The sequence below is a fragment of the Falco cherrug genome, chromosome 3 (assembly GCF_023634085.1).
Source record: "Falco cherrug isolate bFalChe1 chromosome 3, bFalChe1.pri, whole genome shotgun sequence".
In the NCBI taxonomy this organism is placed as follows: Eukaryota; Metazoa; Chordata; class Aves; order Falconiformes; family Falconidae; genus Falco; species Falco cherrug.
In genome coordinates, this window is record NC_073699.1 from 116,872,043 (window position 1) to 116,932,990 (window position 60,948).

The window sequence follows — 60,948 nt, forward strand, 5'->3', positions numbered from 1 at the left end:
CTCCTGTTTGCTGGCAGACGGCTGTTAATTTTTTCTTTTCTAAAGATAAATATATTTGCTAGGTCAAGGGTTTTGAGGCTTCCATTATGGACTGGTAAGTGAATTGGAAACTTTGTCTTCCCAAGCCCACAGCTGAATGGTTAAGTGCTGATGTTACGTGGGATTAATCTAGGTGTGTGTTTGGTCCAGGGGGCTGTCTCCATCCAAATGGATGTGATAAAGGCAGAGCCCCTTTCCTCTGCCCTCTCACCCAGCCTGGCACCTGACGCAACCGCACCATTAACCCTGTAGCTGGGCAGGTGGATCCCTGACTGGTACCCAGCCCTGAGCAGCCAACGGTGAGGAAGCACCATGACTCCAGGGCCCCTGGAATTAGGTTTTAACTTTGTTGCTCCATGGAGGTGGTTGTGAAAACATTAAGCTATGTATGTCAGTGGGAAACTGGATGACTCAGACAACCCAGCAGCTTTTTTTCTTGCTTTCCTCCTCTGTGATCCCCATTCATGCCTCGTATCATCTCTCCCTGCAAGAAGCCTAACGAACACTATAGGTTTCGGCTGCATTTCCCGATTTCTGTGACTCTCAATACAAGCAGCACAGTCAACCTCGCCACATTTTTTTCCACTCCCACACACCCAACAATAGGCCAGGTCAAGGCTCACTCACTGGCCCCAACCAAACCCCCCTTCCCAACGCAGCCACTCTTCAGCAACGCTGATCCCGGCCTGGCACAAGGGCATGAGAATGCAGCATGTGAGATACCACCCTGGGGAGCAGGGGCTGCTTTGGGCAGCTGCCAGCACCCCGCAGCGTGCTCAGCATTGATGGATTCACCCCGTGAGCACACAGGCTGCTGATCTGAGACCGCTGCAGGCACTCGGTGTATCGCTCACTGGCTTCTCCAGCTCCTTTGTGCACTAAATCCTGACTGGCTCACTGTTTATTGCCATAAGTAGGAGAAAGAATTTAGTGTAACTAGTAAAAGTCATGCTTTCAGTAGCAGCAGACAGATAGGGGCAAGGCTGGACAGGAAACCTTCGTGAATTACTGCCAAGAAGGGAGCCAAGTCTACTCCCAATTGTGGATTGAAGTTTTAGGACCGTTGCTCTCCTCTTGCAGCTCAGCATGTGGTACAATATGCTACCCAGCTGCTGGACTGGATCTCCTGCAATTGAAGCTGTTCAACCAGCAGAAAAATGCAAATCTCAATACTATTATAAGAACCTCTGCAAATTTTGTATCCTTCAATTTTTTCTGTATTAAAAAAATAGACAAATCTGTATGCAGTATAGAAGTGCAACTCCTTTCACTCTGCAAACAGCAGGATGAAAGCAGTCGCAAGATTTCTTCAAGTACTGCATATGCAAACTTGTTGAATTGGTGAGGCACATCCCTCTTTTCCAAGAACGCTGTAGACAAGCACGTAGGCAGCGCGGTACTTTACACTCACACCCCATCCTCCACCAGAACAGCTAAAAGCTCTTGGCAAGCCCTTGTCTGAACCTGGCATCCACAGCCCTGGTACCTGTCCGCGCAGCAAGACAATAATTCTCACAGGGCCACGAAGTCCCCGGTGACCGCACCGCCTTTGTCTCCTGGTTTCTAATCACTAAATCAAAACCTCCCACTCCAATGCTCCATCCAGCACAATGTACCACATCAGCGAAATTTGTTTACAGGACACAACGCTTCCTTTAGCAAAGCCTTCCTGGGGGCATTAAGTACATTAATTACCACACAAAACCAGAAATCACAGTTCAAACCTGTCAGCAGCTTCAGCGTGTTCCCAAACAACGAAAGCAGCAGGTTTTGTTCTGTGCTGGAGGCACTCGGAGATCTGGAACGCAATGCTCCCAGCTTTCCAGCTCTTTTCATGTTAAATATTAGTCTGCCAGCCCATTCTAGTACGCTGCCCCGTAGACATAAAAAAAATACAAAAAATTTCAAAAACTGACTAAATAATTTTAAAAATTAATTCTTTTTAAATTAAAAAAAAAAAAATTTCAAAAAATCCCCCCCCCAACAAAACCTTATTTATAGTTCTGGGGTGGAGTGAGGACCAGACCCAGCGTATGTGGAGCGATGGGGACGCTGCGGGCCACAGACCGATCGCTTCACAGAGGTGCAAACTTCTCTCTGGGGGGGGCACCAAGTTGCCAGATGGGCTCCAGCCCCCACCCCCTAACGGTTTCCAATTAAATAACTAATCAAGTTTAGCAGAAAACCGTAGGCGAGCACCTGCGCGGCGCTCCCTTCAGGCTGGGGGTTACCGGTGAGGCGCGCAGCGGCGTGTGCCGCGGTGCCTGGAACCCCTCGCACCGAAACGCGGAGTAACCCCGCCGTAACGGCTACTCACAGCCACCTCACCGGCAGCGGAGCCTTCCAGCAGCCAAATACCATTTACACCGAGTGAGGCAAAGCCGGCCGGGCCGCCACCCCCCTGCGCGCCGCCGGAGCTACTCACAGAAGGAGGCGGCAGGGCCAAGGGCGCTCCCGGCGGGCCAGCCTCCCCTCAGAGCCGCGGGCAGCACCGCCCGGCGGGCCGGCCTCCCCTCCCCTCCCCTCCGAGCGGCGGGCAGCACCACCCGGCGGGCCAGCCTCCCCTCCCCTCCCCTCCGAGCGGCGGGCAACACCGCCCGGGCCGGGCCGGCCTCCCCTCCCCTCCGAGCGGCGGGCAACACCGCCCGGGCCGGCCCCCCCCTCAGAGCGAGCGACCGCCCGCCCCAGCCCCGCCGCCGCCCGGGGCAGCAGGTGGCACCCGGTGCCGCCCCGCGCCTGGCAGCCCGGCGGGCAGGGGCCGGGCGGCGGCGGGAAGCGGCGCCTCAGCGCGGCGGGGGAGGCGGGAACGGGGCTGCGCGGGCTCCGGGCAATCGCGGGGAGGGGGGACCCGCTCCCCTCAGGGGGTCCCGCCCGCCGCTCTGAGGAGAAGGCCGGGCCGGGCGGCGCTGCCCGCTGCTCTGAGGGGCGGGCCGGCCCGGGCGGAGCGGGGTAGGGGCCCGGCCGGAGCCCTTTGGTTCCGCGGCCGAGCGCGCAGGAGTGCCCGAAGCCCCCCGGGAGCGGCGGCCCCGGCCCCCTGCCCCGCCGGGCCCTGGGACATCGCACCTGCAAACGGGACTGGCACACTGGTCAGTGGGAATGGCACACTTATAAACGCGAAAAGTCACATTTATAAACGGGAAAATCGCATATAAATGGGAAAAGTCACACTCGGAAGTGGGACTGTCACACAAATGGGAAAAATCACTCATAAGTGGGGAAAATCACACAAATAGGAACATCATACTCATAAGCATGATTTTCCCATTTACGAGTGGGAAACTCGCTCACAAATAGAAAAAAAATCACATTTATAAATGCGAATATCACACTCATAAGTGGGAATGTCACACAAATGGGTATATCACACAAATGGGAATAATCACACACATAAATGGGAAAATCACAATATCACACCTGAATGGGAGTATCACACTTACAAAAGGGACCTGTACCCTGCCTGGGGCCTGATGCTGCTTCCACTGGAAACTGGGATACCGCGTTCACACACCGGCAGCCCCCAGCCCAGGCTCATTTCATGGTTTACAACCGCTGAGCTGCCGCACAGGAGATGTTTCCCCCCATCCTGCATCTCAACTTCCCCGTGTTCAACCAGAACCAGTGCTGCCATCTCCATTAAGCACCTTTAAACATATGGATGAAACCTGCCTGTTACAAATTCCTCAACAGGGGCATCGTAACGGTCCATACACATCTGCAGTGGATTTCTTGGGATGACCAGAGTACATCACTCATGGCTACTAAGCTTTCATCGATGACCGATTTCACTACAGTGAAGGTTTGACTGTAAATGCATCTATAAATTATTGCTTTGTGTTGATTTAAACCTGTGAATCCTCTGATCAGACCTTGTTCGAGCTGGCATAGATTGTGCAGTAGGATAATGACTTCTTAACTTCTTTTCAAGACTTTTACAAGTAACAGTTAATCAGCCACCACCGCCGTGTGTAACAAGATGGGTTTATCTGCGTGTTTCCCAATGCATTCATCAGAAGGGATTTCTGCTTGCTGCTGGGTTTGTAACATGCTGCTCCAGCACAACTCCTCTGTTCCTGCCTGTTGTGTGGGCAAAAAAGTCCAGGGTGAGGATCCAGGTGGGCATCCTTGATCTGGATTTTTGCTTGAGTTTGAAACCAGTAAAAGACAACCAGTGACACGAGCACAGAGTCCAGATCCTCTCCTATGTTTACAGCTTCTCTTTGGGGACAGCTCTAGGAAAGCTGGGGCTCCTGGCAAGATGAGTTTCAAATGCTTGGTTTGTGGCAGCTGGAGCAAGAGCAGTAAGGATTGCTGCAGGTCCCACACACACCTTCATGCAAGATGCCAGGCAATGACAGCAGGCAGCTTCTCACCGAACCCAGCAGCGAACAGTGCATCACGCCCTTGCAGCCTCCCCCAGCATTTAGCAGCAGCTCTCAGCACCATCCCTCCACATCAGCATCTCCCGCAGCTCCATGGGACTGAGCTTCCTCCAGCTCAGCCCTGAACCTCACCTTTCCCACCCTCCAGTAACCCAGAGGACACCAACTGGTCCCAACGCATGTGTGTCTGCAGCCCCAGAGCCCAAGTATCACAGCCACTGCGGAGCTCCAGCATTCCGAAAGCAAACGAGCTCGTTAATGAATCACGGGTGGACAGAGACAGGGTTTGGGGGAGAGGGAGCACCGCTTGTTATTGCTGGGTCTGCCTGAGGGAAGGATGGAAAGATGTAGAGGGCAAAAGATTTTTGTCTCACACTTGAAATATTTTCCAAGCTGAAGAAGCTACTCCGGACAGAAGCCAGCAAGCAGGTACCTTCCTTGTCCACCTTTAAATTAAGCCTTCAAAAGGAGGACCAGAACTTCCCCACCTCACAGCCTGGGGTTAGATAAGCAAACAGAAGAAAGAGAAATCAGGAGCTGGCTCCAAAAATGAAGAGCTCATTTAAAAATCACAAGATTTACAGGAAGTATCAATATTCACAGCGGTATTTCTTTCTAGTGTTTAAATCAACAGTTTCTCCTTTGCAGCCATGAAGGAAATTTAAAAAATGACCAAAAAGAAGGTAAGATTCTTAACACAATCATGTTTCTGCAGAAGCTGCTGCTTTAGAGAAAGCACCAACAACCCAGACACACAAAAGATGGGGACCTCAAGAGACCTCATCCCAGCCTGCACAGGCAGCCTGCACAGAAGTTGGGATTGAAAATTAGGTGCTTCCTTACCTTGCAGCTCTCAGCGTTTTCCTGCAGGAAAAATGCTTCATTCTGAGCCACTCACAAGGCGGTGGTGGTGGAGTGCCCCTGACAGATCCCATGGGAGCAAAGAAGTCACGCCACAGCACTCCAAAGTGACCACGGCTCATACCCAGCTGGAGCCAGGCGGTTCCTCTGGCAGGACCCTTTCTTCCCATCAAGACCCAGTTATAAAAGCATTTCTGGTTTCCTTCACTTATGTACAGCAATTCAGTTATGTAAAGAAGCATGACACCTGATGCTACATCTCACTGCAAACATACAAAATCCCCTGACCTGGCTTGGGCCTGTGCTTTCTGCCCAGACGAGGAGCATTAGTATCTAAATGCAGCACTTGGCATCACTACACACTCTTTTTCAGTACAAAAAGAGACATACTGAAAGCAGAAGCTTCCATTAATTCCACTCAATCCACCATGTATTTTTGCATTTTGTAAAATAACAGATTGAAACTGAAACCACCTTATCCCAGTGATGCTGACAGCCCACCTGATGTAGCTGTGGAGGAGAAATACAAATACTGATCGGGTACACAAGTTTCGCCATGTAAAGCACTTTGGGAGCCACTGATAAAGATGCCATATATAAACTTAAGCTTGCCTTCATAAACCTAAAATTGCCCTGGTGCCAGTCACCTCAGTCCTTGCACCAACGACAAAGCAAGAGCCACACATTCCATTTTATAAGTTGGTGCTCAAGTCCTGAAGATAGTAAAGTCCAAACAAAACAGCACATTGCAGTAAAAAGACACATGTCCTACAGAAACATTTGTGTTTTCCTAACACAGGGCTCATTTCAGTTTGGTGTTCATGATGGACTGGTTTCTACACTGAACCCCAAGCTGAACCCCACAGAACAAAAACACAGAGGCTTTCTCACCAGAGCTTAAGATTTTCAAGATCCAATTATTTAGCAAAATCCTTTTTTTTGTATAGCTACAAAGACCCACATTAGCCACTTCCAGCTAAATCCTTCTGCCTCGACCACACTAAGCCCCCATGCCGACACCACAGCTCCTTCAAACCACAGACTGAAATCTCAGTAAGGATTACTCACCATTCATCTTTTCAAGGGAACAAATTTAGTTTGATTGGTTTCTTAACAATTACTGCCTCATCCTGCATAAACAAGAAAGAACATGAGGCTCTCTTCTGGAAACAGGAGCAGTACTCCAGCTGCTTACCTTCCCTTGGTTGTATCCCTCTCGAGAGTAAAGGGGTTTCTTTCAACAGCGTGCACTCGTAAATTGGAAGTGGTACAAATACTTACGTGTCAGTTGATAATAACTAGTAATAGTCCTAACTTAATGTAGATAGTACAAGAAAGGAGACACCAGCCACTGTGACTGTCAGGCAGCTCATGTGAAGGAATATGGGAAGAGGAAGAAGTTCTTATTTTCACCAAATCCCTTTCCTGATGGCTTTGTGAATTGTTGTGAAAACCAGAGCAGCGAGGTACATCATCAGCTCCCCTGTTCCTTCCTCCTTCTCCTACATCTGGATCTAGTGTAAGGTACAGCTAGATCCCAAGCAGTCCTAAGCGATGGTGTCTGCGCTGCCTGGCAGATCCCCAGCCTGGCACAGAGCCTACCGGGCAAGATAAGACTCTGCAAACGCTTTCCTGCCTATCTTTGCCATAAACCTTTCAGGGCATTTATGAGCCTATACGAATGCATGCAGCATGGCACACCCTTACAAAGCTGCCAGGCCTTAGAGGCTGGGTTTACCCACAGTTTGGGCTCTTACCTAATCTTGCTCCTCAGGAGCTGTTGGCTGCACTGATAAAGCCGAGATTCAATTCAAGGTGAGTTTTGGAAAGGAGCTGAAATTTTAAAGATACCCACACACACTCTGCCTCCCTTGTCACCATGGTCCACTATTTCCAGGGCAGCCTGCTGGCCATTTCAGCATCCCTTGAAGAGGGCTTTGTGGCCTTTCTTACCACCACCAAGGAAAAAATGAAGCTATCTTCAGCAGCCTGGTGAAATCGTGAACTGGACAATGTTGTGCATGTAGGAATTTCTTCCTAACAAGGTTCCAGAGCCTGGATGTCAACAGCTACTTACTGAAGACCACCTAATGCTGGTATTTAGCACTGCTAGTCTGATCACCGACTCTGGGTCATGGTAGCAGTTTTGGAGGGTTCAGCTGTTTCAAAAGCATTTCTTTCACTGTAATAACACCACATACAATATTTTATATTGGATCAAAGCTCAACACAATAGTAATTGTGGGAGAATTTGGGATTGTTTACCAGCACTGGGCTTCAGGCCTCTAATTTCTCCTTTTCTTTGCTCTGTTGCATCTGTTATTGATACTTCCATAGATGGAAAGAAGGATTCAGAGTTTAGACAGAAAAGGAGAGGGCTCAGAGACCAAGCGTAGCTCAGCTTCCTGGCTTGTAGAACTGGCATACCATACTGCAGCACACAAGCTTCTCAATCTTACTGTTCTGGAGGTCAAAGTAGTTTTTCATGGAAATAAAAACCAGAAAGAGTATTCTGCATAACTTTTGCTCAGCCGAGCTGTCAGAGTCTTCCGACATCAACCATTACGGGAATACTACAACTGCCTTTAGGTGTCATAGGGAGTCACACACAGAATGGATGAAATGAGATAGTGAATGATTCGGAGCACCAGGGAAAACCATAACACATACATGGCTGACACGGTGCTGTGCACAGCAGATACCACAAAGCTCACAGCGACAGCAGAACAAATGCAAATGCATAAGAAGTCACAGCTTTTTCCACCCATGTAGGCTAGAGAAGAATCTCCCTAAAGCAGAAGGAAGCCTGAGAAACTCCAGCTCTGTCCAGTGCCAGTATCCTCACTAATGCAGAGCAGTCTTTCTGGTGAGGACAAAACACAGGAGGCAGTGTGACTCCCTCCCCTCTCATCTCTTCAAATACTGCTGAAAAATAGTACCGAGCCTGCCAGCCATGAGAAGATAATGTTCTTTCCTTGCAGTAATCCAAGGCAGAGTTTGAGGCAGAATTCAAACCTCTGGATTCCCCCTGCTTTGTTCTAAACAAGTACGTTCCCTTTGCAGCAGGTATCTAAGGAAGGACAATTACATCCTCTCCTTTCTAGTAAAACACCCTTGGAGTTTCTGTATGAAGTATCATCTACATCAGAAAATTAAATATAGAGGGTCCTACTGGAATGAAACGGCACATAGCAAAACAAGCTAGAAGTAGCCCAGTATAATTGTTTCCAGGCATCACAATGTGCCAAGTACCCTTTCAACTACAAAAAAAACCCCACCTCAATTTATTAAGTGCCATCTCTGCTCCAATGCTGGAGAAAGGGTGTGAACATCTACAACGAAGCCAAATAAAAGCAAATGTATTTTCTAAAAGCCTATGTGGCAAAAGAAAGGGAGGGTATGTCTTTCCCCAAGTGCTTGCTTGGGAAGAAGTCCCTCACCAGGTCCTAAATTTATAGCCATTATAGCCATTATACTATTGGCTATAGTCATATACTAGGTGTATACATTATTATGCATAAAGGTCTGCTTTCAACATCGGTTATTCAGCTCACAGTTTATCAGCCACCAATCCTGACCTTACTACGTTGGCAGCGTTAGTGGAGGACCAAAGGAGATACTGCGATGCTCTAGAACAATCTGAATGAAGTCAATGAATGCTGGAGGACATACGTAACTCTCAACTACAAGCTACAGGCCCACTTTGCAGCCTTGCAAAAAAACATAAGGAAGTGACATAACCTAATAATGTGTTAAGTCTCACTGAATTTATACATCCAGCTTACGCTTCAAATTAGGTTTTGTACTCCTCCCGGATCACAAGGTCAGTTCACAGCACCACTGATTAAATTTGCGGTTTGCCTGCAATTAGAAGGGTAGAGAGGGGAGTGAATATACTGCAGCTGTCTTAGTAAGAAAAAAGAAGAGAGGACAGACATATTACAACAGATACCATGACCACTTAGAAATTCATTATTATTGAGTCTAGAATTGAATTATGAAATCAGGACCTCAGTGCTGTACATGTATCCACAGTCTCAAAACACCCTTACAACCCGTACCTGCAGGGGATGGAACTGAACTGCAGAGACGAAGCGACCTGCCCCAGCAGAAGAGAACATCCAAGCCTAGCTGCCCTCCCTAATCCCTGCTTGCAATGCCATGTTATTCAAACAGGAACACGGTCGCTGGCTATAGAGTCAGAAAGGATAGAGAATTTGTTATTTATATTTTGTGTAACACAGCAAAACAACAGGTTGCTGTAAGTAGCTTTCTCTCTGCCTCACCCTAGTACTGCTGACATCTGGGTTTCCGCTGATACTATAGTTGGAATACGCTTGCTTCACCAAGCAAATCAAACATTCCTTTCTGCAAGCCTTAACCTGTCGACATGTTAAAACGCAAGAGACCTTGTTCAGAAGAGGATTGTAAGACATTACTTAACATTTAAAATATGGCATGTTTTCTAGTGTGACTTAGCACAAATAGAGCTTCAAGATAAAACGTGTAAATAATCCAAGCACAAGATACCACCTATCGTTCCGTTAAGGTGGGTACAGTGATACCAACACATCTCTAGCCCCCGTCTGTAGGTGAAGGGTACAGAGACACTCAGGCACTGCACAAGCCTTCCTCAAGCTATGCAGCTGATGTTGGGAGACAACCCTGTAGTCTCACCCAGATTTCAGCTTGGTCAATAGCTACGGAGAAAAAGTTATTTTATCTTGCTCAGAACAAAGGTAAACAGCTGCTTAAGTACACGTTCCTCCAAGGTGTCGAGGATCACAATTCCCTCTCACCGACTTCAGCCTCACCATCCAGCTCCGCCGGTGGCTCTCAGCACGTCGGGCTGACCTTAGCGCATGCAGAACGGACAATTCCCAGAGGAACATCCTGCAGGTGCCACGTAAGCTCACACGGGAACAAAGACTCCCAGATCCAGCCAGGTGTGCACCTCCTGCTCAGTTTGGTAAAGGAAATACTTCTGCATTTTTCTCCAAGGGAATGAGGCCTGGCTGCGGTCTCTTTCCACATTAAGTGCACACTGGACCATGAACCCCTCCTTGCAAGTTTTACACATTCAGTGGAGCAAGTAAACAAAACCTGGTAAGCCTAAGATTCATAAGATGATCTTCTGTTCTGGGCTAAAAAACATCAGTAATCCAAAGCCAGACAAAAATGGAAATATAACCTTTCAGGGAATAAATTAAGCAAGAGCCATTTTATGCATGAGGTCTTTCTGGGGGGAAGCAGCTCAGCAACAAGGTAGAGAGAGAATGAGCAGCAGTGATCACAGGATTGCAAAAACAGGCCCCATTCTTAGCTATTACAAAATAAAACCAAAGTAAAGTACCCCAGCACCTTTTTCTCCAGAATACACAGGCAGACTGCCCAAAACCCATACAATTTTTCAGCTGCTTCTCTAGAAGAATGCTTTAAAGGCATCTGGGATGTTTATTTATACAAAGTGCAAGCACAGAAAGGGCTAAGCTGGTGTCTCTGTGCAAGCCTACTTCTAGAAATAGCACTCCAGTTAACAGCAGGTCAGTGATTAACAGAAACCGGTTCTGACGGTCATTACTGAATGATCATGTGGAATAAATCAAGTAAAATGAATGAAATTCAAGTTTGCATGGGCAAGGAAGGCTCTGTCACCCCGGAGGTTATGGACTGAGTGAAAGTGGAGTAGAATCACTTCAGATATTGACCGATGGCCGAATTAAAGTTTCCTTTCTGTAAAGCCTCTGCTTCACCTCCTCCTTGCCCACCCACGTCACCCACCTGCGAGGAGCCAGGCACAGCCTCCCGCAGCAGCTGCACAACAGGGCCCCTAGGCACTGTCACAGAAACAAGGCACGGCTTCACACGCAGTCAAGGAATGTGATTTTGTAGCATTTTTAAATATCATTCAATTATATTGTGCCAATGTGCATTGGGAGAAGGGCAGACAGCTTCCCTCTACTGGCTAACAAAAAAACCCGTGGAAATTTGCCTTATCTGCGAAAGGGAAGCGTACCGGGTGGCACAGGCACATACAGTGCAACAAGCTGATGTTTTACAATTGTGTTGATCAATGCATGTGCATTTAATATAAAGTCTGACCGTTTCCTTTCCTGTGCAAATAGGTCTTCAGAGATTTTTTTGAAAATGTTATTTATTACAACAAAAACTTTACAGAGCTCAGTACTGCAACCCAAATGAGACATTCTCCCCCACAACAGCCTAAGCAGGTGTCAAACCCCCATGCAAAATTCCTGTGAGGTGAAAATCCAAGCAGAACCCTGCTGCAACAGGCACCCAAACCCACCATGAAAACCCTCTCAGCCCCTCCTTCAGCCCAGCCAAGATTTTTCTATTGAAATCCCCAAGATCTTCAGCATTACTTTTCCAATAATTTGCTTGTGGAAAACCATAAGCTACCTCAATTCACTCAATTGTTCACTCAATTGCACAAGCACACAACACCATTAGAAATCTTATATATTAAACTTGGGCCACTACAGAATACAGTTTAAAAAGCACGTGAATGGCACTGCATTGTTTTTATTTTAAGTGTCTTTACACAATGAAAGATGTTGGAATGCAAGTTGTTATACATTTTACACAAGATACATTGACAACATTGCTTGCTTGATTTGCCCTATAAAACTGTTTCTGAAGGTTTTCCACTTATTCCTACTTACAGCAACTTCTACAGTGGGGTAGAAATTAAACAATTAACAAAATATAAACACCACAGAAATCCAAAATGGACTTCTGGAATTTTAAAAATACACAAGCCTGATGGACAACACAAGGGTTTTGTTTCTTCTTTTTTTCAGTAACATAGAACAGCGAGACAGAAGTCGGACTTTGAGTGATTTGAATACCTGAAGAGATACATAAATATCACACCTGTGGAGGAACGATGAACAAACCCCATTTTCCTACCTTTTCAATATATACTATTCCTGCCTCTGGAACAAGGACCTGCCTGCAGGATCCCATTTTGCATCTTGAAGCTGGTGGCAGGAAAGGATCACGAGCTGGCACAATATGAAGTTGAAAACTACCATGTCCATGCAAATTCATGACCATCGCTTTTTCTCTCTGCTGTCAATCAAGTGAAAACACTTTTGAAAATTCAATAAGCACATCATGTAGAACTGAAACACATTAAAATGAATTTGAAAAAGGCCAATTTCTGAATGATTTATATATATGAACATCAGCAGCCTGGTGCATTCACAAATAATTTTATTCTTTTAAATAGAAAAAAGAAGAATCTGTCTAGACTAAAAAAGATTGGTTATAAAATATCATAAAAGCATAGGAGCACGTGGCATACAGAGGCATATTTTCCTCCTACTAAAAACTCTTAACACAAGATCACAAAATTAAAGATCTATATTTTAAAAGATGCATCCTGGTCTCAAAAGTAGCAGATGCTCTATTAGACAGACAGGAGGCCACACAGAAAAAGTCTTCATGAGAAAGAGCAAACAAGGGCTGAAACTGCATAAAAACTGGCTAAGCCAGGCAACTGATTGCCTTAAAAAAAACCAGGAAACAGACTGGAGAAGTTTAGGAGCACAAGTTAAAAATTAACCCTATATGTTTTATCTCCTAACATAACTTAGTCATAACATAACAGTCACTGAATTTATTTATAAATGTAGGCCATCTCTGGGATTGTAGAGGAACAAACTTTACCATATTTTCAGAGAGGATCACAAACAACACATTCAATAGCTGAATCCATATTTCACTCTACATATTGTAATTCACTCCTGATTAGGTGTCAGTGCAAATGGTTGTACCTACCAGTGTATCACCACAGACAGCAGCAGTAATGCTGGCGACAGACTCTGAGTCTCTCTTCTTAGCGGTCTGTGGTTCTTCCTCCTGTATTCCTCTCTGTGTAGTTAGCAAAGCTACCTGAATTTAGCTCCATACGTGCATTTGTGCCTCATGTCAAATTAAAAACACATCCTTGGCATTTCTGAGGAAAGCAAAGATTAACCTTCACCTCCGAAGATTACTAGCTGGGAAGGAATCTTAGCATAAAAGATCACATTTCACTTGCATTTAACACTATGTTAACTGGAAGCTGTCGTACCAGTACAGGTCAGCTTTTAACTGCTATACAATGAACCTTCTTGAATCCAATCGTGACAGTAAGACATTAATTCAGCACTTGGTACATCACACTACACAATATAAAGAAAAGAGCAACATGTTAACAAGAAATTAACACACAACCAGACTTCCTATTTTTCACTATTTCAAGTCAGGTGGATTTGCTACACTCGGGGGACTAGTCCCTAAAATTAAAGTGCTTTCCAGAGCATTGGCATCCAAACTCTTGAACATGAGAGACAACTACAAGTAAAACCTGTTGTCGCTATACATAACATATAGCAGCAGTACAGACATCAACACATGTACCCATTAAGTATCTGCTTTTTGATACTATCTTGAGCGTCACACAATTTAACAGTGCATAGTACTCCCTACCTCCAGTGTACAATCAAATGCTTTAGATTCAATCAGTATTGTTGCAGGTGGTTCTGGACGCCTTGTCTGCATGATCTTCTGTTTGGGATTTTTTATTTCATCTTCCTCTTCTGTCTCACTTTCACAGACATGGACTACTACGCTAGGAGTCGATTCTGTTCCTGCATGAAGCTCATACTTTTCCCCTGAAGAGCAGCAAACAAAAATTATGCCAAGTATATCCCCAAGGAAAAGCATTAAGCCACTTTATCTCAAAAACTCCTTAACACCTGCAGTAACACAACCAAATATTCATTTATTCTCATCTCATCTTTAATTTGCTCATCCCCCACACTTTACCAGAACTGTTAAATGCTTTAAAATAGCCCCTGTATCTGTTACACTGTACTGTGACTACAATCAATCTTTTAACTGGTATTTAAAGGAAGGGAAGGAGGGATATAAAGAACTATCATGAAACACTGAAGACATCAGGAAACAAGCAGCATAAAAATTTTTAAGTGATGTCCTTTGTGCTGTACATTTATATGACATTTGTAAATTAAAAGCTACAAAAGCATTTGAAAAGATTAAGCCTCCAGGTTCCCTGCTTTTCACAGAAAGCAAACAGCACGTTTCCTAGGAAGGCTCATAAAGAAGTCTGATGATTAAATGCAAAAAGTACATATTAGCATCCTTAATAACTGCAGCTGTCCATCTGCAAGAGACTGAACTTGTCATTCCTCTTCCGGTTTGTTAATTAATACCGAGACTATGACAAAATTTGATAAATGGATGTGATAGAGCTACTACCACAAAATCCAGTTCTGTGCTATACTTTCAGTCAATTAACAAGTTAAGTAAAAAAAAAGTGATGGATCATTTTATTCAAGTAAGAAACATCATGTAAGAGAGACACATCTTCTCACAGAAAGAAAGTAGATAACTTCAAAAATAGCTATCATGGGTAAGTTATGCAACAAAAGCAGGTAAATATTCCTACCTGGTCCCAACTTGGAGACAGCACAAAGCAAGTCATAGTTTATCAGGGGAGTTGCATCTTCACTCTGTTTCCATCCAACCGGGGGAGATGCCGGTGGTGATATCAGGAACTGTTTAACAGGTTGTGGAGGAAGGAGGTAGGACTTGTCACCTATTTCACTGGATACCTGTACCTGACGACAAAAGCCAAGAGATACAGTATAAGATGACAAATATGCTCTTTTTATTTAGTCTGCTTCCCCAATAATGTACGCCCATTCTCTGTATTAGCAATGCTTAATTCCACCTAGCTTTAAAAATAATAGTACAGCTTTTGCCGGTTCTCTTGGTATGACACCGCAGAGAGATCCTGCAGTGAAGAAACTGGCCTATGCAAGTATTGACAACGTAGTTGTATACGACATGTGCAAGCTCCTAATCCAACAAGAATATGCCTGTAAAGCACCTACTGTAATGAGATCTTTTGACCCACTTTCTTTCTTTCAGCACATTTGGTTTGTGTCACTACACAGTGACTGTTCCACAGCAATTACAACTTGGTAAGCTCATGCTGAAAAGCAAAACTCTTCCCTAAAAAATGAAGTTGTCAATGACTGACAGTAATACATCTCAGTGTAGAAGAATGAGTTGAAGGTAACTTCAAATATTTATCACAAATGAAACTCATGGGCAAACATAGAATAAAGAAACAGGGACACATGTAGGGCATCTTACTGTTCCATAATACCTGTGCAAAGTACAGCTTCAGCTTTTTTCCATTGAAGTCCGTTTCATGCAGTTCTATCCGTGCTCTCGCTGCTGCCTCTGGGTTGCTGAAGTTTATCCTTACTCTTCTAAAGCTTTTAAACAACTGGAATGTAACTCGATTGTCGTAGACAGTGAAAAGTGCTTCAAATCTTTCCTAGAGAGGAAACACAAAGATTCTCCAACCACAAAACGAACATTTTCACTTAATGAAAACACATTTTCCTTTCACCTTCCTCTCCCAAATCCCATTAATATCCTTAACGCCTAAGCCTGCACATTCCATCCTTCCCTCAGTTACCCCGACTTACAAACCCGCATCCAGTGTAGCACTGCTTTGTCTCACTATTTAAATCTGAATTCAAAGAGCGCACTAACATGAACAAACCTATAAAACTCTTAATACGCAAACTGCCACCTAGTGACACCTACTCCTAAGTGCAGATGTCAAGAAAACGTACTTACAACCTGACTTTCACCAAGGATCTCCAAAAATACTATGCAAATCAGTTTAGTTTATCTAATCTAAAATTTAAGAGATCTAATTTGCAGGTATTCCTTTTTTACCTAGCATGAATACACTAGGAAATCTCCTAGTATAAATTTTCATTCACTGTAAAAAGTCAGATTAAAAGCAACAGATAAAAAGTACGCAAGCAACCCCTTTTCAATTTTATTTACCATGTTCTGATAATACTCAGTTATTCTAAGAAGTCTACATATGAAAATAAGCAGAAAATGAATACTTTTGCATTAAGAGCACTTCCCAATGACAACAGTTAATTTGCTTGATTCCAATAGACACTGATCTCTCTACAAAAATCCTGGTGATGCCTTCTTCCCTGTAAAAATAATACAGGATGAGGGGCTGTCATTTTAAATAGCGCTGAAAAAGTTTTCTGGATGATGCCCATGTTAGTCTTCACTAAGATATTATTTTTCTTGTGCAATTCTCTCCAATCTGTACAACATTCAAGTTCTTTATTAAATCAGAAAACCTGTTCCTTCTGCACACTGGCCAAATTTTGCACTTGACAAATTGTACAAAACTGCAATCTAGTGGATCAACACTGCAATTGAAAATTATGAAGACAGTGTTCCAATCATAACATTACCCTCAAAAAGGTATCTAAGCAAGAAATAATATGTACTTTATCTGAATTTATCTATTTTGCAGATTGAAGTGAACTTGAAAAAAAAACACTTTTAGATGCCATGTAAAAGAATTACTGAGAGATGTATGCTGAGTTAGACATCTTAACAGTTTTTCTTGTAAACGTGCCGTGTATTTAACCTACAACACTTAAACGAAAGTGGAAACTGAATTGGATTCAACAACTTGACAGTCAATCAAACATGAACTGTTAAAGCAACGCTTTAACAAATCAGCAGTAAACCCAGAAATATAGCTAGAGAATGTAAAAAAATAGATCAAAGGATGAAGGCAGAAATAGAACGTGAGCAAAATGCTTCCTAAGAATTAAATATATAGATTTCAAATCAATAGTGTCTTTTTTGCCTTTTCTCCTCACCAGAATATTAATCATCACTCATTCATGTGAAGTCTCACAAATGGAAAAGCAAAGCATAGAATATTTGTGCCTACATACAGAACTAGGCAATTATTTTTTACAGTTGTGACTACTACAAAATCAGCGAAGAGGAAGGTAGAAGCAGACTATCAAAACCTAAGTGCTGCTAGCTTTGCTAGCATTACCAAATGAACTAAATGAACGTTGGGTAGCAAAACCATTATGTGCGACCGAAAAAAATTCCAGAACCAAACACTGACACCCCCCCCCCAAAAAAAACCCAAAACCCCAAAACCACCAGAAGTTTTCAAATCACTTTCTGTTTGTGCACAGGCAGCACAATTTCCATTCGTTTCATGAACTGTTTGCTGTGCATTCAGCCTTTAAAAGAAGATGTAGCCAGAAGTACATCAAGCCACTAAAATGTGTGTCCAGGGGCTGACTTAAGCTGCATTTCATAAAACAGGTAAAAATGGAATATATCAAAGCACCTCTATTCTTCTAAGCGATAGGAAGAAGCCTGAATAGTAAGCATGCAATTTGCAGATACAACGTATAATTCTGACTTATTCTAAACTAATGTCTTGGCTGTAACAATCAGCTTAGGTGAGCTTACTGACAGTACAATCAGTACGCTTTACGAACTGTATTTGAAATGAAATATTTTACATTTGTAGTTACATTTACAAGTGGTTTAACATGGCAATTGATGGTATCCCAGTATCATTAAAGAAAAAGCTAGCACATCTCACTTGATATACCTCATAGGCATGAGCATACTGTAGGAATACTTTCATGTAAAAAAGCAAAAGTGCATTAAAATGACAAAAATCACAGGTAGATAATGTGCAAACCAGTTTAGCAAGGCAACATTTCAAATGCAGACTTTCTATACCAGGCACACAGTGAACGACGGGGCACTGCTGTTTCTGTAGCATAAGTCCAGTGTATTATTTAATGCTCCATTGATTGACTGATGCTTTACTACCTTCTTCCAAGGGCTGTAACCACCGAAACAAATGGAGTGCTGTCCACTTTTGAAGTTTTTTGAACTAGAAACTGATCTTGTACAAATAGTAACAATTTAGATTAGTCATCAGCGAGTTAAAAATTTATACAGAAAGCAAGATGTCATCTTGCATTTTTTAAAATTAGATGACAAATGATTTACATACTCTTACCCACTCCCTGTTCTGTTTTTTTCCAGTAAAAACAGCGTTATTATACAAGGCTAGAAATTAACTCTTTACTGATGTACACAGGCTAGCAACAACTCATGCTCTTTGAAGGGAAGAATTTAACACAGGCATATAAGTAATGGCTAGTGAACTGTATTTCATCCTCTCTATACAAAACAGGAAAGAAAAAATAAAGCATTGCACCTGAAAATAAGCCACTAAAGACTCAATAGCCTTTTCTGGCATCTGTCTTTCATACTGACAGGAATACAATTATAACAAACTGTAAGAACAACAGCTCTCACTATGTAATATCCTCCTCCTCCTCCTGCAAAAGATGTGTAAGCTGCTTTACGAACTGTTTACGTGACACCATGTGCACGTTCTCAAGCAACGACTGTTCCTTTTATTTTGAATATACAATATCAATTTGTCAGGGGCACTGGCTTAGGAATTCAGCTCACAGTAAATATTTGCAATATTGACCTATATTTCAGTACACAATTTAGCAACTCTGAGGCACAGAGCAGCATTTCCTACCTGACACCACACCTATCCCTCTGATGTTTAAACACTTTTCAACAAAAACATAGGCTTCGTAAACTGAAACTGAAAAAGCTGCAGACCAAAGCTTTCATCTCAGCCCCTCCTATTTTCCCTAACTCATGTAGTGTACATAATTATTCATGCTGCTCTTGGAAGCAAAGAAGTACAGATTTGACTGAATACCGATGTTAGCAAGCCAGAGAAGATTCATTTTATTATAAGGTCTTTACAAGCCACTTTCAAAGTGTTCCAGTGAGAACACACATCCTGCAAATTTGTAAGGCTCTTTTAAAAGAATCCTTGCCTTGAAATAAGATCTGAAGGCAAATCTACATGTTTATTTAAATCTGCCCTTAGATAAAGAGGAAAAAAAATAAAATCAGGGGAGTGTTTAATGGGAGAAGCACTGTGTGTCTATTAACAATTTCAAATGCCAGAAAAGTGTAGTATTATCTGTCCTTTGGTAACTGTACACATTCTGATCCGAGCTTACCAGGTAAATAGGCTGGGTTGGTTTTTCCCCCCTCCCAATTATAATATGCAGTAATATACTGAAAATCTAGATTAAATAAGTTCAATAACGATCTATACTTACAATACTATACTCCAAATATGCCTCTCTCTACCTTACCTTTTCTTCCTGTACCTCAAACACAGCTTCATGAACACTGCAAGCAAAGAGTGAGGTAGGCAAGTCACTTAAATCCATCATCTCTTCCAAATCATCTTCATTTTCTCCAAAAATCATCTGTTCTTCCTCTTCTTGATCGCTGCTGTAGAGGTCCGACTGGCTGTCGCTCCAGGACTTCATAGTATCTCTGAGCATCGTTCACCCAAAGGAACTCTTCGTTACGTTCCAGCTTCTAACAGGGGTCTGCCATCCCAGAAAACAAAACCAGAACAGACTGTGAAGACAACACGTGTTCTTGCTTTAACTGTTCTTTAAGGCAAATATTCTTTTTACATAAAGGAACAGAAATCAACATGAAACTTGTTCTCTCATCCACAAAACAGAGCGCTGTAACCTGTTTCTGCAAGTGGGATACAGAGCCTGCTGTTCAAACTAGAAAAAGGAAGATAAAGTCACTCAGTCAAGTAAATAGCATTTCTCCTCCCTCTACTCTGACATAAGAACTACAGCATTGTTCTAGAAGCTTTTCTCCATGACATACTTTTCAGCTAATAGCAGCCTCTTATTTAATAACTTAAAAGCACTTCCCAAGTAATCAGAGCAGTCTTCTGATATTTGAAAAAGTATCTTTATTTCATCAATGAGAATACATGTATACAGCAAGCTGAAATCATCTGTCCAGAGCCTCTCCAAGCCAGTGGCAGATAAAGGAACAAGATCCCCTAATGTAAGGAGATTCTCTTCTCCTAAGCACTGGAGAATGCCTTCCCCATAGGTAGGAGAGTATCTATAGCCTTGAGTAAACATATCAAGGAAGAAAAAAAGAAATGCAAACAATCAAGAGACTAAATAAAATACTTTAGGCAATCTAGTTTTTACACAATAAAAAAAGATTATAATGGAGTGTACCTTTTGCCACCAGTCACTGCAGAAGTCACAAAAAGGTTAACACAGTACTGTATATTCTAATGTAAATGACTGAAAACATGTTAACTACTATACCTAGATTTGGAAAAGGTGTTAATTTGTGACTTAACACTAAAAAAAAAAAAAGGTAAGTAAAGATATTGTTTCATTGGCAATGATCTCATTTGAATATTTGCTTAACTAGCTGATTCTTTTGAAGCAGTCACTGAGAAATCCCAATAACTGAAACTAATATAAATTTTAAAATGCATTAAAAAATGCATAATAAGTCCACGCTCACTCATGGGAAAAGGTTTAAGACAAGTTTTCTAATTAACAGCAGTCAAACACTCTCAACACTTTGTACTTAAGGAGAAATAGCCTGTGAAAATGAGAAAAAAAGCTCTAGTTCCTATTTTGAGTATTTACAAACTGCTTAGAGACACAAGCAAGATGTGATGCTAAATTAAATTATTTAAATCGATGTCACCTCAGTGTGGACACATAAAAGCTGTCTGAGGCAATGTGCGCACACACACACATAACTGCACCAGCTCACTGCCATAACTCTAGTCAAACTATCACAAAGTTAAGCATAAACCTGGCTAAATTCTCCCAGTACACCAAGTTTCAAAATTTTCACAGGAAATGTTCCTCAGCAATCACAGAAAGAGGGATGTAAATGCAAAAAAAAAAATTATATAGCTAGTAGAAACTTAATTTTTTGTGCTTGCTAATTCATGCAAAAAGGAAAGAGAAAAGGAAACAAAAACACGCCAACACAGTAAAAACAAAAGCCACCATCTGGCTTGGCAGCACAGACTCCAAGAGAGTTCTGGGGTAACCAATCCAACATGCAACAAGACACAGACGCCTCCGATCAAGCCAAGAGAACTGAGAGCAACACACTAGCCTTATCGTGGGTTTGGTCCTACCCCCCCAAGCATCCCCATCAGAGAGTAGTATGGGTCACAGTAAGAAACACCTAACCCACATGACCACTCCAAACCCCTGGTTTTCCAACAAATCAAAGAATGAGGAGACTGGCAAACAAGGCAAACAAAACTAGCACAGAAAAAGGAGTTTGGAAATGCTGGCATGTAAATTCAAATACTTAAATTAATGGTGGGTAAGACTTAACAGTAAGATGGGAAGTAAGGTAACATCCAGATTGACAGAAAATTTGGTCAAATTGGCCACACTATGCAGAGCCTTAAAAAGTTCAGACTGTTTGAACCTCATACATGACAAAATGAAGTCAAAGCAGCAGACGGGAGGGAGACAAAAGCATCAAGAAGAAAGGAAAAGCATCAAAAACAGTGCACTGTTACTGTGACTTACATTGTGCCTGCGGTAGTACTCCTCTCTTAATTCTGTTAGTACTGGGGAATCAGACATCACAATTAAAATGAGAGAGAATATAATCCACAGAATATCAACTGAATCTACTCACCTCTGAAGTTGTTATCATCTGTTATGTCATTTAAAGAACTGCAATCTGCAGATTACCAACACCAAACACTGCAGTGACCACAGAGATGTTCCTCCGTTTGGTATGTTAGCACAGAGGAACAGGACTTCGGGAAAAAATGAGCAAAAAACTCGACAAAAAGAAGGCAGATCTGGGGTTTTACACAAATAAGATGCCTGGACACTATTCCTGGGTAATATTCTATACAATGTGACTTTGTATGGGCTCCTTGAATAGAAACTATCTTTTACACACCAATAAGATAGGCATGCAAATATCTGCTTAAAAATATAATAAAGCTGATACTGTTAAAAAGAGCAATCCAACTACTTTCCAGAACACCAACTTAAAAGATATCAAGAATGCATGGGGGGGGATAAAAAAAAAAAATCCTAGTTTTTCCTTCTTTTGCCAAATTTGCTTAAAGTAATTCCAAGAATTAAAATTAAATTCCAAGTTCCAGCTTGAGAAGGTTCTAAATCTGTTATTTTGTATTTTGGAAAAAAAAAAAAAAAAGAAGAAAAAAAAAAAAAAGACATCCATGTTATTTCCATGCCTGTTTAGTTTAACAGAACAGGGCAATTTTGTAAATTAAAAGGTGATAACATACAAAAGCAGTAAAAGGGAAGAACGATAGCTAGGTCAACAATACTATTAAGAAAAGGTTCTTCTCAAATCAACTTAGGAATTGGAAAGGAAACAATAACAAGCAACTGAAGTGTGTTCAAATGCCAGAGCTCAGATTATCACAGAATTTCACACACACTGTACAAGAGGATGGGAAGAAAAAAGAAAGGAAAAAGCCAACCAAAAAGCTCCAAGATGTAGCTTCTTTCACAATTTAATTTATAGAACATTAAACAATTCAAGTAACCTATGAATTAGACGGAGATAAAGCAATGGCTGCAAGGTCACTATGATTTTCACCATGCACGAACTGGTCAGACATAACTGAAATTTTCTAGTTAGCATCTTAACATTACAGAAATTAAAACTTGCAGCCCCTGTATCTTTAGTCTTCTGTGTCAAATTAATTTCATCCAGTCCATGTGAAACAGGCGGTCAAGAACTATCATTGTCTAACTGTGTATTCCCACCTTCAAAATACACACAGATTTTAAAAAAACTACCAAGGCACAACTGCTCAGAAACAGAGCTGACAGCTCTGGTGATCCTGCACTGTAGGTCTGTTTTCTGTTGACCACAAAAGATCTTCCCTGTGGATCTTTTAGTGTGTAAATATCCTCGATATGAAGAAAATAGAGCTTTTTGCTTAACCGCAATTTGTGGTATTATGAAACATTACTGAATTCTGCATAGGCATGCATTGCTGCACAGAAGGGATGCTCTTCATGTTTGTAAAGAAGTTTAAGGATCCCAATGGAAAAACCACACAAACCTGTCTAGGCACACTGTATACTAGCTCAGCACACAGCAAACAGCCTCACTGGCTTCAAGTTTGGTTATATATGAATTCATCATTTTGTAACATTTAAATTCATCAAAAAAACATTTTACTGGAAGATATTTTCTGCTCTGTAAAAAGGCAGTGGGTCTCAAATGATGCGTGTAAATGATCCTGGAGAGCTGGGCAGTTTAAACCTCCCCATTACCATGAAGGAGATAATGTTCTTTTCTCAACTAATAACAAAAATTGAATTACCAGAAATCGTGTTGCTTTAGAGAGCGAGAGTAGGAACTTGTATGCTATTAAGCTGCAGAAGACAATGCAGTTACTCCCTTGAATTCCTGCAAACAGTCTGCAGGGAAAGCAATTTAATAGAAACAATCTTAGTCAAAGTTAAGGAAACATTTCAGCAACAAGATCATCAGTTCTGTGTAATTTATAGTCTGGTATTTATTGCTAGTATAAAAACAAAACCTGAAAAGCTTCTGTGGAGAGCACTGAACTATAGAAGCTACTTCAATTATGTTTGGGGTTTAAAAAATTTAAAAAATTTGAACTGTGATGCATTCTTAATCATAAACCTACATGGGTAATTCTATTTTTTTTAACAGATTACTTGTTTTTTCCTCCCACTTCACCCAAATCAGTATCAAAACACCAGGTTACTGAGCGATGCAAAAATATCCAATGGGTCCCCTGAAATAAGGGTGAGACAGGTAAGACTGATGTATGAATGTTAATTAAGAGGTACTGTTAGAAACAGTACTGTGAGAAGTGATATTTTAACAGATTATGTTGAACTATTTTATTGGGGGGGGGGGGGGTATTATTATTTATTAGAAAGCATCAAGCACTCCGAGCTTGACAGGTACACCGTTGCAATTATCAGTGCCACGGCCAAATGGTTCTGCCTTAGTCTCCCTTATGCAAAAAGGGAATTACTTCACTTGCCTCTTCCAAAAGGTGAGAAGTACCTGTTTATAAGATAGTCTGGTATGAATGGAAATACACAAATGTTAGCCGCTTATTACAACCAGCTAATTCTTACAGCAGTATTAACAGCAATAAACAATTCAAAATTCATCATGTAGACAACTGACAATACTTCTTAGCAAACTATTTGATCACTCACTCCTTCTTAGATTTTAGATTAAATGGCCTAATGCAGTAGGACTAAAAGGATCTCAAGAACTAAAGCCTCTTGGATAAGACCTTTTACTAACTCCTTTGTTCTCCTAAGAATTAATACCTCCTTGTCATTTGAATGCCAGCTGACAGGTACCTCCGAAACACTTAAAAGCAAACACTCAAAAGCAAACTCTTCAGCTGTGTATAAAGCTTAAGACCTTCAGAAATTTAGGAAAGCTGTGGGAACACAGTTTCTGCCACTGAGGGCACCTGACTTTGGCCACCCAGCTTCTGCCACCAAGGGCGCACGGCTTTGGCCACCCAGCTTCTGCTACTGAGGGCACCTGCCATAGGCCACCCAGCTTCTGGCACCCAGCTTTGGCCACCCGGCTTCTGCCACCGAGGGTGCCTGGCTTCTGCCACCGAGGGCACACGGCCTTGGCCACCCGGCTTCGGCCACTAAGGTCACCCAGCTTCGGCTACCCGGCTTCTGGCACTGTGGGCATCCGGCTTCTGGCACCCGGTTTTGGCCACTGAGGGCACCCAGCTTTGGCCGCCCGGCTTCGGCCACTGAGGGCACCCAGCTTTGGCCGCCCGGCTTCGGCCACTGAGGGCACCCAGCTTTGGCCGCCCGGCTTCGGCCACTGAGGGCACCCAGCTTTGGCCGCCCGGCTTCGGCCACTGAGGGCACCCAGCTTCAACCACCTAGCTTCTGCCACCGAGGGCACCCGGCTCCGGTCACCCAAGGCTTCAGCCGTGCACCAGACCACGGGTACCCACCGCACCGGGGGGGTCCGACCCCCACACGGCCCGGAGCCGCTCAGGCACTGCTGCCACACCAGCAGCTCCTCGCCCCGCCGCATCCCACCGCTCCGGAGCGCTTCCCGGGCACACACGGGCTGCAAACGGCAGGGCAATTTCCACAGAAAGTCAAATCCGCTCGGTGGAGTTTAGAAACTCAGGCTCAACGCTGCAAACCCGCAGAGGACTGGTCTACCCAAGGCAAGTTAACGGGCTGGGGTTAACACCCAAGTTCAGGGTTAATACCCCGCGTGATAAACACGAGGGTGGAGGTGGGGACCAACAACCCCAAACCTATATCCGCCCTCAGGAGCAACTGGTAAAGGAGAAAACTTCGCGGCCGCTCGGGCGGGACGGGCGGGCTCGGCCAGGCCTCACCGCCCCTCAGCCACCCGCCCGGCAGGCGGCGGGCGCTGCTCGGCAGTGAGGGGCCGCGCCGCCTCACCTCAGGGACGGCTGAGGGGACGGGGAGCAACAGCTGGCTGGCGGCGGGGAGGGGGAGGGAGGGGAACGGGGGCGCTCACCGTCTTCCTCGGCGGGGATCCCCGCGGCAGCGAAGGGGAGCCGCGCCAGGGGCGGCAGCGGGAGCGCGCACTCCCCGCCGGGTCACCGTGCGGAGCGAGCAGCTGCGGGAAGGAACCGGCGAGGACGCGCCTGCGTGCGCGCCCCCTCGGCTCCGCATCGCCTCAGGGAGCCGCGGGGGGGGGGCGGGGGGCGGTGACCCGGATGGAGGGGGCGGGGCTCTGCGCATGCGCCAGCGCCGCGAGGCAGGCGGCCATCTCCTCACCGCCAGCGCCTCGGCTGAGGGGATGCGGGCCCGGCCCGGCCCCGCCGCCCGCCTCTTTCGGGGGCTTTCTGGGCCCATTCCGCCGCCCAGTAGCGTCCGGGGGTCTGCACAGCAAAGGGCACGGAGCTTAGGTGAGACAAAGGGTGTTTTACACGGCTAGATCCTTGGTGAGGTGACAGGCTCCCACTGTCTGAGGTGAGAGGCATCCACTGTCCGCCAGGCCTGGAGGAGAGGCTTCCAGTGGGAGCGGCAAAACTCGGGGAAATGTTATTCTAAAGCTACACATTACTCTAGGAACCACGTCTGGAGAAACGGTTGGCTGCTGAGTTCCCGGCCAAGTATGACGGATGGACACCTCTTCCACAGTTTTAATTAACAGACTTGAAACACTGTTGGGAGACCCACCAGAGGAGCACCTCAGGGTGGCCCAGCAGGATGCTTGGGTGACGCTGAAGGTTAAAGTTCAAGGAAGACGTTCAAGGAGGACGCGGGACTGGCTCTGGGATGTGCTGCGATGCTCCGAGCCAGGCAGGTTTCTGCTGCCAAGGGCCCACGTATGCTCCTAGATAATGGCCAAAGTTAATCAGTTGTGCTTTGCAGTTGACCGTGGCCGGCAGACACGCTCAGGCAGTTGCCAGATGGGAACAGTGACAGTTTTCCTCATATTCTCTCAGAGTAAATCATGGCTTAATCCAGCAATGAAGTGATCTGAGACAGTGGTCATCTCAACTGTGTAGTAAATGAATGCTTGTATGCGTTTACATCTGAAGAAACCACAAACCAACATGCTTTTTTGGGTTGTATTCAGTTTTCTGCAAAAAGCACACAAAACTGCTCTGAATTTCAATGGCACAAATAACTTTGTTCAACAGTTTTGTCCTCACTTGAAAAACCAGAAGACAGGATTTCTGATGAAAATAATGACATTTCTGTGGTTGAAATGCTTTCTTCTAAAGTTCAGATACAGAAAAAAAAAGCAGCAAGTAATGCTAAGCTGGTCATCTTTACCAGGCTTGTAATTTGGTCCACAATGCAGACCTTTCCCTCCTAAAAGAACAGGGCATAGCAGGATTCACTTTTAGAAAGGTAAGATCAGTCTTACCTGTCCAGATAAGAGATTCTGCAATTTAGATGTAGTGCAAATTTAGGCTGTAATTGGTTAGTCTCAATTACCTTAGCCTTTTCTTGCTGGAATCACATGCTTTATTAATTCATGTTCTTCCTCCCTGGCCAGCAATATATTCTGCTTTAATACCATGAACTCCCAACATTTGTGTCCATTTCAGGGGCATTTTAAATACTCTTGTCTTTCATAATGACACCTCTTTGTAGCATGCATTCTTGTAGTTCTGACATCTGGCTTGATTGCCACCTCTTCGTATTAGCACTTAACACAGTTGTCTCTGAGGTAACACACTAAACCTTAAATGATGTATGTTAACAAAGTATTATCAATTTATCAGAAGCTCTGGACTTAGGTATGCTGCTTCCGGAAGAATTCAAGAAAGTGCTAGACAGTGTTTTAATACTCATGTCCAGGGACTTCCATGTAGTGCAGCTCTAACACCAAAGCAGATAAGGCTGTTTTTGTTTTGTTTTCCATTTGTGGTTTGGGACCCCAAGAGATACATATAATTAAGAGTATCCTGAGGGTTATCTTCTGCTTATCCCCCTGGACTAAAACCCATATGGTGAGCATTAATTAGGTTGGCAAGTATTCGATTAAGCTATGTTGCCAGTATTCTAAATTTATGACCGTCTGTATCTTAGTGGCATTGTTAGGAAATGCCCTTAAGCTGTCTACTCCTGCAATCAAAGACACGATATCCTGTATCTGAAGGATGACATCTCCTACAGCGTAGCGTTCCCAACTACTATTAGAGGTCTTCACTGTCTCAGAGAAGCACACTGTTGTCTCAATTTCAGTATGGAGTTGGCAGGCATGCAAAAATCATGAGTCAGACCACCAACAATATAATGTTTTTGTGATTTGTCTCATCATGCGTGTGCCCATCGTCGTCCGTCTGTCCCCCCACTCCTTTAGGCTATACTTAGATCACATTTACAAGCTCTTCTCTGAAATAGCAAATGCTAAGAATTTTTGGTTTTTGAAAGCCCTGTAAAACTAAGATTTTAAAGTAAATTGCATGACTCCTAAAGCTGACACCAAATACTTGGAGACTCATGTAAAAGTGCAAGCATTAGTAATGCTGCAGCCCCATGTAGCAATCTGCATTTCATTTACAAGTATCCTGTTAAGAAAAGACAGTTCTTTGAACTCACGTTGTACTTATGGTTGGAAACTAATTCTGTCTTAACTTCTCTCAAAACATTTATGGCTGATTAAAGCTATACCAAGAGTATGGAGCAGGCCAGAATTCTGTACGTTTTACCAAAATCTTTTATTAGGTTTCATTTCCAAAGGTCTCACCTAAAAGACAAATAGAATTAAATAGACATGCAACAGTGCTTATGAAAAATTGAGCCGTTATTCTTATAATCCAATACTGTAAAGCCTGATTTATTTACACATTTTAGGGTGAACAAGAGAACATTGTAGGCAAATCATTTTGTACATTCAACCAACACAGGAGCTGTATTCCACAGCATTAAATTACATGTAAGATACACACTGAGAATATATTAAGTGCTCTGGTGCATTGAAAAGCCACACAGCGTGGAGGCAATAGATGTCAGTTCACATTTGATAAAGCAGCTGGGAGATAAGAGAGTTGAGGAGCTATTCCACCAGCTTAGTAAAGGAGACAGCAGTCACTTTATTTTTGTGCATACTTTTTCAGCTCTTGATGCTGAAAAATGCTGCACATTTGGAAATCTAAGCATACTCTGCTCTTCACAGCGCCCTGCCTCTCTCAGGATCAGCCCTAGATAAACTGGAATTTTGACACATACATGTTAAAGTGTGCTGTACACCAACAGATTATTTTTCACGCTGCAAGGACTAGAATGCGGCACAGGGCTCCTCTCCTTTACATCTTCATGTGCTGTTTAGCTGTAAATGTTTGCTGCAATCCTGGGCATGGCCATTGTCACCTCAGACTAACAAATATTCTGTAAAAAGGATAGACTTGAGGGTACAAATAGCTTCCTGTTTTCAGCTTGTAAACTCTGAACTAGAAGGGAGGTATGGAGTTTATTTCAATCCTGAGCTATACCCTCCCCCTGTTAGAAGACCACAGAAGTCCTACAATCATATTTAAACAGATGTTTAGCTTCTAGGGGCCCTGTTCATGCCTTCTCAGCAACAGAGGCAGCGGCTGCAAGACTGTGATGAAGAGCAGAAAATACAATCTTTTGGAAGCTAGGGAGAAAAAGCAGGAAAGGGGGAAGTGCCTAAAATACAAACACCCCCCTGCATTTTAAAATTCAAGTATTGAACACAGGCAGCAAGCAGGAGCAAGGTGCAGTCTGGCAGTCCTTCTACTGTGCTTACAGTGCCTAACACAGGGGGAAAATGTGACCCTTACAACATCAGTGCATTGAATTGAGACCTACAGCCCAAGGAGCACCTCAGGCTCTACCGATGTGGCACCACAGCATAATCAAAAATAGTGATTTATGTGCTGTAGAAACAGACATCACCTCCCTTGGAGTCCTTTGTCAGGAAGTTTCCACAAGCAACTCTCGCTGCAGGTAAAGGGAGCTGTCATCATTAAGTAGAACTATTTAAACACACAGACTGTAAATAAAACATGGTTATATAAAACTTTGGAGCAAGACTCTTGCCTTTAGAGTCTTTGAAAGAAAAGGGCCAAAACAGCATAATAATACATAAGCTCAGGTTATGGCTGGAGGAAATTTCACTCAGAGCAGAACACAGCCATGTGCTGACAACTGAGGGCTCTCTGACAAACAGAAAGGTCAGGCCAGAAGTCAGTCCGTGCTCAGGCTGCAAGGCTGTGGAGAATCTGGGCAGTTTACTGCAAAAAAAAATAAAAATCACTGAATCAGGCCAGAGAGCAGCCCCCAAAAGAGAAGTGCAAGCAGGGGCTCCACATCAGAGTAGCTCTCTACCCCCGGCAAAGCACTCTGTGCCTGTCTCTCATGATGTCAGGTCCTGCAATTAGCAGAAAAACCAGCTGTTTACTGGCTCCAAGTTTGTACACCAGTCAGCAGCAGCTTTTAAATACCTCCAAGAAACTAAGAACTGGGAAAACTGCATTCTGTTACACACAGGACCAACAAGTCAATAGTAAAACATTTAGGCCCTTCTGAATAATTATTTTATACCACAGCAACTTCTGTAATAATTAAACACAGAGAATATTGCCATGTAAAATGTATGCATGGTTTAGCACGGCTTGTTTTAAAACATTATGTTTCTGTGGTTTCAGAACTAATAGGTCAAACTATTGCCTCATTGATTAAAAGGAAAGAGATAAGAAAAGCCAGCATTCTTGTACCCTTCCCATTCAGCCTCCCCTGTAGTACTTTGTTTTGTATTGTTAATGAACAAAAGCTGCACATAAATTCACAAACAATCGATTACCGGGGATACAAAGCCAAAGGTAGTAAATCAGTGTCACTGCAACTGCAACAAGATTAATGTTCTGGCAGTATTAGCCCATTAACATTGTTATCTTACTTAAACACAAAAAGTACTGAGGGTAAAAGAAAAGCTGTTATTTCTTGAGGTTTCATAAGCTGGAGCATACAGGATGCCATTGATAAGATCTGGATTGTCAGACATGCCAAGTTGGTGAAGAAACTTCACATATAGGTACACGTGCAGGCACTAGGCATCTACTCTTTGCAGGGGCAGGGTGGGAGGTTATAATTTTTCTAAGCTGCAAAGCAATCTCAAGTATTTCCAAATTGAATTAGTTTTCATAGCTGGCAAGGCAAACATGCAGAAGAACAGATCTGTTGTCATATACAATAACAAGAATCTGGAATAACTATACATGATTCAGTGGAGTTCTTGAGAATTTTTGGTAGTGGAAACAGAAACTGGCCATGAGTCAATTAAACAAAAACCAAAAAACAAAACAACCCCCCAAAAAAACCAGAAAGCCATTGTTTCAAGTCCAAGATCCTCCCAAAATCCTCGGTATCAGAGTAACCACTTAAAAATGCACAGAACACAAGTACTATTCATTTCAAGTACAGTCTTCTAAGGTCCTGGAGACACTCCACTACCCATACACTCCAAGACAAACCAAGCAGAATTAAAATTCTGTTTCCCAGCAAAACAACAGCTTTTAGAGAAGATGTTGATATCAAAGTGCCAGTACAACTTGCATATGCCAGTAAACTTCGTACTTTGTCCTTTCCACTTGACAAGTTCCCCCTGCCCCGCCTTGTCTCTATTCTCCCTTCATATCAGCTTCTAGCCATCTCTTGGAAGCTGGAAAGATAAATATCACGAGTACACAGTGCTCCATTATTCTTACAGTCCGCACTGAGTGCTGGACTTTGCACACTTCTTTTTAGTTCTTAGGTCATTCACAGTATTAGACTAGTATCTTTTTTTTTGCGTTTTTTAAAAGAAAAAAAAAAAAAAAGAGGCAGGGGAGCATGGGACTACACGGGACACCCAGCCTACAACAGCTAGACTGAGCTTTTCAACTAAGGAATGTCAACACCTTTAAGCATTTAAGACCACTAAACGAAGTTGGAAATCCTGCCTCAACCAGGAAGAAAACTGATATAGAATTAGGACCTCATCAAGAACTACAAAAAATTCCCACCAGATACCAGTCATGTTACTATTCTCATTTCTCCTTGTTCTTGTACTATACAGTGTTCCCTCTGCATCATTTAATCCAGCCTGAAGCTCCTGCTATGTAACCAGAAAACAGACAAATAATCCTTGTTCTAAGCTGCCATATAATCCAGTGGTGCTATAATAACAATTCACATACTCAGTGCATATGTTCAACACCTGCCAAAGAATTTTGTACAGGAAGTGTTCCAAGATTCATGTTTTGAAGGAATAAAGTAGCTTGCTTACTCTAACCAGTTCTGCTGCTCTAAAGACACTCGGTATTCATGCTTGAAACAATCACATTTTATTGCAATGTTAAGGTAGTTTGGTGGTCACGCTAGAGACGTGAGGATTTACAACTTTTTTGGAAATCTGTCACAGTCTCTATATATGAAAGATTAAATCCTGCCTTCCTCCCTCTGTGAGCAACTCCTGAAAACTTCTATTTGGAGATAAACCCACTCCCAGCAGGACTAAAAATTGCACAGTCACGTCTCTTCCCACGGCTCTGTGTTTTCACAGCATCCGCTATCTCATCAGTTTCATACTGCCGTGATGCTGCACTCACCATTTCATGCTTCCAGATGGCAGCCTTCAATGGAGAACTGTGATTTACTTCTCACTAAGATGAATGCTTTCAAGTTCACAGCTAGAGAGTTGTTTATTTTAATAATCAGCCCTGAAAGTTAAGCTCGAGATGAGCTTTAAACTATATCAAGGTTGGTTTTACACTTGCTTATATTTTAATGGGTAAATAAATAAAGGTCATACTTCTGACGATTCAAATCAGTTCTTTAAAGGTCACTCACTCCTTTTTGCTGTGCTCCAGCACCCTGTAGGGTGGAGCAGAAACTCCTTTGGAACCATGCTGCTCCTGCACAATCGGCAGTGTAGCTGGAGTATAGATTTCCGGCATGTTGTCATTGTTCTCTAGGGCACCGTAGGAAAAAGAAGCTTTGAGGTCAGGCTGAACTGCAATCCCTTTATCGTGCATGTTCTGCATGCCTGAAAAGAGCAAAGACAGAGATTAAATGCTTCAGAACAAAAGTGCATTCTTCCTGCACTCTTAAATCAGAAAATTATAAAGACTTAGTGTTCATGATATGTGGCTCATCAGTTCCTGGAGCGTTAAATGAAAGACATAATGTTTTTCTGCTTGGCACTAAAGCAACTGATGGAGAAATAAGCTTCAAGTGAATGAGAGATGGCAGTCAGTTATTTATCAAGTGCTGCATATCTTTTATGCGGCTCACCAGAGAGTTTAGCTGTACTTTCCAAAAGAAATTTCTGCTCCCTCTGGCAACATATCTCAGCCTTTCCCAACAATCAATTCTTCCCGCTAGATGAAGACCAAGCCCAGTCCCAAGTGTACGCTCAAAGCTAGTTTGTCTTCCCAGATAGCAGCCAACTGGACAAGGCTGTTCTGATAAAATATGGCATTAGGTGTCAGAGGACCCAGCACAAGTGGCATCTAAGTGGCACGTCACTTCTCTGCTCTACGCAAAACATGCACATACCCCTCACATGGCACAAACAAACAAGAGAAGAAAAAACCAGAAAACAAGACAGCCACCTGATATATCCAGACACTTGCAGAACCTAAAGCTTGAGATTTCGTTGTGAAGCCTAACATTTAAGAGAGAAAGAGTGATAAACCACTGTATTTTTACCGTTACCTGGCATAGCATCCATTGATATGTACGGTTCAAATGGGATAGACTTCTTCCTATTTCTTGTGATCAGGAAGACACCTAGAAATGCTATGAGGCATCTGAGAGAGAAAAGAAGATCTACTGAGATAACTGTGAAAAGGGAAAAGAAAAAGAGAGCAATATTGCATGCTGCTTCTTCCAAGTGCCTGTCTTGTAGCACCACAAAGAATTACTCAGAACTGAAAGTGAAAGAACTGTGAAGTCAGAATTACAGGGAACTGTCCCAACTGAATAACCCTCTTCAACAGTATTGAAATCCACCTAGCAATCAGAACAATTTCACCTTTTCTGTATCAAAATGCAGGCAACGGTCTTCACATTAATTAATTACCTTTGACTAACTAAAGGGGAAAGGAAACATATCAAAATTTGGTTTTCTTTGATGAAACTCCAGGATTTAGCAGCCTGACCTTTGAAAGGTTTCCCATAGGTAAACAAACTAACAACTGTTAATCTTGATCTTTACAGTACATTGACAGAGAAAGGGGCAGTTCATAACATTAATCTCCCAATTGTTGTTTTTCTTCTGTACTAATCTGAAAGGCATTTCAGAATGTCCCAATTATGGAGAGCTAATCACATCAAGACACTGTACTAAGAGTAAATACTGAGTTACACAGCAAATGTTTTACTGATCATATCTTCACTGTGAGAGTGCCCATGCCCTCAGAAATAGGACTCCAGAAGTCCAGTCACAGTTCAGTGAAGCTCAGTGCAAAACCTGAAATAAGATTCCCTAGAGGCAGCTTCTTTTAGTTATTGTGCAATTCTTCTAGATTCATGAGCAGGTAGCTTGAAAAACAGCCTATATGCTTCAACAGCCAAGCTGATCTCCAGTGGGGTCAGTAAAGGATTTAGTGTTTAATGTTGTACAATTATGCATAACCTAGTGTTACACGGTTCCTCTAGAGCATCCATCATCATTCTGACAAGATCCTGAGAGCTATGGGCCATTGTCTGCTCTAACAAAGAAGGTGCTTTCAATTTGTCCTCCTCTCCAAGACAGTATGTACCTCCAAAACATACGTGGATAGATACATACATACTTTTTTTTTAAATTATTTTAGTCATATGAAGAAATACTTTCCAGTTTTCTATCAAGGAAATTTAAACACTTACCCAAGCGCAAACATACATATATGCAGAACATCCTCACCGGTGAAATCCAAGTAAAAAGTTGCTCCTTTAAAAGAAAATAATTCATTACATCTTCCTTCCCAGCTTACTTGAGCAATTAGTGCTACATCTCCAGCACTAGTCACTCCAGAAACCAAATCATGTAAGATTTCTATTTTTATAGTCAGCACCTTTGGGTTTTTTTATGATCTTAAAATAGGAAAAGGTGGCCTGATTTCTACTTTAACACAATTTATTGACAAATCTTTTAGAATTTCACTACCAAAATAGCGATACCAGTGTAACTAATACAGATGCAAGCAGCACAGCAATTAGCACAAATCTTTCCATACTGGGATAGGGGATTGCGAAGGAAATATTGCTGGACTGTATTTCTGAAGTCTCATGACAAACCAAATCAAATCTCTCTAACCTCAACAGGATACAAACTCTTGGCCCCAAACAAGCATATACAGCTCAAACCTGTACGATCCCAAGTGTCCTTGGTGCCCTGGATGTCAAAAGGACACACATTCTGGCTTCTACTCTTTACATTTCTAATTGAAGTAAAGTAAATAAACTGATAAATCTGAGAGCAGCGTATGGTTTGGAATGCAACTGAAAATAAACATTCACCAAAGAGTAGGCCATTCTCTCTCATGACACTGACGAAGAGCATTAAAAGGCTATGTGTAATTTACGGGGGAAGCTATTGCCCTTATATATCTAAAAAAGCATTACTGTTTACACAGACAGTGCATTGGCTTGACAGTGATGGGTACTTTCTCGAATGTTGGGGTTTTGGTTGGTTTGTTTGTTTTCCTCAGTTTTGCTCATATGTCTAAGTGGGGAGAAGAAAACCTTAAGAAGGCTGCTTGGCAGGGTTGAAGCCTCAGGCGTTTAAAATGCTCATCTTTGTTCATGCAGACAAAGCTTTTCCTATGTGGGCAAGGGCTGAAAGTGGAGTAAACTGTTCAGAAAGAAAAAAGTGCCTATAAAAAGGCTGTGAGCAGCTGCATTCTAGATACAATGCAAACACTACTATCAGGCAGAAAATTGTAACAACTTTGTACAGAGGAAGCAAATACATTTCTACACTGTATCACATGCGTTTTAACAAAAGCTGCGTATTCAAGTTGCACCTCTAAGATCATACATCACCCTCTTTACAGGCTAGCATGGTATGAGTAATACAGTCTCAAACGTAAGTACCCATGTGCTTTAAACAAAATGACAGAACTTAACAGAACATTTTAACGCAGTCTAATGGGATGATTCACATTTTCGGGAGGAAAAAATGTAACAAAGCCAGCTGCAGAAGACAGATGACAAGAAAATACAAGTCATCATCTTCCTGAGTATTCACCTCCCTCATCCATAAGCAAGGATCATTTTCCAAAATCTTTCGCCCTTCTTTTAGAAAGGACCAACACACTGTTACCTGCTGTGATTGCTACTGTTGTGGACAGGATATAGCCGATGCTGGCAATCTGAGATGAGTCATACAGCTGTGATGCTTGAGCTAAAAACCTGCAATACAATGACAGACAACAGGGGTTGATTTGGGAAGGATACTCAAACTGTACAGCACTTACCAGGGACTATTACAGGTCTCCTTTTTGGAAACACCTTTCAAAAGCAATGCATACATTTTAGAAATTTATTCTCTTTCTCACTAAACCTGCAGCATCCCTTGGAATTCATATAAATGATAGAAGAGTAAGCCTTATGGCTGTACTGACTAAAAGCAATGGAATTACTGCCATGACCTTAGGGCCAGAATGTCACTCATGTTTTGAATAGCTTTTCATCCCTGCCGCTACCAGCTTTTTATGTTACGGCAAGTACAGATATAAAAAACCAAAGACACATCGTCAACAACACTGATTCTGCACTTTGGTTTTACCCAGTGCACAGATACTGTATTTGATTTGCTGCTATTTCATTCCTAACATTGTTTTGCAAATACTTGAATGATGTACAAATCTGGGATTAAAACTACTGGCAGTGTCACTACATGGAAAAGCAAAGACCACCACTATCCCAGGCTCCTGTGACATGGATTTGAGGACAGGTCACTGAAGGAAATGGATAATTCTTCTCCTAAAATTTAATCAGCATTCTTGGAACGGATAACAAAGTGTCTATTATTTACTGACCCACTAAAACCAGCGCAATTATAGACAAAAAGAGAGTGAATATCTTACGTTGCTTGAAAGATCGCTGTCGCAATCATGCACACCAACATGATATAAAATATGGGGTAGTCGAGTTGTAAGTTTCCTTGTATCGAGACAACAATCATGCCTGCCACAGCCTTCACAGTCACAACAGTCATGGAACCTGTAAATGTTTACCAGGATTCAGCTGAAGCACTGATACATGCTCAGAGGGACAGGAACACTACATGTTCGCTCTATATGTGACAGGTAACTGCAAACAAAACCAAGATCTACAAGAACTTGAACTCTTTTTGCCAGCCAGGCCAAACAAGGGATGCAAACTACCTATTTTATCATCGACTCCACCAGTTTTATTCCCGATGACTTCACAGCAACCTTCAATAAATCACCTAACCTTTCTGTCTCACTGTTCCCTTGTCTACAGGACTAAGAGCATTTACTGGTTTTTTTGTTTGGCTGGTTGTTGGTTTTTTTAAAGTGTTTAAACAGCGTTGCACAATCACATGATGGAAGGATACAAATTTTAATTTCTGATGCCATATTGGCCTGGTTAATAAAGCTAAGCTTTCAAAACAAGAATCAGAAAGAGCCTATTTCCTTTCCATTTCTTGAAAGCACAAGTCAGGACCATTCAGAATTAGGACAGCTGCTTTGCCTGCAATTCGTGCAGCCTCTGAGGCATCAGTTACTGACACCCAGCCCCAAACAGTTAAAAGAAGAAAAGAAGAGAAAGAAAAAAGAAAAAAAGAAAAAAAAGAGACTGCACTAACTGAAGCTGCATAAATAGCAAAAATAGAGGACTGCAACATAGATTCAACAGCACGTCAGACTGCATCACTGCCTTGCTATTATTTACTCTTTCTAAAGATTAAACTGATCACAGTTTATTAAAAAAACCAGACTTATATGGGAAAAGGTACAAGAGAAATCCTGGCTTTTCCAAAGTCACTGTAAGATCCCACTGTAGGCTATGAGGCTATCAAAAGCATCACGTGACCCCAAGGCCAGAAGTTCTCCCAATTTAAGTAGGGACAGACTGGCATGGCAGGGTAGTGATCATTTCTTTAGCCACACAGCAAATATTCCCAGAGACAGTAAGATTCTTGTAGATCAAGTCTTCTCTTTCATCCACTGCATCAGCCTTCCTTAGCCATGGAATAGATAAGATAGCATACCACGCTTTGCATGCACAGATTAAAATTAAGAACACTAATAAATAACTTGCACTTTCTGTATGTGGCAGATTATTCATCCTTATGGGAAATAAGTCTTAATTGTTCAACAGTCACTTGCAAAGATCCTAAACTTCACTGCAAGATATTAGCTTCATCTAATGTGTAGTAGTTTTCTGGAGCAGACTAGTGCATTTTATGATTTTAATTAGATGAATATAATTCCCTATATGCCATAGATGCTGTGGTTTACTGTAGTTTACTGTTATAAGCCAGAGTTAGAAGATCTTACAAGTTTATATCAACTTACCTAGCAAAGCTACCAGCAGGAGAATAACTACAATGTAGTTTGCATTTTTCTCCTTGTAAAAATATAGTAGCAGGCAGAATACGATGATCTCCACAAGCTAAGAAAGACAGAAAAGAGAATATAAAAAAATGCAGGCTATATGGGGTTTGCAGTAAACAGAAACATTGAGCCAGTCAAACATTAGAATTACATAAAAGGGCAAATCAAACGACACGAGGATCCCACACAATTATAGATGAAATTTAACATGATCCTAAATTCTAATTAGATGAGATATTCAATAGCTTCTTGCAGAACAGGAAACATGGGACACTATAAAACATGGGACATTATATTCATGGTGAAGCAGATCATCAAATAATCCTGACTGAATATTCACATCAGAGGTCTCAGCCTTCTTTCTGTAATGAGGTTCTGTAAGTGATCCCTGGAGCACACATCTTATTTAATGTCCCAACTTATCTCCATTAAAAAATGAGAGATTTCATTAGATTTTTCAATGATTGATTGATGGCTCCAGAGAAAGTCAGTCAAGAAAAAGCCCAGATGCAAGCACAGTATTCAGACACCTCCGGAGCAGTTGCTCTCAGCTGCCATCAGTACTACTGCTACAGGCTGAAGCTGACAGGTCAGGAGAGAACAAGCTGCTCTAAAACTTTTCAGTTAAAACATATTGAAGTCCTAACAGAATCAATCAGAGACAGAATGGGAGAGTTCCAAATTGTGCATGCATGTGTCTATGTGCAATGTGGAACTGACACCAGGAAAAGATGGCATAGGTTCATTAGCAAGTCCAAGGAATATTTGGTAGTAACCATAAGGAAAAATAATGCTTGAAATTAAACTCTCAGTCAGGCATATAGCAGAAAACAGTCCCATATTTTATGGGCCATCTTACCATGTACAACAGAAATGGCCAGCTCACTAAATGCCTAGTGATATTTTCTCCTGTCATCTTCTCATGACTATTAGGTCCAAATGTTATCAGCAGGTAAGTTCCAACAATTGCCAAACCACAGCCTACAAAGGACAAAACATAGCGCCCTTCGGCAACCAAAGGACAAACAAGAAAAAAAAAAAAAAAAAGAGAGGACAAAGTTAGTGGGTTAGTGTGGATGCATGGAATTAACATTGCACATGCACAATGATCATTAATGACATCATGCATATTCCTCTGGATGACTCATTCCTCTGCCCTTCATGCCCCACTTTCAAAATATTATAACCAAAAAAAACCTAGGCAATGCGCATGCTGGGAGGTGAGGAAAAAAAAGCTCATACCAGGTAGTATCTGCTAAACAAACAGGAACTACAAGACCTGTAATCTGGGGCTTATCCTGCCTGGCAATGCCCACAGCCCGTTTTCTAAGAAATACAAGAATTCATGCCTCAGTTCCACAAACACTTGCGCATGTATGAAATCCAGCTGACTCAGTTGTGCCTACACTACTGCAGAGTCAAGGCCCTACGCTGCAGCTTCAGCCTAGAGAACCATAATTCGCAAATCCTGCAAACAAACACCATTCCCATGTATTTCTAAAATCTGTGAGATTTAGGTGATTTGGCACAAGTCAGAAAAAAACAAAGCAATCCTTTTTTAACAAACAGTGGATAAGATGACGCATTTCTGCAAAGAGGTACTATAGTTAATGGAGATCTTGTCATCCCTCTAATTATGATTCTTGCGGGGCTGTGCTGCGTGTTGAATGGCTTGTAAACAAAGAGGATAAATGAAAAGGAACTGTGGAACTTACTCAAAAAATCCTTGGGCTTCCATTTTTCTTTAATAAATATAATTCCTATGATTGCACTGGCTATAAAAAAAAAAAGGAGAGAGAAACAGTGAGTTATGCATCAGGCTAATGATCAGCAATCTCACACAGGAACGCACGCAGGCTTGTACAGCTGTTGTCTCTCTCCCCCTTACCTATAACAGACACTGCACTGAGTGGCACAATCAGTGAAAGAGGAGCAAAGGCGTAGGAGGAAAACACTCCCAGTTCTCCCAGCACCAGCAGAAACAGTCCACACCACCATGTCTTGGTTTTGAAGTAGGCTCGGGGGTCTTTGGAACCTGCCAGCCGGATGTGGCTGTATTTCTAGAAAAGAAAATAAAGGCAGCGCAGCTTTGGCATGCTCAACGCTTTTTAATGCAGGATGCCTAAGGCAGGGTGAATATTTGCTTCATGATACTCACCTGGAGGTTGAGTGCAATACTGATAACAAGATGCCCAAAAATAGCTAGTAACGCACCAATCAAGTTCTCCTGTAAAAACAAAAGTCAACACACCAGTATTAAATTTAGCCACCAGACCCTGAAGGAAGCTGGAGCTTTTTGCACAGTCTGGATGAGGGCAAATGGTTCCAAGGTCACCCGTCAGTAAAATCTCTGTTTATCTTCCTCCCTTTCTACCTGATCTAGGGCAATTCAGGTAAGTTCCCTGTGGCTATGTTCCAAATCTGTGAAACTCAGGTGAAAGACAACCTTTCCTTAACAGATACTTTCTACAAGAGACTTAAATGAGTGTGCATATATATGCATTCTTTGCAGTTTCTCAGAGGGGAAGAAGATAAAGCAAAACACAACAACCCATTCACTCATTTCTCCCTTTGAAAAACTCTTTGTGAGGATGTTTGTTGCCCTGAAATTCAGCAGAGTATGGATCAGGGACCTCTGCATTCTGCAGCTCACATCTTAAGAGATATTCTGCTCTTCTCCACTTATATCATCTGCTGGTTCAGTAGGTAGTTTAGGCCATTTAATGAGGCAACCCAATTATCACAGATTTTATGCTGCTTTCTGTATGAACCAGTTATTCCAAAATAATGGGCAACTGGTAGCAGCTCCTAGCAAGCTCTCAACCCCTTCTACATTAGCATGCCCAGCAACGTGATAATTCTCACGGTCTAAAGACAGAATTTGAAATAAAAAAGAATGTAAAGCAGTCTGAGTCACAAAGGAAAAGTACATTAGGAGTAAACAGAAGAGCCTAAGGCTAAGCGAGGCCATTTATTGTTTGTGTTCTTCGAACAACTGTGTAAATCTCATTAGATGTCATTAGCACTTTTCATTTTGGTGCTGGCCTCCAAGTCTAGTACTTACTTTGATTGATTTGGGATAACTGAGCTCACATTCGTATTCCTCCCTTAACAGTAAATATACTATTTATGATTTTCTTATACACAGTAAAGCAGGAACTTTAAGATTTCAAGTTCTTATCAGTGGAGCAAAAATCTCTTTTATTGGGATGTATGAAAATAAGATTCACTCAAATGGCTTCTTTCAAAAGCACCTGAGAGATCTTCCTACAAGTAAAGTTGGCAGAAAAACATCACTGGGTGATTACAGATGTTGGCAGAGAAGCTCAGGCACAGTTTACTGGTTCAGCAACTGGACGTCAGTTTAGAGGACATGGAGCAGATGGTGCCACAGCTGAAAAGCCCCCAAATGCAGCGCAGGTTTGGGATCAGCTTCTGGACTCTGAAAGCCTGCAAGCCAACATCAGTCAGGTCAACTTTTACAGTGCACCTATAAAAGGACTGCAGCCTCAGCAAAGTACTTTTTCCAGTGAAAAAAAAAGCCCTTCTTGCTGTGAATTTCTGAGCACTTTCAGAATCAGGGATTCAGAAGAAATTGATTTGGGAGCAGATCTGTTCCCAGCTGGAGAATAAGGAAGGACTACAGCAGCACATCCCATCTCAACTGCAGGCTCGGCATTGGCTATGGGTTGACCCACGTGAAATTCAAGCACTTGAATCTACAGCAGACCAGAACATCTGATCACCATTACTAATGTATGGGTTAGTCTGAAAAGGCACCTAGCAGAATTTATTGCACCTAACCACCCTCAGACATCCACAGCTTTTAACTGCCAGCCCTTTCTTCACTTTTTCTAGCTCTTCAAGACACAGAATTTCTCTCATTGCTTATCTACACAGCATATAATATACTGGGGCCTCCGGGCATGGCTGAATACAAAGGCAGTACACTTTCTAAAAAAAAAAAAAAAATAAACACAATACAGTTGCATTATTGGTTTACTTGGATAGTTAGGACCCCCAGAGATAAGACCAGGGTAGAAATCTGACCTTGTAAGAAAAGGAGTCAGTGTGTGGCTGCACTGAAACTGCTGCTGTGGCCAATGGGAGCTGCTGAAGTTGCAGATTTGGACTGTTGCCTCCTTCCATTTTGGTTGATTGGAATGTTTACTTTTCAGCTGTTTTGATACTGTAACTTCTCTTTACAGAAGAGACTTGGACCCTGCTGGAACCGCCTTGTCTGTAACTTGGTACCACTTCTTCCCAGCCATCCTGTTTTCTTGGACAAGCCACAATTAGTTCAGTAAAGCACAAAAAAATTTCTTTGTGGCCCGTCTGCTGCTTTTCTTCCCCCACCAAGCTACACTGAAATAGGGTAGGGAGAGGTGTAGAGGAGCCAATACTTCCAGCCAGTCAGTGGGGCAGCAAGGTTATATTTCTCCAAAGTGGCACTAAGAAAAACAAGCAAACAAAAAAAATAGAGAATAAGTCAAATGAACTTGATGGTCCAAAACCTGTAATGAAATCCTGCTGAAGGATAGGCCACAGAAAATTCCCTGGGATTAAATTAACAACTGCACATATCAGCAGGGAAAGCAGATTTTAAATGCCTTCTGACAAAGTCTCTAGTACAGAAACACGCACAGACCTTGCTTTAAAAGAACTTGCAAACTGGCTTGGTCCCAAGGGTGACATATGCAGCTGGCATTTAACATCAGGCCTTGCCATTTGGAAAGCTCTTATCAAAAAGTCTCTGGAGCCCTCCAAGCCCTGCTTTTCATTTCTCTACTGCCTGTGTTACCTCTGTTGTTTGTTCAGGACGCAGCATTACATTAGTCACACCATCCCCATGTGCTGGGGACGAGACAGTGCAGCTCTTCATGCTAACAGAGGTCATTTCAGTGTAACTTCGTGAGCAAAGCGTGGAGGCTAAACTCATTATAGGTGTCTGGGAAGCACCGCACGCAGCAAGCCCATCTGTAGTCCCTGCACACCATGATGGCTCCTTACACCAAAGGCTTAAAGAGCATCAGCATCACCTTGTGATGTGAAGGCCCTTTCTAAACAGGGGGATGCTGGTGTATAGCCATTGTAGGGGCCTGATCCTCACAAGCAGCCCATCCTTCTCAGTCCACTCAAGGGCTACCTGAACTGGCTGAGCATCCCCTAGACCCCGGACAAGTAGCCTGTGGTCACATTCTGAGGTAGCAAGGCCCACCCCGTGCCCAGGCCGCGAACTGATGGCTCTCTCGGCCAACACGGGCCTGCAAGGGGGGATCGCTGTAACTCAGGGGGTGTCCCACGGCGTGCTGGGGAGCGCGGGGGGGACAGGGGCAGCACAACCGAGCTACGAAAGGGCAAAACCACCCCGCTGTGAGGAGAGCTGGGGGCAAAGGCCTCTCCCGCCGTGAGGGCAGCCCACTCGAGCAGAGCAGCCCCCCGACGCCCCTCCGGGTCACACCGCCCTCCCCAGCCGAGACCCACAGCGGAGCCCGGGTTCCCCACCAAGACCCACCGAAAACCCGCAGCGCCTGGGGGGCGGCGGCCCCGCGCACTCACCTGCTCCCTCAGGGCCGCCGCCCTGCCCCCATGGCCAGGCCCTCCGACCCCAACTTCGGTCCCCGGCCCAGATGCCGTCGGTCCCTGCCCGGCCCCTCCCATTCGCTGCCAGCCCTGTCAGTCCGGGGCCGGGCCCCAGCAAACAGCGGCGATTGGCTGTCGGGCGGCTATCGGGCCTGGCCCAGCCTATGGGATGAACCCTAGCGCGGCGCCGGGCTCCGAGGGGGCGGGCTAGGGAAGGAGCCGGGTTCCGCCGCTCGCCCGGGCCGTGGCAGCGCCTTGCCGTCGGCCAGGCCCCTCCCGGGCCTGAGGGGAGGAGGAAGGACTCCCCGGCTCAGGGCTCTCAGGACAACCGTGGCACCACACCTCCACCCGGCACAGCCTCCCCTGCTGCCCGCCTTGGGGGCGGTGGTGGCATCGCCTAGCTGCCAGGGCCTACTTAAGGCGCATGCGCATCCGCGCTCCCTCGAGCCACCTTAACTAGCCGCGCATGTCCAACAGCGCGCACAACGGCTCTGAGAGCTCGCCTGTGATTGGGCATCTGCCGGACCACCCGAAGTAACAGGCGCTGTGATTGGAGGAGAGCTAGGCCCGCCATTGTCTTGGCAACCAGGTGTACGCGTTCCCTCAGCCGCCGGTACCGGTGAAGGCCGGAGAGCCCCGAGACGCACCGGTACCGGCATGCACCGTGCCACCTCACCGGGGAAGGGAGGGGCGGGGCGGGGGGGGTGTACGCCGTGCGCTCACCGCACCGCCTCCCGCTGTCAGGTACCCATCATTCCCAGCCTGCACCGCGCTACCTCCCGGGAAGGGCTGACGCCGTTCCCGGCATGCACCGCGCCACTTCACCTGGGCGGGGTGGGGCCGTGGCGTTATTTGCTTGTAGCGCTATGGCAGGACCTCCCTCAGGCGCCTCCCGCCGACCTCCTCGGTCCCCTGAGGCAACACCCGCCTCCCGCCGCCCCCTGAAGCCTCCTCGGCCCCCTGAGGCAACACCCGCCTCCCGCCGCCCCCTGAGGTCTCGGCCCCCTGAGGCAGCCCCCACCGCCCCCTGAGGCCGCGCAGCACCCCTGCAGTGAGCAGGGCCGCGGCAGCTCACAGAAGGGAAAGCAGCAACGGTTATGGCTGTTTCGCTGCCTTCCTGTAAGCAAACCAACCCAGTCCTTCAGCCTCTGCCTTGCCGCCGCACATTAACAGTTCTGCGTGGTTGGTTTTAGAAACGTTTACAAAATAGTGCCACCCAAGGTTGTTACGTTGGGTGCGCAGTGGTGCTGTGAGGTGGCTAGCTGCCTTGCCGCGGGTGCTCACGGGTGTTCTGGAGCATGATGCATCCAGCAGAAGATCATCACTTGGTGCCACGTAGTGAATGGGAACAGGACTTGCAACAGTCATTTCACAGCTGAAGAAGGAAAACCCCAACCATACAAAGGTTTCCCTTTCAGAGCATGGCAAGGATTCATTAATAAGTGATGAGGAAGTGGCAAGTGAAACTTTATACCCACAGCCAGTTAGAGGTGTTGCAGGTCCAGAATTTATGTCCTTGGGGACAAACCAGCACAAGGGAATAAGGAACGCTATCAAACCATATCCCTGTTGCTGTGCAAGACAGTGGAAAGTTTGCTGTTGGCTCTCTTGTGGCACTAACCAACTCCTTGGCCTGGACACCACCCCTGTAAGAGGCCTGTCACTAGCAATTACTTCAGACCTCTTCCCTGCACTAACCTTCCCCCTAATTGCAGAGCTCAGCTTAAGACCTGTACTTGGTAAGAAGCACGCTTAAATTTTCATGGAGCTAACATTTAAACTTTCCAAATGTAGCACTATTGCCGGTGCAGCCCTGTGACCGGTAGTAATAACACCAGAGCTTAATTAGATGAAATATCCGTGGTTTTATTGTGTCTGTGAGAGATTATGCAATTTGAAAACTTATAGTAGCTTCCACCTCACTGTCTCTTGGCAATCAAGGATGCTGCCGAGACAAGGCCTTTGATTCCAGGCCTGCAAAGCGCAGCACTTCTTGGGTGACACCAGGCAGCATAGTGTCTGAGTTCTGCAGGAGCTGGGGTGCTCAGCATCTTTCCTCAGATTTTCAGTTTAGAGATAGTCAGCCCCTCTCTGTGAGTTGCCAGTTGTGAAGCGAGTGGTTAAGATGCCTGACTTAGTAAATGAGGGCAATCTGCAAAATGATTTAACAGCACTGAGTCACCCTTAAAGCCCATTCATCAAACACAGTGCTTCGAAGGGCTTTTTTCCCCCCTTTGCTTCTTAAATAAAAAAGGGAAATTAAATGCAGAAATAACTGCTGATTTCTTGACTTGAATACTGCATTAATGTTAGTTTTGCCTTTAACTTACACAACCTATTTAAAATGAAAACTGGCATTGTAGTTACATGTTTTCTGTATCTCCATATTCAGAATTTTATTATCATTGGCTGTTCCTTTTAGGTTTCAAGATTTCCTCCAGTCCTTACAAACACCATAGGAAAGTAACGACAAACTCAGGAAAAAAGGGATTTAATTCTTAGTCAAAGAGATTTCAGTGTAACCGAGTGACAAAAATGTTTGACGTTTATGTCTTTGTTCTGAATTTTTTGTAACTCTTAATGATCCAGTTTTGTAACAAGGATAGCAACTAAGTTGAGATCAAGGTTGTTAAATTCACTTTGTAATCACAACCGATAACAGGATGAGGAAAACGGTAAATGCAATATTATTGCTTTAAACCTTGAAATTACTCCACGTAACAGCACCCTCATCTGGACCATCTGCCCATCTCTCACCCACCTGGCTTCAGCCCTGCTCCCATTTCCAACCTTGAGCTCTCCAGGACACACAGATGTGTGTTGCAATTCCGCTGAAATTCAGGACCAAATACAAAGAAATCAGTGGAGTTAACGCTTGTGTAGTGACAGCACAGGATAACCCCTCCTATCTTTTGCTGTTCTTCACCCTGATCCTTCCCTGGTCTGTGGGAATTACATCGGTACATCTGTTATCTGGCCAGCAGAGGGGAGCAGAAAGATATTTTAAAACCATACTGTTTTCCCAGCCTGCACTCTGCCGGGTTTCTTTTCAAGTGCAGCCAATGCTCACAGCTGCCAAGGGCCTCCTGGGCTTTCTGGATCCAGCTTTCAAGCTGCTTCCTCTGCTGGTGGAGCGAGGGTGCCCATGGCCCCTGCTGACAGGCTCCTACTGTCTGGTGACTACGTGGTAACCCCAGAACTCTGAAAATTAAGTATATTAAGAATTTCTGAAACTTTGTGTACCGGGTATGTAAAGTAGGGAAATCAGGAAGTATTTGGCATCTTCTTTCTTGTTCTGCCTTTGGCATCTTCTCTTTCTTCTCCTTCCTTTGATCTCTTCCTCCTTGCTTGTCTCTCCCATCTCGGTGATATCAGGAGTGCATTATCTCAGGACTGAATAACAGCAATCAAGGACGTAAAGGACAAAAGATGAGGGAAAATGATCAAGGTAGAGACGTTGCTTAAATACCTTCTGTAGGCGCCATCAGTCTGCCTGGTCAGCTTCCAGGAGTTCCAGATGACCTGATGCTAAGTTCTGACTAAAAGAGAAGAGGCAGAGTCTTAAGGTAGCTTCACAAAGCAGTCCCTTCCCTTTGAGAATTTCCTGCTTGAAGGGCAGAGTGGGCAGAAAGCCAAACCACAAGCTACACAAGGGCTTGGCTGATTCTTTCTTAAGATTTATCCCTAGAGAAAAGTTACTGTACTGGGGAGGGGAGGGGAAGCATTAGGTCCATTAACACGAGGCTGTTTGGGGGCTGCTGACTTAGTTTCCTCCCCAAAAGCACTTGACTCTGTCCTCTTCAGCACAAGCCATTTTGAAGCACATTCCTTTAGCCGGGTAGTCAGGGATAAATGCCAGTACATGAAGTTTATCCACTTGTAATTTAGGCAACGTAAAGAGCTTATTTGCTTCTTACTACCTGACCTAGAATACCTAACAGGTGAGCTGACCCACTTTCGTAGCTCTTCTCCTGTCTTCACAGATCCCTCTGGGTACCAGAACACTGGCGTTCACGGGGTGTTGCCGATGGACTTTCCTTGCAGCACCATGCCCCCTTCTACTACCAGAATACAACTCAAAGCACTCAGAGGGCACAGAGGTGTGCAGTCACTTTAGCAGGTGAACTTCCAAGGGCGTGTAGATGTCTAATCTCCAATTACTTTCAACAACACTGAAGTGATGACGGGCATGCCAAACCCTGAGCTGGATGCGCTGGACGGGAGAAGGGCTCTGTAGATGTTTCCCTGACACGTGCTATCCTGGAAGGCACTAATCAAGAATGTGCTGCCAGAGTAGTAACTCCCCTTTATGGGGCAGGGCTGAGCACGGGATTCCATCCAAGCCTCAGCAGGCTGGTCAGCAAGAGAAGCCAAGCCTGGGCAACACCAGGGAATGGAGCTTGCAGATGCAGTTTTTTATCAGCTGCTTTGGAAACCTGCTGCAATTTTAATAGCCAGTTCTAGCAAATGGGACTGATCTTGCTTTCCTCAGCACAACCCTCTGGTCCATGCAGCCCAGGGTGGAGAGCCTCAAGCATGTGGCAGGGCTTCCACATGGCAGGGCCACGTGGAGGTGCAAGCTGAAGACTAGGGCAGCACAGTGTCTGTTCTAGTTCTGGGAGTTGATAAAAAATAGCTGCGCCATGTGGACAAGCCCTCAAACCACATCTTCAGAAATGTTCTGTACGTTTGGCATCCTAGGAGTATCACACACAGGGGCTAAACTGAAACGCAGCGTAAGTCAGAGCAGCCCTGCTGAAATTCCCAGAGTTGCATCACACACCTCAAATTTTGTTTTGTCCCAAAGCATTTTCCTACAAAGAAAAATATGTGGAAAAGATTATTTGTGACCATCTGCTTTATAACTCAGGTGGCATTTTTATGAGGCAAGCCAATTTTGCAAGGATTATGTGTACAAATAGTGAGAACTGGAGACCTGGGATCTGATTCCTTGCAGTGCTCTTCCAGTTTATTAAATGGAAGCGGCACATATTTGGGTTTTATTATTTTTAGCACTGTAGTAGCACTATTACACTTGTCCATACATGTAGCAAGAAACAGCTCAGCTGTGGTAGAAAAACAGACGGGTGAAGTGATTCGCCCATGATCTCACTATAAATCAACAGCATCTTTTCCAGTAGACAACACTGCCTGCCCACTCCCAGCTATTCTTCCCTTCAGTCTACTCTTTTGCAAGACCAAGCAGAGCAAGAGCCTCCATTCTTCCCCCTGCTGTTTCTGGTGGTTTCTTAAGGAGGAGCGAGTCATTCCAGGGTTGCCGCGGCTGTGTGGGCATCAGCACAGGTCCTGTCTGGGTGGTGGTTTTTAACCAACCCTGTACTTGTCCTATGCAGGCTTCCACTACTCCACTTTTAACCTTGCATCTTTTCTGCTCCTTTCTGATCCTGCAAAAGCTTCTACACAGTCAAATCCCTTCATTCAGTCCTATGCCTTTGCATGAGTGGAATAATACCCCAAAGTATTTTCTTTTGTCCTCTTGACTGCACATTGCCTTGCTCTTCAACCCCATGCACCTCTATTCTCTTTCCCTCACTGTTATGCACGTCCTATTCTTTTGGGGGTGTCTGATCACTGTCAGTATCCAACTCTGAAGTCATCAGAACAGGAACTAAGTTGATTCCAGGCGCTTCCAGAATATTTTCCATTTGTAACTGGCAGACAAGACAATTAATGAAGTTCACATCGTGGTAGAATGCTCTTAAAGATCAGGAACTTCAGCTCTTTCCATCCTACATGCTGAAATAATTTCACATTTATGTTAGTACAAAGCTATTTCTTTCATCTTTGTATGGTCCCAGACCTTGCATGTCCTGCTTTTTTTTCCCTGGGATTGGCAGAGGTAGGGCATGTGACCAACGGCATTCAGGACTTCATGGGACCACATCTGAAAAGCTGAAGGATCGTGTATGACACAGGCAGGTTTTGATTTGGCTCTATAAATAGAATCCTGCCCAGTCCTCTTTTTGAAAAGCCCAGAAAGAGAACAGAGTCAGGGAAGGTGTGGTGACTGCAAATAATGCATTCTGCCCACACGCTGAATTAATTAGGTCCAACTCAGATCTTACAGGTGAGATTTCAGATTTGCTGTGGCTCCCAGTCTATACAAATTGCCATGCAGACAGTAGAGAAATTTGATCTTCCTCATACTTAGAAATACTCAGTTTTCCATGCAACAGGAGACTTGCATTAAAAGATTATAATTTTGAAACAATGAAGATACCTACCTCAATGCACAATTGCAATTAAAGCATAAAATTCGGAGGTGCAAGTGATGACTTGGAGAATGATACAGGAAGTACAATAACACCATCATCTCGGCTGCTGGTACACCTTCAGCTGGAATGTTATGTTTAGTTCTGGCCACCTTAACTCTAAAAAAAGGCTACAGCATAAACAGACTCAGTTTAGAAATAGGAGATATCATCATTAGAGTGCCATTAAAGACTGAAAACACTGAAGATGTTGAATTCAGAGAGAAGGCAGATAAGATGGCTTGAAATGTATGTGAGATAATTAAGAAAAATGAAATAGTGAGCTTCTCCCAATAATCCCCAAAACCCAATAAATCTAAACTTGAAAGAAGGAAGTAAATGTACAATGTTAATTCTCCATTTGTTTAACGGGGATGGCAATTTGCCATGAAAGCTGTTTGCAGCAACAGATATACAAATAAAACAAAACCCATTAACAGTAGTTCATTTGTGGAACTGGCAGCCCTAAGGGCCAGTAAGACCAATTGTAAGCAAGGTTTAAAAGTTGTTTAGCCACCTATGGACACATTTGGCCTGTTTGGACAATTGCTCTGTTGCAGCATCACTGTTTTCAGAGTTATTCCTAAAAGAACTGGTATGTTTTGGTCTGTGCTCAGAAAGATGAAGAGCAAGGATGTACTGGGGAAAGGAGCTGCCCCGTTAGCGTCAGTGTAAGCCTCTGCCTGTGTCTCATTGCCTTTGCCCTGGGAGAGAGGTAACTGATGCAGCTTGGTCAACACGTGTAATATTTCTCTTGCTAGAATGAAAACCGAGGTCCAGGATTCTGTAGTGTCACCCATCAGTCCGCAGAGATCAACAGCACCTCATTGTCAAAGAAAGGAACTGAATACTTCCCTTCGTGGGTAAGAGGAATCATTTTATTTCAGACTGATTTCCAAAGCTGCTAAAGTCACCTAGTGCTTTTGTGTTGGCTTCAGTGGACTACGCGTCTGGTCTTTAACTGGCTCTGTTGACTATGTCTGCAATACCTATTTAGTATTGTATTGGGGATGTTTCTAAAATCCAGCCAAGAATGAAAATGATTTTCATTGTCAGACAGTTATCATTAAGGTGGAAGTCCAACAGCTATTCTAAGCTGCTTTTTCATGTGCTCTTATCTTTTACATTTCTTCTGGGGCTGAAATTTCCTTTGCTCAGTCTCCCCCAGAGGTGGTCCTTTTTAAATTTGCATGAGCCTTTTCAAGCAAAATTGGTAGAGCTGTTGTTGCCTTACCAAAGCGTAAAGAAAGATCCATACACACACACGCTTTTAATTTAGAATATTGTACTAAAGTATCTGAAATTCGTAGCTAAAGTGAATAATTTCAGGGTCTGTTCTCTCTAACAAAAGTTGTAAAGGTTGTCCTTAAGGTTTCTTTTGGAAGCTGATGAGCATCTCCCCAAAAAAAGAAGAAAACAATGAAACATAGTACCTGTAAAAGTCACCCTTGCCCCTATTTCATCTCATAGAACATCAGTTCTGTCCAGCAGTTTCAGATGATTTTAAAATGCAAAAGGTGATCTGTCCTTAAAAATTACATTTGGTAAATTCCAGGCCTCGGTTACTTCCCAGTTTCTTCCCGGCTCAGGTACTGACAGTTTCCTTACTTCCTCTGTTTCCAGGTTCCATGCACTGCATGCAAGAAAATCTCCAACTATCCAGCTGCAAACGCCTACAAGATCTTGCCACATTTTCAGCCCAATCAACTTTAGCAAGGGAAACCGTGGCACGTTTCAACAACCCATTGCTAGGATGATTAAGAAAATCCTTGCTCCAGCACCCAATCCATAACTTATAAGTAGATTTGTAAAGAGAGGACAAGGTCAGAGGGGTCACAGCTAGTGTATAACACTTGTGATATTTGATGTTCCAGAAAACGCTAGAACTAGGTGTCACCTACCTACTTTGGGTGCAGCTTCAGGGCACCTGCAACAGCCCAGACCTTTGCACCAGGTCCTTGCCCTGTGCCTTACCGGTTTGGAGTCTGTGCCACTGTGGGCAGTTTGGCACCAGTGTCTAACGGAGCAAGCATGAAGCTGGCTCAGGTATTTCTGCACGATCTGCTGTGGTGCAGCTGTCCCCCAAGCTGCCATGAACTTGGAGTGCACACCAGGCAGTTACTTTTCAGTGCCATGGGAGGACGAACACAGCCCTTACCCTGGGAGAGCAGCAACCCCTGTCCTTGCCGTGTCACAGGCTGTGATACTGAAAGACCCCACAGCATCCCATGAGTTTTCATCCCAGAAATCTGACCCGTGTTGGTTGGTTAGAGGGAACTTCTGCCAAGAGGCTCAAGGTAGGCGGATGTTACCTCTTTAACAGGTACTGGGTTTCGAGGTTCAGCCTCAGCACTGGGAATCCGGTCTTCCCGTGCACAACTGTACCTGGTTGTGCCCTTGCCCTCGCTGTGGAGCTGTGCCAGGCTGTATCAGCCAAGGACCCAGCCTGCAGGTTCAGTTCCTGAACCTCCTGCTGATTCACCCTTGGGTAAGGCACTTAACTGTTCTGTGCCAGCTGCTCCCCACCCATGCCACTGTGACCAGGCCTCGCTGGGGTGTTGTAAGCGTTAGTCCACAGGAATTCAGAATGCTTTGAGATGTGAAAGGTGTTAAGAAAATATGGAGTGTTATTAACAATTATCAGATCACTTATAATAATATACACACTGCTAATGGCTCTTTTCTGTCCCTTCAATGGTGCCTTGCTATACTCAATTACTTTTGGATTGTTTTGTTACTCTTCAGAGAGAGTTTTTCTCTTTTTCTGCACAGCGTGTCTGCATTGCAGCCATTTCCTAGTGAGCTGTCCCCTTTTAAACCACGCTTTAAAGCCAGCTACAACCACTGCTTGGTGAGGCACAGCACATCGACTCTTTATAATATTTGATGACTTTGCGTAGCAGTTGAAGACAGAATGAAGATGACACAATTTAATAAGTTTAATAAACTGCCACTCATCAGCTGAGACAACTGGCTGCATGCATGTTCTTGAAGCAATTCATGCTTTTTTAGTAATTTGATACAGTTTAAACATTAGCAAAGGTGTTTTAAACAAACATATCTTACCTCACAATTTGGGTGTGCAAAGAGCACACATACAGAGTTACCGAGACTCAGCTGACATGGGGTAATCGTGTTCGCTCACACAACCTGTACGCTACGACTGTGAACTTTCTTATAATGACTCACTCCAACTGAGTATCTGCCCCAGCATGTTCCAAGTTGATTAAACTAGTTTGCAGGCCATAATTATTTTCTATATCATACTATAATGGATTCACATCATATTAATTTTAACATTGTAAGAATTTGCTTCTGGGAACGGCCTTCTTGAATTAATCACTGACTCATGATTTACTGTAGGAGATAATATCTAACCTACAAGAAGCAGAACAGGAAACTATCTATTTAAAAGATGGCAATGTCTGATAATTTATGGCTATAGACAAAGAGACATCTGAGAAGAAAAAGGTGGACAGATCCTGCAGTCTTTACGTGGGCAAAGTGTTCTCGCTCAAGCAAAAAGTTACTAGAGACTTTTGTCTAGTAACTGGAGGATTTGCTTTTGAAGCACTGACAGCAGAAAACTGATGAATACTGGAGAAAAAAAATTGAGCAAGAAACAAGAAAACAGGGTCCCAAGCTGTCCTTAAAGCCATCTTCAGCTCTGGGACCAAACCCTACGTTAAAATAAAGCCAGCTAAACCTTGTGACTGTTGTAGGCATTTTACCAGCTTACTATAGGAAACATAACAAAAAGCAAGGGAAAAAGCATCAGTCTTTTTGTGCTTAAATCTTTAGTGCAAGTGTCTTCCTGCTACCTCCCCCCACTCTTGTGCTTGCACTGGCCTCTTCCACTTAGATCACTGAATTAGCCTCGACCATTAGATGTTTTCTCTAGCTACAGCCCAATTAGAAAAAGTCAATTTCAGCAGACAATAATAAAAAGCCTTAAATCCCAGAGCATGTTCCAGGGGGTAAATCTTCATCCTGGAAAGCTGAAGAACCTTTCCCTTTGTCCCATTTCACTGTGATCTATTCTGTGACTTTGGGTAACTCGTATAACCTTTGGCACCATAGTTTTTTTGACTCTGCAAGGACAGCAGTTCTCACTTTGAGCGTGAGACTCCTTAGGAGCAGCAGATGAAATGTGTTTCTATGTATATTTTTAAAAGAGCTGTAGTGTGCACCAGGGCAGTGGCTGCAGCAGGTATCCGAGTGCTCCATAAGAGCAGCGTGACTTGCTCCCCCAGGGATTTTTGGCACCTCTGTCCAAGTTAATTATCTCGGGGACCGCTAGCAGCACACCGAGCTTGCTGCAAGCTGCAGGAGGGCACAAACACTCCAGCTGTTATCTGCAGGCTTGAACGAACTGAAACACAGATTCTTTGAGTCATCCTTAGCTCAGAGCCATCAGCCCACCCCGCAGTCCCAGTGGCGACAGCCACAACCACATGTCCTTTTCTCTGTAGCACTTTCCAGGCTCTGCCATGCAGATGCCCCTTTGGCATCCTGGCAGCGCCGCCTCAAATTCTGTGCTCAGCTGGTGACTTGAACAAACCAGACACTTAGAGCTGACGTTGGAGGAGTCTGGAGACAGCAACTAAATACACAAAGCCACATTTTCTGCAAGAGTTTCAAGTCCTCGGCGTCTGTGTAAATGCAACCTTTGCATGCTGGGCCACAAAGGGACCTGCCTACAATTGGTAAGCACTCCCAGATTTTGGCCCTAATACTGCCTACAGCTGTATCATTAGAATCACTCACAACGGAGACAACTGAATTTTACATGTGGGTTTTCCTTTGTTGGTAATTACCCACAGGTAAAGTCAATTCAAAGGCATCCACAAGCCCTTTTTGTGAAACAGACCTCTATGGATTTCTGCAAGCAAAGCAAACACTGTCTGGCCAGAAATGTTGTCGTGTCCAAAACCACAAGAGGATTAAATGTGGAGAAATTTGCAAAATGGCCTTCTCCATGTACATGAACCTTGAGCTGGGAGGAAAGATGGTGGTGGTGATTTTGATTCTGATCCTCCAGGGTGCAGAGCACCATTGCACATAAATTCAGCCACTCAGAGCTTCTTAAGGCATGTTTGATTTAAGCAGGTGTCAGGACACTAGCGGGGCTCCCTTCCAAGAGCTCTGGGTAGGTCCTTTTGAACCTCTGCTAAGACAACCGTCTGGAAACCATCCTGACAGTTTTGAGTAGCTGTAAGGAATCACTAGAACACCCCGCAACTCAGTGTAGATGCCAGAGGCTTCAGGAGAAGCCACATTAGTGCATAATGTACCAAGCTCCACAGTACTGTAGCTGCAGAAGTCTACTCCTGGCCCATTGCCTGGTGAGGTTTGAGACCTGGAGTGTGAGGGCACGTAGCTTTGTAGCTTATCTTACAAGTTATACCACACACAAGTTCTTCTCCTGTTTGCTTGATTCTTTAAAATTGCTAATATCTCTGTGCCTGTGCTCAGGACAAAGTTTAGTGTTGCCTTATCAGTGTCCCTCGAAATAAGCTCTGCCCAGGACAGCACTTTTTAAATCCAGAAGCGATTTCCTCACACAGTCCTGTTATACCGGTTCTTTTTCCTTCTGTTACATTCACTGAGTGATGCACTCTCCTTCCTCAGTGCCACCGTTGCTGCCTTGTTTGGTATTTACATCCCTTTCCTGTTTGTCTTGTAGGTCACTACAGCATCAACCATACCCTCGTCAAGGTGTCTCCCACGGGATCTCGCTTCACATCAAAGACTGCCCACCTGACAGGGAGGCACAGATTTACCCCAGAGCCTGCAACCTGTCAGCTACATAAACCTACTGAGGAAGCAAAGAAAACTCCTTTCAGGTAAGTCCAGCCTGGAAGTCGTGCCATTTTCCTGGGATATATGAAAATACATCAGACAGCAGAGCGATCCCAGTGTCCCACTGTATCGCCTGCTCCAGTGGGGCCAGTTACTGCCACAGGTTTACAGGAACTGGCCCCGAGGTGGAAGTGTTACAGTGCACTGCCTCGGAGGGGAGTGTGGGTTGATAACACCCTGGAGCAGTGTATCAGAGGTACCTTTATCAGATGATCTCGCAGACATTTACAAACAGTAATTAAATACTGCACCACCCTGATGATGTAGGGGTAATTTCTTATCCCCACTGTACAGAGCAAGAAGCCAGAGCACGCATGACCTGGAAAAAGATCCTTCACATCCCGGGCTGTAAGCATTAGGCTGTGTTTCTTTTGCGTTGCCCGGGCCTAAACTCACTCCCAGGGGAACACACTGGGCACAGGGAGTCAGATGAGGGAATCACTGGGCAGGAATGGCGAGGGATGCTCGTGGCTGCCCAGCATCTCAAGGAACCTGATGGATGAAACATGGGCATTTCCCGAGCCCCTGCTAAGGCTGGGAATTAGAGCTGGGAAGAGGCTTGTAAAAGTCTCAAGGACTTCCTTCGGGCCAGAACTGCCATTCCCGTGTATTCCATCCTACTGCTTGTTTCAAAGAGATTAAAAGGCATGAAAGGAAACTCCCTCCTCCTCCCCCTTGGTGTCCTTATGAGAAGACAAATAAATCTGCCCATCAGCAAATTGTTCAAGTAAATTTATTGTCACCGTGCAGTGATGTTGCCTGGCCTAAGATTAAGATCAACAATAAATTCCTGACCAAGGAGAAGAATGAGAACATGAGAAAGCCCACGGCTCTCCTTACCCAACAGGTGTATCTTTACTACATCTCTCAGCAGCTGGATCTTGTAACAGGGGTTTTGTAAAAAGAGTGGGAAGCTGTAGGCTGGGAGGGAAGCAACACCAAGTGGCATTTGATAAGGACAGAGGGCTAGAGGAAAGGGCAAATTAAACACGAGAAGAGAAGATCGCCAGCCTGTGTTATCAGAAAACACAAAACCACCCCACGCCCAGCTGCTGGGGTTAGAGCCTGCTCCCTCTCCTGTTTCAGTCACTGAGAGAGACTGGGAGGATCTCCCAGCTGGAGTCATTTGGCATTGCTGTCTTGGGGTCAGCGCTATCTGGCTCTGGAGTAGTTCAGCAGCCAGCTCTCTACAGAGGCTGGACAACTGGCAAGTCTTTCTATTTTACAATAAACAAAGTGGGCTGTCTACAGCATTGCAATTGGATCCTTTTTTCCCCCAGATCATTTCCGAAAGATTTTGGTTTAGGAGGATTAGGCACCCACCTCCCCAGGGTGTTTAACAGAAACCACGGCTTTTATTTCCAGACATAAAATCCCATCAGTGTGGGACAAGTTTCTCAAATCTCTTTTTCTCCTGACAGGCAGAAATTCTGCTTGACTTTCTTGGCTCCGGCCATCCCACCTTGTAAAGATCCTCCTTCACCCGGGCAGTACAACCTTGTGGATTACAAAGGCTCCCCAAAGCCCGACTGCTCAAGTGCTGTGTTCACCTCAAACACAGGGCGATGGACGGAGCGCCCGTCACGGGCAGGGTTCCCTGGGCCAGGTAGAAGTAAGAATTGTTCTGAAGTATTTCTTACTACTCGAGGTAGCAAAACACAAATGCGACAAAACAGCGCTATTGCCCACACGGCAGAAAAAAAATGAAGCACAGAAATTAGCGGAGCTCACATGCAAAGGCGAATGGGCACCTAAAGACACACACCATTTCTGAAAGGCGCTTAATTCCATAGCACATGGCACGTAGGGTCTTTTGTGAGCAGGGGACAGTAGGTTTATGATGAGCAAGTGTCTAAATCCTTCCAAGATGAGAGCACAGTGTCTCCTGACACCTTTAGATGGTCTCATATCATCCACAGGGCCACACAGCAGCAGCGTGGCAGAAGCAGCACTGGAGTCCTGACCACCAGCTCTTTGTCCAGCTTGCTGGTCCATATTTTACAATATTATTTTTAAAGGCAAGATTGAAAAAACAACATGTTTGCCATGGAAAGGCCATTAAAGCATCACTGACTGTCAGCACATTTGACAAACAGGTTCTGTGAGTTCTGGTGCGTGTGTAAAACTATCACATTATTCTGAGCAGACATTTCACCTGCAATATTCCTCTGTTTGATTGGGAGAGAGGAGCACTTGCAGGGACGGGGGGGCAAGGCGTGCCTTGTGACAGTAGAGAGCCTCCGCACCCCAGCTGGAGAGCGGCGTTGGAGCACCTCAGCATGATCTCATGGCTTTTGTGCCCCTCCGACTGCCCTGTCCTCCACGGGCTTCACCAGTGCTTTCCTGACGTAAAGCTGAATAAAATGGGGGGAGAAACACATCCTTCAGCTTGTAATCAGGAAATGCCTGGGGAAGCAGGAGGAGGGACCTACGAGGAATGGGTTAAACACACCATCCTGACTTACAGCCACCCCACCAGTCCCTCCAGCTCCTGCAGGCAGGGGTCACAGTCGTTCCTCAGCACCAAAGGGACAGCTCACGCATGGAACAGCACCGAATTGTGACCCTGGCGTTAGCGTGGGTAAGGGGGAGGCAGATGCAGGGACAAATCCTGCTGCAGCCTCCTTGCGCTGAGCAGACCGTTCCTGCGTGGCTGCAGAGCTGCCATGGGGTGGAGGTGGAGCTCGGCTCAGCCTGGGCGGATCGTGTCCCTCAGTGCCCGTTGGCTAATTGTTGCCAGGTGCAAGTAACATGATTTTTTCAGTTAGTCAGACTCATATTTCTTGCCCTGTTTATTTCTTCTAAGATCCTGAAGTCCTTCTGGGAGGTCACTGAAAGGCTGGAAAGGCAGGCAATAGCAACGCTGCTGTTCTAGTGTTTGAACTTACCCAGCTGCAGGTTTTGTACCAGCCACAGCAGCGAGAGAACATGCTAGTGCCATTAGTCTCTCCAGAGCCCTCGCGGCAGCACAGACGGGGTAATGGGCTTTTCTGGAGCCGTGTCCAGATCATATCCCAGACTTGCACCGCGCCGCATCGACACGCCAGCTCCCTGAGCGCTGCTCTGCTGACTAAGCCAGGCTGGGATCCCCAGCCAACGCAAATCGGGCTGTTTCAGCTAAAGGAGCAGAGCCAGGCCAGTTGGTTCATGCTGAAGGCCTGACCCACAGCTGTAAGGACGTTACCACATCGTTTGAGAGGAAGGGAACGAGTGAGAAACACCTTCTGCAGAGGGGAGAGAAACGCCCCCCTCCATTCTCATCAGTCTGTCGTGCCAGTTTGATTAGAAGCCCATGCAATACCCTGTCAGCGTGCGAGGACAAAGGGACACCAGCACCACAGACGCAGCCATCCACGCAGTCTGCACACTGTTGCTATAACCCCTGCATCTCCTTTCCGCTCTAGCCTGAAAAGAGGGGAAGAGAATTCCACCGGATCAGAACTCCCAGCCGTGAGATTAGAGGCGACTCGAGCCCTTGGCCCACCAGAGCGCACAATGCGTACAGAACTATTCCGTACCATACCACAGAGGAGAACTGCAGTGAGACAAAATACTTCCCAATTAAATCAGTTGGTGGCTGATACAAAGCAGCAGCTTTATTAAAAGCTGATTATTCAGCAGCTGTTGATGCGTGGGCTGCTTCGGAGCTGCGCTCTCTGTGTTTCCAGCAGCTCTGGGTGATCCCTTGCACAGGGGTCACAGTCAAAGGCACCATCAAGACAACCCTCAACACACCAAAGTGAAACTGAAGGCTGTGCACACCAGGCGTTAGCGCTCCACTCCGGTTCTATGGCCAAAGACAATTTCCAGCCGAGGACACCAGGACGTTCACACAGGCTGAGGGTTTTAGTACCCATCTCACCGACCAGAAATGTAGTTACACAAATCCAAGGAACTACCCAAGGAAACGGGAGAGCAGGCAGAGCCCGGGGACCCTCACCGACTTCATTAAAGCTTTCCACACTGCGGAACAGATGCCGACAGTTTCATGCTTCTCTGCCTTTGATCCTTTCTGATGCTCTGGTGCTGTGTTGGGTATCTCCAAACACAACGCGTGGGTGTCCTAACAAAACACAGGATGCTGTTTTTCCCTTTATAGTGATGGAGAACCACACCACACACCAAGAGCCTCAGCTGCTTGGCTGATGATGCAAGGAATGAATAAGCATGAATAAAGACATAGAAACTGGGTGGTGGTTGTAGAAGTGAGGAGCACAGCCCCCACCCAGCACTGGGGATACCAGAGCTCTTGCACAACCCAGCTCACGAGCTGCTGTGTTTCTGTTTCTTTTTTATGCACCTCTGTCACTGCAGGCACTTACTCGCCCAGCGCACTCCGGAGGTATTCCCTCATCTACAGCGATGGTAGGAATGGCTCCCGGCGCTGTGAGCAGCGGAACGCGGGTGCCAGAGCAGGGTTCCTCGCATGGGACTTCCATCATGCTCTGCAAAGCACGCGCTAACAATAAGAGCCTTGTCCTCAGCACGCTCCCTGAGAGCTCAGCAGCTAATTAGCGCTACTTGGTACTGTATTTTGGAAGACGATCATCAGCTAAAGTTGATTTGTAAACTTCCAGTTTTGTAGATGTTGAATAATTAATACAATTAACAGGCACTGCAAAAAAAACCCCCAAACTCCTCTTGGTGTTTCCATCTGAGACACCAAAGAGAAAACCGGTGCTGGGGGTTGACCGTGCCCACAGGAGGGGTTACACTGGCAGGGAGCCCCTTTTATCAGGGCAGAAGCGTGGGAGAAGAGAGCAGAAGCGTGGGAGAAGGAGGGCAGAAGCGTGGGAGAAGGAGGGCAGAAGCGTGGGAGAAGGAGGGCAGAAGCGTGGGCACATCCCGCACCCCCGCCGCTTGCTCCCTTGGCGGCTGGACGCTGGGGCTTGCCCGGGCCGTCGGGCCGCGGAAGGACGGCGCCTGTGCAAGCACGTGTCGAACCTCGGCGGTGCGTGTGTGCCCGGCCACCCTGCGTCGTGCGCCCGCCGGGCACATTTTACAAGCCAGATGATTTGAGCGTTTCTGACCAGAGTCAGCACAAAGCAGCTGCCGGGTGTCCGGAGCAGGCGCCGCTCCGAGG

At 44.5% G+C, this 60,948-nt stretch overlaps 3 protein-coding genes, 1 long non-coding RNA gene and 1 other non-coding gene across 14 annotated transcripts in view; 2 read left to right on the forward strand and 3 right to left on the reverse strand.

Moving 5' to 3' along the window:
- NCMAP (non-compact myelin associated protein) overlaps positions 1 to 2,579 on the reverse strand; it is a 14,365-nt gene extending 11,786 nt beyond the window's left edge. Inside the window, exons 1-2 of one of the 5 annotated variants that reach the window (XM_055706081.1) lie at positions 2,465 to 2,579; positions 1,764 to 1,909 (exon numbers count right to left, since the gene is read on the reverse strand). Coding sequence is in view for 1 of the 5 variants with exons in the window: in XM_055706078.1 (XP_055562053.1) it covers positions 2,357 to 2,400 (44 nt within the window). In the remaining 4 variants the exon portion in view is untranslated. Of the gene's footprint in view, positions 1 to 1,763; positions 1,910 to 2,356 lie in introns of all 5 variants that reach the window. The other 4 variants (XM_055706080.1, XM_055706082.1, XM_055706083.1 and 1 more) reach the window with 4 other exon arrangements.
- Positions 2,580 to 11,802: 9,223 nt separating this feature from the next.
- RCAN3 (RCAN family member 3) lies at positions 11,803 to 25,799 on the reverse strand. 2 transcript variants are annotated; one of them, XM_027813350.2, is made up of 5 exons: positions 25,626 to 25,799; positions 19,388 to 19,630; positions 15,484 to 15,657; positions 14,758 to 14,929; positions 11,803 to 13,960 (listed from the first exon to the last, which is right to left on the reverse strand). In XM_027813350.2, exons 2-5 carry the CDS (start codon positions 19,580 to 19,582, stop codon positions 13,752 to 13,754), a joined length of 750 nt encoding a protein of 249 aa, XP_027669151.1. In that variant the 5' UTR covers positions 19,583 to 19,630; positions 25,626 to 25,799; the 3' UTR covers positions 11,803 to 13,751. The 2 variants fall into 2 exon arrangements, with proteins under 2 accessions (XP_027669151.1, XP_027669164.1); XM_027813363.1 differs by having other exon boundaries at positions 19,388 to 19,661.
- Positions 25,800 to 25,875: 76 nt separating this feature from the next.
- On the forward strand, positions 25,876 to 29,848 carry LOC129735634 (uncharacterized). The gene is made up of 2 exons (XR_008731395.1): positions 25,876 to 26,019; positions 26,183 to 29,848. It is a non-coding gene; the product is annotated as an uncharacterized LOC129735634 (long non-coding RNA).
- NIPAL3 (NIPA like domain containing 3) lies at positions 28,267 to 44,522 on the reverse strand. Of its 4 annotated transcripts, none has more exons than XM_055705027.1 (13): positions 44,455 to 44,522; positions 42,199 to 42,599; positions 40,307 to 40,375; positions 40,037 to 40,208; positions 39,864 to 39,923; positions 39,008 to 39,153; positions 38,110 to 38,206; positions 36,652 to 36,787; positions 35,886 to 35,974; positions 34,448 to 34,511; positions 33,293 to 33,387; positions 32,426 to 32,621; positions 28,267 to 29,829 (listed from the first exon to the last, which is right to left on the reverse strand). In XM_055705027.1, exons 2-13 carry the CDS (start codon positions 42,295 to 42,297, stop codon positions 29,562 to 29,564), a joined length of 1,491 nt encoding a protein of 496 aa, XP_055561002.1. In that variant the 5' UTR covers positions 42,298 to 42,599; positions 44,455 to 44,522; the 3' UTR covers positions 28,267 to 29,561. The 4 variants fall into 4 exon arrangements, with proteins under 4 accessions (XP_055561002.1, XP_055561003.1, XP_055561001.1 ...); XM_055705028.1 differs by lacking the exon at positions 44,455 to 44,522 and adding an exon at positions 43,708 to 44,068 and having other exon boundaries at positions 39,008 to 39,129; XM_055705026.1 differs by lacking the exon at positions 44,455 to 44,522 and adding an exon at positions 43,708 to 44,063.
- Positions 44,299 to 60,563, forward strand: LOC114017415 (uncharacterized). 2 transcript variants are annotated; one of them, XR_008731394.1, is made up of 5 exons: positions 44,299 to 44,380; positions 50,765 to 50,866; positions 51,627 to 54,709; positions 55,690 to 55,849; positions 57,287 to 60,563. It is a non-coding gene; the product is annotated as an uncharacterized LOC114017415 (transcript). The 2 variants fall into 2 exon arrangements; XR_008731393.1 differs by lacking the exon at positions 44,299 to 44,380 and adding an exon at positions 44,383 to 44,475.
- The last annotated feature ends 385 nt before the right edge of the window (positions 60,564 to 60,948 follow it).

Bases quoted from the DNA above. Each gene is read 5' to 3' on its own strand.
- RCAN3 (XM_027813350.2), bottom strand. From the start codon at position 19,582: ATGCTCAGAGATACTATGAAGTCCTGGAGCGACAGCCAGTCGGACCTC. The intron at 15,658-19,387 runs GTAAGGTAGAGA...TTTCCTCTCTAG, and splicing joins TTGAGGTACAGGAAGAAAAG to GAAAGATTTGAAGCACTTTT. The intron at 13,961-14,757 runs GTAGGAATATTT...GCTGCTCTTCAG, and splicing joins TGTCTCCAAGTTGGGACCAG to GGGAAAAGTATGAGCTTCAT.
- NIPAL3 (XM_055705027.1), bottom strand. From the start codon at position 42,297: ATGGAAGGAGGCAACAGTCCAAATCTGCAACTTCAGCAGCTCCCATTG. The intron at 39,154-39,863 runs GTAAGTTCCACA...TGGTTGCCGAAG, and splicing joins GAAGCCCAAGGATTTTTTGA to GGCGCTATGTTTTGTCCTTT. The intron at 33,388-34,447 runs GTAAGTGTTTAA...TTTCTCTCTCAG, and splicing joins ATATGTATGTTTGCGCTTGG to ATGCCTCATAGCATTTCTAG.